The sequence below is a fragment of the Canis lupus genome, chromosome 13 (genome assembly GCF_011100685.1).
Source record: "Canis lupus familiaris isolate Mischka breed German Shepherd chromosome 13, alternate assembly UU_Cfam_GSD_1.0, whole genome shotgun sequence".
In the NCBI taxonomy this organism is placed as follows: Eukaryota; Metazoa; Chordata; class Mammalia; order Carnivora; family Canidae; genus Canis; species Canis lupus.
Genome location: NC_049234.1, coordinates 47406822 through 47478071, shown reverse-complemented (window position 1 = coordinate 47478071; position 71250 = coordinate 47406822). Strand labels below are relative to the sequence as shown.

At 47.6% G+C, this 71250-nt stretch overlaps 1 protein-coding gene across 4 annotated transcripts; it reads right to left on the bottom strand.

The window, feature by feature from the left end:
* Positions 1–13824: 13824 nt before the first annotated feature.
* On the bottom strand, positions 13825–59879 carry PDGFRA (platelet derived growth factor receptor alpha). Of its 4 annotated transcripts, none has more exons than XM_038556087.1 (23): positions 56646–56667; positions 49970–50030; positions 48026–48343; positions 44576–44836; positions 43251–43381; positions 41455–41626; positions 41173–41362; positions 37795–37910; positions 36715–36841; positions 35495–35688; positions 34707–34801; positions 34358–34490; positions 32097–32201; positions 31481–31591; positions 31064–31217; positions 30011–30177; positions 27630–27745; positions 27003–27125; positions 25471–25582; positions 24040–24139; positions 23819–23924; positions 22295–22536; positions 13825–16947 (listed from the first exon to the last, which is right to left on the bottom strand). In XM_038556087.1, the coding sequence occupies exons 2-23, from the start codon at positions 50016–50018 to the stop codon at positions 16800–16802; spliced, it is 3270 nt and encodes a 1089-aa protein (XP_038412015.1). In that variant the 5' UTR covers positions 50019–50030; positions 56646–56667; the 3' UTR covers positions 13825–16799. The 4 variants fall into 4 exon arrangements, with proteins under 4 accessions (XP_038412015.1, XP_038412016.1, XP_038412018.1 ...); XM_038556088.1 differs by lacking the exon at positions 56646–56667 and adding an exon at positions 59616–59879 and having other exon boundaries at positions 16800–16947; XM_038556090.1 differs by lacking the exon at positions 56646–56667 and adding an exon at positions 58333–58610 and having other exon boundaries at positions 16800–16947.
* Between the last annotated feature and the right edge of the window lie 11371 nt (positions 59880–71250).

Genomic DNA, 71250 nt, shown 5'->3' with positions numbered 1-71250 from the left:
ATTTGAAGGAGATAGGGAGGCATGCAGTATGTCAGCAAGGATGTGATGTCATCAAATTTGTCATTTACCAATGCTCATTCTGGAAACAAGGTGAAGCTGGGTTGGACATGGGTATAGGGGAGAATGATGGATTAGGAGAAAGCAAAGCCAAGAGAGTCTGACCCAAGGAAACGGTAGTAGACAAAAAGAGAGAAGAGGACACACTGAAGAGATAAGTAGGAGTAGAAATGAAGAACTTAGCAGATGGCTTAGCTTTTAACTAAAGCAAACAAGCACTGGTGGCACCAGTACCTGATGCTACAAACATAGGAGGTTTGGAGAAGAGAAGGGGGTGTAGAAATTGCAAGAGAGAGATTTTTTTTTTTACATTTGTTTTTATTTAAGTTTGATTTGCCAACACATAGCTTAACACCCAGTGCTCATCCCATCAAGGGCCCTCCTCAGTGCACGTCACCCAGTTACCCCATTCCCTTGCCCACCTCCCCTTCTGTAACACTTTGTTTCCCATAGTTAGGAGTCTCTCATGATTGGTCTCCCTCTCTAATTTTTCCCACTCAGTCCTCCAAGAGGGAGAATTTGATGAGGACTTTAAATTGTTTACATGGAAAGAGCTTTGCATCTGGTGTCAGGCTCCTTATAGGTTGTAACTATATGTTCTTAGACTGTATTCATCTATTTGGCATCCATTAATCACAAACTAATGACCAAAGTCATCTATATTTTCCCTGCAATCCAAATTTCACAAAAATCACATTACAAACCCTCCAACCAGTCCCAAGTCCATACCCCCGGTCCCTCCTTTATCCAACTCACACACACCATGTCAATTTCCCCCATTGTAAAGCAACCCAAACAACCAGAGACAACCCCTAAGCCCCAAGACTGTTGGAATTATTCAAATTAGTGAGTCCTATGACATCTATCCTGCCCTGCCTTGCCTTTCTGGCAGAAATCCCAATAAGGCTACACCTATTCTACTTGTATTTTTTCCTTTTTATCCGCCTCCTGACTGACTCTGGTACTTCCCACGTGGCCTTGCATAGCGTGTGTCCCCTCCTCTTGGGAAATGGAAGAAATAAGAATCTTCTTTCAATGGCATTGACTTCTCCATGTTATCACTCAGCCCCCTTCTTATTTATAAATGAAAGGGAAAAAAATAATCACACCTCTTCCTTTATAAGTCTAGACATGCTACTTTCTTTTGCTTATCTAAAATATAGGAATAACAATAATGAGTTAGTTCGTATGATTGTCAGGAGACTTACTTCAAATATGTGATAACAGTCTTTGCACTTTATGAACATATTCATTATTATAATTAGCCCTCAAAAAACTAATCTGCTAGTGCCTTTTCCCAGAAAAATCAGCTTCTCACTATCTTTCCTGACAATATAGTCAACAAATCATATTCATGAAACTTCATCCCTGTCCAGGTGAAATATCTTATCAGAACCAAGTAAATTCAAGCAACAGGTACAGAACTATGAGGAGTCGAATTGTTTGGACTTACCTGATGCAGTATTTCATGCAAAACTCTGCATTTAAAAAGGGAAAATCAAGGGCAGCCCAGGTGGCTCAGTGATTTAGTGCCCCTTTCAGCCCAGGGCATGATCCTGGAGACCCACATAGGGATCCCTGCATGGAGCCTGCTTCTCCCTCTGCCTGTGTCTCTGCCTCTCTCTCTCTCTCTCTCTCTCTCTCTCTGTGTGTCTCTCATGAATAAATAAATAAAATATTTTTTAAAAAGGTGGGGAGGGGGAAATCAGGGGCACCTGGGTGGCTCATTCAGTTAAGCATCTGCCTTCTGCATAGGTAATGATCCCAGGGTCCTGGGATGGAGCCCCACCCACATTGGGCTCCTGCTTAGTAGGGAACCTGCTTCTTCCTCCCTCTGCCCCTCCCCTTGCTTATTCTCTCTCTCTCTCTCTCTCTCTCTCTCTCTCTCTCTCTCTCTGTCAAATAAATAAATAAAATCTTTTAAAATGGGAGGAAAGCAGTAAAAAGTGCTCCCCTAATATGGTCATTAAGCCTTCATTAAACCCAATTGCTAGTTTATAAATACTTCCCATCAGATTCTTAATTATTGTTGTTCTAAACTCAGTAAATGGAATAAATGATGTTTCAGGGAGAAAGGAATGACAATCTATAGGGGGAATGGGAGTAAATAGAAAGAAAATAGTCTTTTCCATAAGTAAAATGGCATTATTGTTATTCCAAGAAATAACAAATGTTCCACAGAGAGCCCTCCATAGCTTCAAGATGCTAACAGGGAAGGGCTTGTCCAAGACTAGTCAGGGTATCACAATCAAGATGGCGACTCTATTCAAGGGAACACAGCATGAGGAAATTCTAGATTTCCCGGAGCATTTAATGCTAATTCCACTTGGTTCAGAATAAGAACAGATCATAGCAGGACCAATGACCAGGGTGAGATAAGTGAGATGCCAAGGGTGCAAAGTTTAAGGAGGCACTTGAGATTTCTGACTGTGAGTGCCCCCCATCCCCACCCTACAGTACAGCTACAAGGATAAAGAATTTCCTTTCTAGCATCTAATTAACATAGAGAAGTTCTATCAAGTGGCTAGCCCTCAGCTGTAGCATAATCATAATGCAGACTATTGTGTGCTATACTCCACACTGAAGCATGCCTCTATGGATAGACTGGGTTCTTTGCCAAGTAGCTTCCATCAAAATCTAACGAGAGTCCTGAATTTGAAGAGGAATTGAGACTAAACAATGTTTGCTTATTCATACCAGAAGTGGAACAAATTCTCAATCTTAGTGAGGTAAATGTCAATGTTTCTGAAAAATTCACCTCAACTTCTACAAATACAAATGTGTGCTTCTTATGAAAGTAGCCACCACCCAACCCCACCCATGTACTTAATTCCAATAGTGTCAGGATTTTGCCTCAGTTTTTTTTTTTTTTTTCCTTTTGCTCCACTCCAAGCTTGGACAGATTGCCAGCATTTTTTTTTTAATTTAACCCATGCATATATGGTCAATTAATTTACAACAAAGGCAGCAAGAATATACAATGGGAAAAGGACAATCTCTTCAATACATGGTGCTGGGAAAACTGGACAGATATGCAAAAGAATAAAACTGAACCACTAGCTTACACCTTACACAAAAATTAACTCAAAATGGATTTAAAACTTGAATACAAGACCTAAAACTAGAAAACTCGAGAAAACATAGGCAGTAAGCTCTTTGGCTTAGGTCTTAGTGATTTTTTTTTTAATCTGACTTGAAAGGCAAGGGCAAAAAACCAAAAATAAATGAGACTACAAACTAAAAAGTTTCTGCACATGAACAGAAACCATCAACAAAATGAAAAAGAAATCTACTGAATGGGAGAAGTCATTTACAAATCATATATCTGGTAAAGAGTTAATATACAAAATATACAAAGAACTCATACAACTCAATAACAATAACAAAATCTGATTTAAAAATAGAGTATCTGTATAGACATCTAAGAAGACATCCAGATGGCCAACAAGCACGCAAAAAGATGCTCAATATCAGTAATCATCAAGAACACAAAAGTCAATATCACTATGAGATCTCCTTCATACCTGTTAGAATACCATTACCAACAAACAAATAAGAAATAACAAATGTTGGTAAAGATAAAAAGGAAACTCTCTATGCACCATTGGTGGAAATGTGAAGGTGCAGCCAGCATGGAAAACAGTATGGAGGTTCCACAAAAAAATTAAAAGTAGAAATACCATATGATAAAACAATTCCATTTCTGGGTATCTATCCAAAGAAAACAAAACACTAACTCAAAAGGATATATGCACCCTTAGGTTCATTATAGCATTATTTATAATAGCTGAGATAAGAAACACTTAAGTATCCATTGATGGATGAATAGATTAAAATGTGGTATATATATATATAATATATATATATATATATATCACATTTTATATATATATAAAATATGTTCTAAACTCAGTATATGGAATACACACACACACACACACACATTCAGCCATAAAATGAATGAAATCTTGCTGTTTGTGACAGCATGGATGGACCTTGAAGGTATTATGCTAAGTGAAATAAGTGAGACAGACAAAGACAAATGCCACATGATTTCAAAATTAACAAACTCTGATTCACAGATCCAGAGAATAGACTGGTGGTTACCAGAAGGAAGGGGAGTTGGGAGGGAGTAAAATGAGCAAAGGGGATACAACTGAAATGAGCAAAGAAATATAAACCTTCAGTTCTAAAATAAGTAAGTTATGTGAATGTGATGTATAGCATGGGGGATGTAGTCAGTAATATTGTAGTAACTTTGTATGGAGATGGATAGTAACTAGACTTATTGAGGTGATCATTTTATAATGAATACAAAGACTGAGTCACTGTTGTACATCTGAAACTAATATAACATTGTCAATTATATTTCAATTATTTAAAAAATTGGGGGTTTCAGTCAAAATAAGGAATGTAATTCTTCCCATAAGTCTAAATGGGATGTTGTGATGGTTAAATGAGGGCATTCGACAGAAGGTTTGATTTTTGGGGGATTTAAGAGATGCTCTATTTAAACACTTTTCAGTACTTTGCAAATGTGTCCTACTAAAAACCTCCCGTGCAATCACTATAATGATTATTTTTCCTTTTTTCACTGGAGAAAAGCACAATCACTATGTAACAGGCATTTTAGATTAGTTCATGGGCAGGAGCTTTGGGATTGACATTGAATTTGACCTCCAGAATCACTAGAGACTAAAGTATTGCTTTCTCAATTATTCTGCTGCCTTGAAGCCTCCTTTAACTCCTCCCTCCATGGATAGCTGATTTATTCAATCCTGCAATAAATATTTACTAGGCACTTACTCTGAACCAGGCACTGTTCTAGGTACCAAGGATATATTAGTAAAGAAAACCGATATAAAGCCTATAATCATGTAGCTTACTTTCTAGCGGAGAAAATAACCATGAACACATCAATGAGTTAGACAGTACATTAACAGTAAGTTAGATGCTCACAAGTGGAGGAAAAAAGAAAAAGTAGAGCAGGGTTAGAGGAAAAGGAAGTGCTGGAAGTAAGGACCAGTGTGGGGTAAGGTGGTGTATGGGACCAATGTCAATATTTAATAGGAGGTCAGGTCTGGCCTCATTGGAAAAGTGAAATTCAGCAGACACATGAAGGAAAGGAAGGAATTATCCAAGCTAGCTGGGGAAGAGGATTCCAATTTAAAGACTATATATACCATGAGTGTGTACTTGTGTTCCAGCAACAGCAATGGGGCCAGTGAGGTTGGAAGGGAGTGAACAAAGGGGAGAAGAGAAGTTGGAAAGCTGACAGAGGCCAGACCTTGAAGGGCCTTGACACCTGATTTCAACACTTTACATTCTACTCTGAGTAAAATAGAAAACCATTGCAGGGTATTCAGCCAAGGGGGGTAACGGCGATCTGACTTCATTTTAAAAGGATCCCTCTGGCTGTGGTATCAAAAATAGTCTACTGTGGGAGGGAAGAGAGCAAAGCAAGGTAGACCTAAGAGTAATCCAAGCAAAAGGTGATGGTGACTTGGTCCATGGTGATAGCAATAGAGGTAGTGAGAAGTGGACAGTTTCTGAATACATTTGGATAAGCTTAAGGTATAACCAAAGTCTTGACAGATTGATTGCAGAGTGCAATAGAAAAGAAAGAGAGCTGTCAAGAATGACTCCATGATTTGGAGCAAAAGCAATTGGAAGATTAGAGTTGCCATCAACTGAGATGACGGAGATTAAAGATAGGTCAAGCTTGAGGGAAAAGTGAGAGTCAAGTTTTGAAGTTAAGAGGTCAACTATTTGACATCCAAATGAAGATGCTGAGGACATAGTTGGACACCTGAATCTGTAGCTCAGGAGAGAGGACTGGGTTGGAAATATGGATTTAGAAATTGCCAGCATATGGATGGTATTTGAAGCCATGAGCTTGAATCAGACCAGAAAAAAAAGGTGTTCAGAATTTGCCTGGGGCACTCCAATATAAATAGAGGCTCAGAGAAGAGAAGGATCAGCAAAGAGACAGATTATAATCAACCAGTAGTGCAGGATTGAAACCAAGAGAGGTCAATGTCTTGGAAACCCAGTTAAGAAAGTTATGTTAAAGGTTGGAATTACAAACATCCTCATACAACGTTTTAAATCGTCACAAGTTGTATCACTTATGAATGCATTTATTGCAAATGATGGAAAGCATGAAAATAGTCACTTAAATATGTGATTTTTTTAATGCAAAAAAAAAAAAAGAATGTAGAATTAGATAGGTCAGAGCTAATGCACCTGTGCAAGAATGTCATCAGGAAACCTGTTGCAGTCTCCTAGACTGCCATCTTTCAGATGTGATTTTTAATGTCATGGTCAAAAGATGGCTGCAACTCTAGGAAGTGTCTTCAAGTTGCAGAAAGGAAATAAATGGGAAGGACAATGTGAGAAAGACAAAACCTTTTTTTCATCTTTGCCTTTTTAATGCAATCAAAAGTGTTCCCAAGAAATTATACCCACATCTTATTGGCCAGAATCATATCACATGGCCAAATTCTAGCTGCAAGAGAATTTGGGTATTTTGCTTTCCAATATTTGTATTTTTAAAAAGCAGTAAAAACATACAGAAGGACATTGAGTGAGCCCATTTATAGTATCTGCTGCTAAGAGTAAGAAATCATGCAGAGATAAAGATCTTATGGATGTAGAAGTAGATGAAAAGTTGGGAGTTTCCAAGGCAGTATCTCTCTGATAAATGAATGTTTCCTGATGAGCCATATCTAAGAGATATAACCAGACACTTATCTATTGCTTCCATTTGCATCTCATTTTGCCTTTGTTCTGTTCACTACCCAAGAATTTCACACGATAGTACTTTTTTTTTTCACTCTGTTAGACCAATACTATTCTCATTTGAAATAGTATCAGCTAAAAGGATGACTTCAAGACCCAAAACCAACTTTCAGCCTTAACATCACTTTTGGTTTATGGGAATGACTGGCTCTGTCCCTGCTCTTCAAAGATGTTCTATCTATGGACCATGGTTATTAAATATTCATGAGCTCGCTTTATCAGGGAAATGTCAATTCATGAATCCTGGTTTATTATCATTTTGGCTTAGAATGCTCTTACCTTCCCTCTGTCTGGAAAAAAAAGTCTTTCAAAGGCCAGCTCATACACTTCTCTGCAACATCTCCTTCATTGAGTAAAGGCTTTTTCTCTGCACCCTGATAATATTTTGAATTATATATCATACTGCACTTAACCAAAATTTGTAGGATACACCTAAAATATCTCTTAGAAGGAAGCTTATAGCATTAAATCCATATATTAGGAAGTATTAAGATCTCACATAAATTATCTAAGCTTCTATCTTAAAAACTAGAAAGAACAAATTTAACCTAAAGTAAACAGAAGGAAAGAAGTAATAAGGAGCAGAAATCAATAAAATAGAAATAGGACATATGATAGAGAATAGATAAACAATGAAACAAAGCTGATTTTTTTGAGATTATTCCTAAAATTTATAAACCTCTAGTAAATATCCTCAAAAGAAAAAAAAAGACACAAATTATCAATGTCATGAATGAACAAGGAGACAGCACTACGGATCTTATAATTTTAAAGAATAATAAGGAATGTTATCAACAACTTCATGCTAATAAAGTAAAAAACTTTCTACTAATACGTTCATAATTGATATGGACAAATTCCTTCAAAAACACAAACTACCCAACTTACTCAAAAAGAATTAGATAGCTTGAAGAGCTCTAAATTTATTAAGAAAATTGAATACATAATTTGTAAACTTCCAACAAAGAAACTTCCAGGCTCAGGTGGCTTCAACAGTGAATTATACCAAACATTTAAGGGAGAAATAATACCAATTCTACACAAACTCTTCCAGAATATAAAAGAGGAGAAAACATGTCCAACTCATTATATAAGGCCATTTATTATGTTTGTACAAACCAGGGCAAAGACATGACTAGAAGAGAAAACAGACCCCAGCCACTAAGCATCTGAGGAGGAAAAATTTTGATAAAGATACCTTAGGATACTGTAAACAACAAGGACATTAGATTAATAACTTTACTGTTCTGGCTAAGAATCTTGTGGAGTAAAATAAAGTTGGTAATCAATAAAGCTGCTCCAAAAAGAAAAAAGCATCCTTAACAAAGTATTAGCACATTGAATCCAGCAATATATAGAAAGGACAATAAATCATAACTAAGGGTATTTTAACCCAGGAATGCAAGAATGCTTAGCTTTAGAAATTGGTCAAAATAACTCACCACACTAACGAATGAAGAAAGAAAAACTATATGATAATCTCAATAGATGCAGAAAAATCCTTCCTAATCAACCGTTTCCATTCTTCTTTGTAGTAGAATTCCTAGACAGTGCAATATGACAAGTATAACAAATAAAAGGCATTCAAATTGGGAAGGAAGAAGTAAAATTTTCTTTACTTACAGATAACATTATTTTCTATGTTAAATGAAATCTTTAGGAACCTACAGAGCTGCAGAATGTAAGGTCAATCACATTTCTAACACTAGCTAGAAATAGAAATAGAAAAAAAATGCTGTTTATGGCATCAAAGAAAGAAATATTTTTTAAAAATAGCAAAATGTAGATCAATACATAAAACTATAAAATGTTTTTGAGATATTATTATAAACAAAGACGACCTAACTAACTAGAGAGGTATATCATGTTCACAGGTTGGAAGACTCAATACTGCTAAGATGTCAAGAGCATAAGTCCTTAATACAACAAATTTCACGCATCCACTGTAACAGGTTTGTTAACATCCCATTAGTCAAAGAGAGTTACATGGTCAAGTCTAACATCAATGAAGTGAGAATATCTACTCCTCCTATGAAGATGAGGGGGAAGGACACAGTTCTGAAGCCACTGAACATTAGTGATATCAGTATCCCTAGGACTTAACGTAATAGATGAGAAATGGTTGTTGAATAATGACTAAATAAACGCCTTTTTAGAAGAGTGTGCCAAAATATCACTTTATGCTTCAATTTGAAAGGATTGTTTCCCAAATCATACTAGAGTGTTACGACCTTACCCTCACCATGGACAACTCTTAGACCCTACCACCACTAGAGCCTCACTCTGGTTGCAAAAGGGGTTATGATAGGAGCTGAATGGCTGCACCAAAACACATCGTTCTTGCAAGAAGCAGGGAAATTGCTATTTGCTTCCTGTTTTCTGTAGAGTTGAGGTGTAGTGGTTGGGTTGAACATGCATAAGAATAGAAAGTAACCGTAATTAATTACTATCCCATACTTTCCCCGACATACCTATTCTGCAGAGTTCATTCTTTCTGTCGCTTTGGATGAAATGTAGAATCAACCCATTGGCATTATCTTGTCATGCTTGATAATGAAATGTTCTCTGCCACCTCCAGCATAGTAACTATAAACTCTGAACTTCATGTGGAGTTTTAATTTCTATTTCCCCACCTTGTACCTACTGAAGAAGGCAAAGGAAAGGCTACAGAGGCAAAAAAAGATGAATATGGCCAGTTTTTTCTCTATTTTCCCCAACTAGAGCTTTTTAACTTCTTCGTAACTCACAGTCCAGTCCCTTCAAAGTTAAGGGGGGGTGGGTATCATTTGGGGGAAGAAGCGAGAAGACAGAGTCTTACTTGGCTGGTACTGTGCTGAGTTAGTGTCAAGAACTATGAAGGGTCTGAGATTTTACCCTACTTGCAAGCTTACGAGTTAGCCTACCAGTTTCTTGGAGGCTGCCAGAAAACACAAGAGACTCCTGGGTCAGAAACAAAGGACTTTACTACTCACAATCCAGGAAACAGCATGAACTTGATATTTACATCAGCTCTCCCTGCATCCCGAGCCCTATGGTGGTAATGCAAAGTGGCCTGGGTGGGTGCTCTACAGGCAGTGGCTTTGGGTCACAGCTCAAGAACCCTAAGCTTGGGAAACACCAGTGTTTTATAATGGGCTGCAAGCACACTTGACCAACATTTGTCCCAAAAGGGGACATCTTCTTTATTATACCCGCCATCAAACAAATCTTTCTGCTCTCGAGAGACACTACTTCTATCTTCCATGATAGGAGATATCTTGTCTATTCGTATTAATTCCCGAATCCCAGGGCCTAAAACAGTGCCTAACTCAATAACATCTAAGAATAGGGGAATAACATTTGGGGAGGATGGACGTGAAGGTGGCCACAAAGCGTCTGGAATCAAGGTTGGCAAGGGGCTACAGAAAGCAAGTCCACCAGGTCTGGCTACCCCAACCCTATCATCCCATTCTCACATGTTCTGACAATACCTTGTATCCTCTGGTTGCAGGAAGGCTTCAGTTTTATCAGAAGTTTCCATTAAGCTATACTCCATATCGTACAGAATATACACAATATGCTCCTCCACTTTTTGTTACTCCCAAGTAGTGACTGTGGCCTTCCACTCATCACAGTTTTCTGCTCCACGCAGCTCTGCTCTGTGATGTAATGTCTCCCTCAGGTAATTAGCCATTTGGAATCAACCCTGCCAGCTGCCTCGCTGAGGCTTAAATATTCTAGAGATCAACTAAACAAAGGAGAGGCTGTTCTCTGATAAATATTTGTTGAAGAGATTAATTAAAAAATTACTTTCTGTAGCCAAATCATTACATCACGTCCTCGTGCATTTTCTGCACTTAGGAAACCAACCCCAACCCTTGTAGGGAAAGAGAATGGGTGTCTAACAATCTCAGGCTAACGAAGGAAGCATCCACTTTGGAATTGTCTTCCTGTACACCAGATATTAACCGCAACCCTGTGGAATACCAAGCTCAACAAAGTGAAGAATACAATGGAATACTCGAGTGAGAGGAGGAAAAGGTTTTCTTCATTTCAAAGAGTTAACTTAATTCCTAATCAAGTCTAAAACTTTGACCAACCCAACAATCTGCAGCTTGAGCACCCCACAGAAAATACTAGCTCCAATTCTGTTTGGAGCAGTCAGCATGAAATGTAATGAAATTCAAAATAGACAGGATACACATGCTCCAGAGGGAAGTCATTAATACCCATGAATAATGATAAAGCAAAATACCATCTGCCAGGATAATGTGGCAAATCTTTTTAAAATTCCAATTAGCCTTTAAACCAGAAACAGGGAGCAAATATGCTCCCCCTGCCATGTGAAGCCGTGTGTCCTTGATATCTCCATTGCTTTATATGTAGACTAAAATGTGGGTGATGGAAACATTACCCATGTAAGAAGAGATTTGGGAGGATGCATTCATTATTCTTTAGGACAGGTGCTATTTATGTAGCTGGATGGAACAGAACCTATAATCTGCTAATTAAGGCCACATATGTATTTTCACATATATTTAATTGCAGGGGTGAAAAATTTGTGTCTGTGACAAGCACAGTATATTAATTTTGCTGTAACAACGTGGTTGGATTTAATCCTTATATGTATTTGGAGTCAGAGATAATGAAGCATTTCTATCGCTACTATCCTGGGGGAAACTGCCTTGTTGATGACGGATTCAGATATTCTAAGTCATTTTCCTGAGCTGCATTTTATGAAGCATATAACTATTAGAATCATAAATTCCATTATTAGAGCTGTTATAGTATAGCCTAAAAAGAAATTGTTCTTATTATGAACGTGTGAAATACTTCTACAGGCCAACTAGTCCATCACTTGTCTTTGGAAATCTCTCCAGAAGCAAAGCAAAACCTTCTTCTGAACACGGACATTTCTCGATCTCTCTTGCTTTCCCACGGTCTGGTGTGATGCAAACGGCACTGGAATCCGTATATTTACAATTTCTAACCCTGGTGCTCTCATTGCCCAGCTGTATGATTTTTTAGAAGTCACTTGGTTTCCTCATCTAGAAAATGCCTTCCCTGCCTCAAAGTGCTATCTGAAGAATCAAAAGAAGTAAACGTGAAAAGGATCTTTGAGTTTTAAAATGCTCCATTAGTAAAAGTCATTTTTATCGTCAGGAGGAGATAAAGGAGGCCACGTTGTCTGTATCCTACTAAGAGGTAGAATTATACATTAAAAAGGAGAACAGAAAGATCACTCTGCAGGCTTAGCGCCTTGCGTGGATGCTAGATCAAGCAGCTATTGCTTAATCAGTGGGATTATTGTTCCCCATGTTCTATCGCCTTCCTGGGGCTAGAAGAGAAGCAGAGCCAATATCCAGCCTGCAGTCAGCATCTTCCAACTTACTCCAAGGAAGTATGCTTTGATCCACAGGCTAATCGAATATGGATAATAAGGAGTTATGTTGGAATAGGGAATTGCTATATTCTAATTAATTTCCATATCAATTTCCATTATCCATGGAAAGTTGAACTGTGTCATTTTGGTTTTTTAAATCCTCAAGACGTTTGATTCGACATGCCTCAGAACACAAAAACCAAACATCCTCCCAGCACTTCCCACGTCACGGCAAGCAATGAGAGGCAGAGGGAACCCTAGAAAACTAGGGCTCATAAATCATCTACAAAGCAGGCGATTCAAAAATTTACTGGGACAATCGTACGGGAAGACTTGGGCTTACCATCGCCCTATTTCTGTGCACACTTTTTGGCCTCACAATTTTATTTCTAGGATTCTATCCTGATGAAACACTACTGTGTGTGCACATGGATTATGTGCAAGGAGGTTCATGCAGTCATTCCAGTGGCAAAGCATGGGAAACTATAAATGCACCTAGAGGAACATGATTGCATTAATTCTGGTACCCTCCATAAGGTGAAGCTATACAGCTCATTAAGAAATGGGGGAGGTCTGTCTATAGGTACTTCTCACAGAGATCTCTCAAATACAGCATTAAAAGAGAAAAGCAACATAGACTCTGAGAATGAGGTGTCAGTATAGGTTCATCAATTGTAACAAAGTGCCACTCTAGGAGATGCTTATAATGGAGTTGGTTGGGAGAGGGGGGTGTTCATGTGTGGGGGCAGGGAGTAGAGAAGAAACCTCCGTACCCTCCATCCAATTTTGCTGTGAACCTGAAACTACTCTAGGACATAAAAGTCTATTTCTAAAAAAGGAAAAAAGGGTAGGTACTTTACAAAGCATTATGGAGGCACCTGGGTGGCTCAATGGGTTAAGCATCTGACTCTTGATGTTGGCTCAGGTCATGATCTCAGGGCTATGGGATCGGGCTCAGCACCCAGCAGACAGTCTGCTGGAGATTCTCTCTCCGTCTTGCCCCCCTCCCACACCGCTCATGCATGCATGCTCTCTCTCATACTCTCTTCCTAAAATAAAATTAAAAAAATAATAAAATCTTAATTTAAAAAAGTGAACCCCATTTAGGTAAAATATGAAGCAAAAACAGAGATGATCCAACATCCAACATGTTTACCCATTTAGCTAAAATACGAAGCAAAAACAGAGATGTATAAATATGTATAGAAGCAGAGGCACAGAAAAGGAACTGTAAGATAGTCCTCCCTCTGAGAATCAGCACAGAGACAAGGGAAGAAGAGAGAGTGAAAAAAAGACTGGAATCTTTTATATTATGCACATCTACAGGGTTTGAATGTTGTAGACAGTAAATGCTTCCCATGCAATACAATGCTACTAAAACAAACAGTAGGATCAAAGATGAGCCACACGCCAGTCATCTTTAAGCCAAATACTGTGCCTGAAAACGTAACTAGCTCAAATAATGTTTAAATCTTAAATTTCCTATTGGTTTCATCAAAACCATGTTCAAGAGTCCTACTGAAATGTTGCTAAGAAAGCAAATTGAATCGAATGGCTTTAGTGTATGTGATTCAGCTAAAAACAAAAGTGCTGGAACCTTAGCATAACTTTAAATTATATATATCATTTATTGAAATATAAAGATCTTCATTTACACGTTTTAAAACAAAAACACGAACGGGGCATTTTGTAATACATTTTTTTTTTTTATCAGTAGACCCTACCTATTGAGTTACTTCTCACACATTCACCACACCACTGTTTTGGAAACACTTAACGTATTTTTCTCTTTATTTTTCTAAAATATAAATTTTGGACATTCAAAAGTGCAACAGTTAATGTGCCTGTGGGGAATATCACAGTCAAAAAAATATAAACAAAGGCAGTGATACAGCTTGTCATAAATGTTTTGGCAGTATTCTCCAAGTCTATATAGAAATACATATATACATATTGATGTATAACATCATTTTATCTCACGTCCCTCTTCACAAAAATAGGACCATTTGTACAGATTGGCAGACCACATTTTAAGGACATCATTGACCGTTTAAAAAAAGTCACAAATTGTGTTTCTCAGGCCAGCTTTGATTGTCTTCATAAAAATAGAAAGCAGGAAGGATTGGCAAATTTTCATCTGGGGACTTTGCAGGAGGCCAAAAAGGAAACAAATCTATGATACACTGAAAACACTGTTTAAAAAAAAAAAAATTGTAGTCACACACAAACTCAGGTGGTTGTATTCATTAGGACTGGGACCTGCTTGTTTGAGAATTTTCATCCAGCTTCATGATGTCATGCAAAACTCAAAGGAACATCAAAAATGCAAAGCACCGACATAAGAAGTCTTATACAAGAGACAGTGAGCGACAAACAGAATGCTTGAGCTGTGATTCTAGAAACACAAATGTATTTCAAGTCTAATTGGCTCTACAGAACCTAGTCAGATTTTCTTTTTTAATTGGCCAATCTGGCTCAGTCTTCACACTTAGTATGAAAAAGGGGGATAAGAAAGTTGGGGCTTGCATTGAGATGGCACCAGTAGGTAGTCAAGTACCTTGTTACTGCTGCTACATCCTCCAACGCATCACCTGCCAGGAGCACGTACAGTGATTGCAGTAATCACAGCCCATGTTTCTTTCATTCGGTGTCAGCAATTAAGCGGTATTGCAAAGAATGCCAATGAACCCACACCAATCAGTTTGACGGTTTGGATGAATGTGACAATCTGTCCTGCCATCTCACCCCAAAATTTCAGCAAAACTTTCAAATCTTTTTTTCACCCAAATATCGACCTGGTTATACAGAGACATGGGACACTGAATTGCCTCATTTTCGTACATGCCATGGGTGGGGGTGGGGTGGGGGGGCAAGTTCAGTTGCCCCATGCAGTGGGAAGCGGTGTCTTTATTTTGGAAGCTCTGCCAAACCAAGATTTAGCTTTTCCAGCCTCAGCTAAGGCTGGAAAGTTAAATTAAGGGCAACAATTGCTAGGTATAGGGCATTAAATGTCACTGACCCAAAGCCAAAGATTTAAATAGTAGGCTTCCTGCATGGTTGACTTCTAGCCCAGTTCCAAATTTCCAATTATCTGTTTCCCATGGCAACTTCCTGTAACCTAAGCTGGTGTTCCCCAAACGTGGCTAATCACAACAGCCAAGGAGTTTATAAAAATACAGGTTCCTGCTCCTGGCCAGACTCAGTAATTCAGAAGCTCTAGGATGGGGACCTAGAATTTGGTGATCCTGGCTACGATTACATTTGGGAACCAAGGATCCAGGCTAACGCAGATGCAGCCTTCACTAAACAATGCCTGTATGTTCTCACAGTTTCAAACTAATTCTCTGTGGGGTAGGAGATGAAAGAAAGGGGGAGATGGTCAAGGCATCCTTCGGACTCTTCTAGGGGTCATAAAATTTTAAAAATATAGATGTTGAGCTACACCAGAGTCATCACCAGGCATGAAAATGACCTCTGCAAATTCAATCTTTTTGCTGCTGATTATTTTTTCCACTGGGTAATAACACGAGAAGTCACATTAGGCATAGGCTTACGCCTTTACACTGAGAACATTTAGGATTTAGGGGTTTTTGTTTCTTTCAAATCCCATCACTTCAGAGGGCAGTTAATTGTTTTTAGTACAACGGATTAGTGAACCTAGTCAGTACACAGTTAAAAACACTGACTTCCTGGAAGACACTACCTTTACTTTGTTCTCTATGTTCGACTAAATTTAATCCACTAAAGCTATTACCATATTTTATAGAGAAACATCGGTTATTTGATATAAATGTCAAAAACTGTCAAACTTGTCGCCTACTTAGTAAGAATTTTTTTTTTTTAAATTGTGCTTTCTCTGTAGGGAAAACGTGTTACACATTACACATTTAGCATTACTGATAACAGTAGTATTATACACGTAGATTACAATATGAAAATGAGTTGGTGGGCTTCTAAAGGACCCAAATCTAGTAAACAAGGTTGGTTAATTATTATTCTTTTTCTCTTTAACACACACAAAAAAAAAAAGGAAAATGCTATAGTACCAGTACCTTTTAAGGTTCAAAAGTGGTTTTGCATGTACTTCATAGAGGAGTTCAGCAGCAGCTGATACCAGGTTTCAAGCAGGAAGTACATGGATGGGTTGAGTGGTCTCTTTAGAAGTCCAGAGAAGACAGTTAATACAAATCTAAACACATCCTCAGTTAGAGTTATTTACATAATTACAATGGAGTTTTCTCACAATAGAAGTCGTGTATGTTGGAATCTCACCAATGCCCTTGAAACACAAAGTTCACCTTCTGTGTGGCCTATCACCTCCTTGTCCATCTGTCTCCAAACTTCACACGCTGCTGAGATGCTACGGAAGCATTGCAAGAGGCAACACTGAAAAAGTTCATTTTGAAACATGCCATCCATCCACAGTTCGCAGGCTCCCTGAGGCCCTTGGCTGGGAACTTCTCTTTACACCTCACCCAAATCCTCCTCCCAAACTTTGCATTGCAATAAAGTGGTTTTCTTAAAGGGATCCAAGGTGGCTCCAAGAGTGGAAGGTACCTCCCCCCCTCACATCTGGCAGTCACAGGAAGCTGTCCTCTACCAGGTCTGAGGAGTCTATGCCAATGTCGTCCATCATGTCGATGTCCTCGATGGTTTCGTCCTCTCTCTTGATGAAGGTAGAGCTGCTGGAACCTGTCTCGATAGCGCTTTCTTCTGAGGTCTGCGAGCTGGAGGAGGGAGAGGATAAGAAAGGGTAAGCCCAGGTACAGACCAACGAGACTGTGGTTGGGTGGCAAGGGTGGCCCCCACCCATCCATCCAAAGGCGAAGGAGCTCTTCCTGCGAGACCCTTTGGCATTCGACCTAAAGCCACCCAATCTGGCAAGACTGCCTCCAAGCCAGGCAGCTACTCATCAGGTGTCATGTCACAGTAGACCCCATGCAAACTCAAGATCCACAGGTCATCTCCACACCTTGGTCTCCCTTCTCTTCTCTCAAATCTTCCAGCAGAGTTGCTAACAAGCTGGGACAATTTCTACTGTCCCTACTTGGTCCTAGTGGAAAAGAGAGTAACCAGAGCCTGATGGGGAGACAATGGGGGAAGGAAGAGCACAGAGGGCTGAAATCAGCTGTGACTACAACTGAGCAGTCACCTGCTGTCCGTGAAACCCCTGAGTGTCCAAACAGTGTTCTCAGGATCTGAGCCCACTCCCCGGGAATGCCGTCCTCACCCTCCTCTTTACATACAACACCCCCCCAACTCCCCCAGCCTTGCTCCTGAACACCCGGTGAAGGCTCTTACCCACTAGAGCAGAGGCTGAAGGGAACAACGTTCTAGAGTCGGAAAGCCTGGGGTCTGGAATCATCCACCACTGAGCAGCTGTGGGAGTCACACAAGTACCTTAACCCCCACTGAACTTGTTCCCTGCCCTACAGAATTGGGATGACAATAGTGTGTGACAATATTCCCATTTGTCAGGCTGATCAAATAAGGTAATAATCATAAAGCACTGAGCACAGTGCCCAGAACATACTAAGTGCCCAATAAATATTAGCTATCATTATTATTATTATTAGTCAACTACTTGACTAGGGTCCAGATAGCAGACAATAACAGGAAGTAGGTGCTAATGTTCTTACATGTGATCATGCCATTATGATTATATAGGAGAGTATCCTTATTGTTTTCTTATTAAAGATTTGTTATTTATTTGACAGTGCGTGCGAGGGAAGGGGGTGCCAAAAAAGAGGGAGGAGCAGACTCCCTGCTGAGCAGAGAGCCCGATGTGGGGCTGGATCCCTGGACCCCTGATCATGACCAGAGCCAAAGGTAGACACTCAACCGACTGAGCCACCCCGGCACCCAGAGTATCCTTGTTCTTAGGAGATGTTTGCTGGAGTTTCAAAAACATTTTTTAAAGACTTATTTATTTATTTGACAATAAGAGAGAGAGAGAGAGAGAGAGAACATGAGCAGAGGGAGGGGCTGAGGGACAAGGAGAAGCAGACTCCGCACTGAGCAGGGAGCCTGATGTGGGACTCGATCCCAGATCGCTGGGATCACGACCCAAGCTGAAGGCAGACATTCAACTGACTGAGCCACCGAGGTGCCCAGGAGTTTCAAATGTTTTAGCAAGAAAAAAAAAGTATGAGTGTGTATGTGTGTGGTACATACACACTCCTACACGTTACACGTTATTAAATACGTAGTATGTGTTGCGTACGTATATAAAATAGGCATAACCAGACATTACACGGTCAGGTAAACCAAATGTGGCAAAATGTTAGCAACTACTAAATCTAAATGGTAGATGGAGTAGTCTCTCCATTTTCTGGACACTTAAAATTTCTCACAAAGAGTTTTAGAAAAATAATTTTCCCTGGTCTCTAGCCTGTAAGGATTCCCTGTCCGTCTTCCCGTCTCTGAACGGTCTTAACCTCATCCTGCAGACTGCAAGATGTCTGCATCTATCTCTTTGCTCCCAGCAGGGTATCTGCTGACAGGCAGGACAGTCTGTCCTCACCATGAGGCTGCTGACCTAACAGGTAACCCACCGTCCGGCTGGCCAGCCGGAGAAGGAGGCTCACATGCATGCCCAACAGGGGGCTGTCAACCCTGCCAGCTGTTTTCCTCCCGGAGGGCCAGCCAGGGGACTGAGCGCGACAGGTAGATGCCCATGGGAAACAGTCTGCTGCCATCCTGCGGCCTGGAGAGCTCTTAGAACCTGTAGGGTTACCACACTGGGGTTTCCTTTCCCAACCCCACAGACTGGGCCCTTCCCTGTGACCGAGCTTTTGTCTCCCTTCCTGCTTTGTACTCCACCTTGCCCCCCGACTTACACCCTGGTCCTGGAATCTCACTGCGAACCGCAGTCCACTGGACTGGTCTTGAGAACCATGTGGTCCTGACAAGCCCTCTCCCTGGGAGGCCAGACATACCATACCTGGTTCCTCGGGCCCTGGCCAGTAGCTGGAGGCCTGAGTCGACCCTTGGGTATGGACCCCAAGCCAGCTAGGACCTGCATTTAGGAGACTTCTTTGGCCACTGTGATTCGGACGAATGGCTGAGTCCTACGAGGCAGTTGCCCCCTTGCACTGACCCTCCTGGGCCTGGCATGCTCCTCTCTGCCAGTCTCCCTCAGAGAGAAGGCCGGGGTGTGGGCATGGGGGAAACTAACTTCACGGAGACTCAGCACCAGATCATCCTTGCTGCTTGCCAGGCTTCATGGTGGTCCTGGAGCTGATGACTAGGCTTACCTCTGATTCCCAAACTACCATGGCCATCTTGTGACCCAGGGCCTGGCTTCCAATAGTCACTGACCTAGCACCCCCAAACTGTCTATAGTAAGCAAGGCCAGGTCTTTCTCATGCCCACTCCCTCCCAAGGCCAAGCCTCCTGAGCCCAAAGAGAGGATTCCATGGGACCACTACCACTTCCTAGACCCAGAGCATCCCAACTCTGGGATCCACCCACCTCTGTGATGGACTGAACTGTATCTCACCCCACCCCCCAAAATTCCCATGTTGAAGCCCTAATCCCCATTGTGATTATATTTGAAGACAGGGCCTTTTAGGAGGTAATTAAAGTTAAGTGAGGTCGTTAAAGTGGGGCTCTTACCCAATCGGACTGGTGTTCTTGTAAAAGGAAGAGACATCTGTGATGCACACACAGAAAAAGACCATGTGAGGACACATTAAGAAGATGGCCATCTGCAAGCCAAGGAAAGAGGCCTCAGGAAAAAAAATCAAACCTGCCGACACCTTGATCTTGGACTTCCAGCCTTCAGAACTGCGAGCAAATAGATTTCTACTGTTTATACCCGCAAATCTATGATACTGTGTAACAGCAGCCCAAGCTGATCAAGACGCTCACCACGTTCAGCCCACCTGTCAGGGCCACAGTCTCATCTGACCTGGGATAGTCATTTGGGACATACTTTGTACAATTTGAAAATCAAACATTATCACCCTGGCAGAGGTTTTAATTATCTAATACAACAACTATCTATCAGCTAGAATGGTTCTCTCCATGTAACAGATGTCAAATTCTGCAGCTCAGCTTCGTGTACCCCCAAAAAAGTTCTGAGCACCTTTCTTATGTTGTTCATCAATACAACTTTCTAACTTAACTTAGAAGCAAAACCTTTTTATAACTGCTCTATTATTCAGAGCCCCCACAAACAAAATAACCAAACTGGATGGCAGATCTGGGGTAGAGGGCGACCACACATACCCAAAGCTCAGAGAAACATTTTGCCAAAAGAATATAAACATATTTTTGAAATCATCCTGAGCAAAAGTTAAGTCAGGGCACTCTGCCCAACCTCCAATTCTCATCACACATTCCAAACACACGCAAAAAAAAAAAAAAAAAACCCACAATTATACTTTTTAAATTCATACCAATTCATACCTGGTTCATACCAACAGCAAAGGGATGTCACAATCACAAGGCTCCAAATTGATAATGCCATGTGCTTTTGCCTAAATAACGATATGTAGCTAACCAAATGACTGAGGAAGAAGGGACCAGAGTATCCTGAACGAAGAAGGGAAAAAAAGAGAGACGGAGACTCCTGTGCATCTTGGACCTGGAACCAAGGACCACTATGATCACTTTCCCCTGCCTCTGTTCAAGGCCTACGCAAAGATGGTGGGAGCCTGGGATGCCCCTTTCATGAGGAGACTGTGGGAGCTCATGGCTCTGGTCCTAGCTGGATGTTAGCATCACCTTGGTAATAAATTAATGGATCCAGGCAATGGTCGCCAATGGCTGTTAATGTCACAGAGGCAGAGTCAACTGGACAGTGTGTAATTTCCGATGGACACACACAGCACCATCTTTGAAGCACACTTGCCAAAAATCTAACCTGAGCCACAGCAAGCCTCTAGCCTCCCAGCTTACAGCCAATACAGGAGACAAAGCACGTGGTAAGACACACGACAGGGTGCAATCAGCAAGATTCTGAACGTGGGAACATTACGGGCAAATGTCCCGGTTTCTTCACAAATACTATGCAAAGGGGTACGAAGGTGCAGGACAAATGTATAGGGACACAGCAATTAAATGCCATGTGAGACTCCTGCTTGGGTCCCAATTAGAACAAAACAAATGCAAAACCATATTTATGAGATAGGGAAATCAGAGCACCGAATATTTGATGCTCCTAATGATTTATTGTCAACTGGTGGGGGAAGATAACAGTATTGTAGTTATTTTTAATAACCTAATAACTCCAGTTACTTTTTTAAATAGAGGCTTTATCTTTTAGAGGCACAATAATGGAGTATTTATGGATGAAATGATATGATGTCTAGAATTTGCTTCAAAATAATCCAAGGAGAGTAGTAGCCGAGTAGGTACGCTATTCATGCAGTCTGGCCCTGAGCTCCTAAATGCTCAAGTTGGGTGACAGATTAATTGACAGTTCACTATTCGACCTGAACCAGACATGTGTGAAACCTTCCATTACACAGAGATAAAAAGAAGGAACAAATCAGCAGAAGGCGCCTGGGATCCATTCCCAGAGATCCTAACTTGTTGGTCTGGATGAAGTTTGTAGACCAGCTCTCAAGCCTCCCCAGGTGATCTGAACTTGGGGTTCAGAGCTACTGGTGCAGCATGGAAAAGCCCAGTTTAGACTCTCTCTCGGCCTTCTCCTCGGTTCCAGGACTCATATAGAAAACAACGACAGAGGCTTAGGGTATCTCAATATTCAGGGCTGCTGTGGCGGTTTGATCAAACTCCCTGAGGACTCAGGTCAAAGACCCTCTATCAGGGAAGCATGTCCCTGACTGTTCTACAGCACTCCACCCCCCCAGCCCCAGGGGCCCGCATTAGGATCCTTTGGGAAACAGACCCCTCAGGACCTCTACGACTGGCCACCCTGCACAGATGCACCTGGGGGCCCGCCTCGGGGCCTCTGCGACTGGCCGCCCTGCACAGATGCACCTGGGGGCCCGCCTCGGGGCCTCTGCAACTGGCTGCCCTGCACAGATGCAGTGGGGGGACCAGCCTTGGGGCCTCACCACCAGGGTGCTGGGAAGTGGGGGGCAGCTCAGCAGGCAGCCCTACCTGTGTCTGTTCCTCTTGCCCAGGTCTTCCTCCTCGGGCACCGGGTCGATGTCGGGCAGGGGGATGATGTAGCCGCTGTCGGCGCTCAGCCTCTGCTCGTCCAGGCTGCCCTCCCAGTCCTTCAGCTTGTCCTCCTCGTTTTTGTAGGTGACGCCGATGTAGGCGTTGTCTGAGTCCACGCGCATACGCGCCACGGCGGGGTGGTCGCTCTTCAGGAAGTCCAGGTGAATCTTCTCGTAACTCTGCAGACATGCACGTCACATGGTCACCCGAACTGCGAAAGGGACGCTCAGAACCGACGACCATTTAACCACCTGTGTCTCCACACAGCCTCCCAGACAAAGGGGCTTAGACAACTGAAGGAGGCTCAGAGGTCAAATGTCCCCAGAGGCCTCTGACCTAGGAAAGGGCCACCGATGCCATCCTGCCAATGAGCTCTCTCATTCACCTTAAGATTCAATGAGCCCCTTCTCTGAGTCAGTAGCTAGGACTATGCCCCCCACTCCCCCTCACACACACACCCACTCCCTTCTCTGGGACTAGCATGGACCCTTCTGGTCCCCATTCAATAGTCTCTCCAGGGCTTGGATGGATCCCAATAAGGGGTGACAAGGACTTCCACTGGGAGCACCATCCCTAAAACCTGCCTGATCCCTAAATCTTGGGGAAATCTAACTCAAAACTTAGAGAGCTTTGATCTAAAAAGACCCCATTTTCAACAACAGGTCCAGGCTCCAGCCACCAACACGTCTTACTTAACCCAGCCAGAGTGTCTGACTGACCTGCCATAATTTCCTTCTGCTTCCTCATTGCCTCACTTACAGGAGCTGTAATGGGCAGTGAAATAACCAATAGACACAAGTATTTAACTCCCAGTTCAGCACGCGACCTTCTCTTTGAGAAGAAGGAGAAGCAATAAATACGAAGACTCTACAGAGTGACTAATCTGAACCTCAGAAATTGGGTTTATTATACAACTATGTCTGGGGTTCCTGCACAGCATCTCAGCAGAAAGTTGTTTCACTCATTAACATATCCTGCTTGGTTCCATGAAATTACATTTGTTCCTTTGAACAATGCTTCCTATTCCACAAAAAAAAAAACCAGCTGGAGCCACAGATAACAGCTGAGGTTGTTCCTTCCAGTCAGCTGGTAAAAGCCAATTTCACATGGATTTAAGTGCATTCAAATTAGCGATTTAATGGCTGTGGATGCCCTGAGACTTTTAACCGCACAGTAGCTTCAGATACTCAAACATCTGGAGAATAAAGTGCTTACAGGTGTTGCACACTTGAGATGAAAGGGGAGCCCTGCAGAAAGGGGAGGGTTTTCATACATCACTGCTACCAGGGGCCTGGGGAGCGCTCCATGAAGCCTTGGCCCCTGGATCACTCTTTTTCCTCCTCTGAAAATGTTCCTTCAAAACAGTGTTGAAGGACACTGCTCACTTGCATAACTACCAGCTGTTGACTCCTCCCCCTTTGCCCATTCCTCTCCACCCATCTTTGAGGGGCCCGGACAAACCTTCTTATATTGTCCAGGCAGCAGATTCTCCACGATCTCGCTCAGGTGGTAAAAGGAGGGTCTCTTCTCCGGTTCACTGTGCCAGCACTTCACCATGATCTCATAGCTGCAGGGGCACAGAGATCAGAGTGGGCACAGGGAGGAGTATCAAGCACCCCCCACCCAAGCCAGGGACCCGCTGGGCATGAACACAAGGCCCATGAGGTGGGGAGGGGGCTCACACTTCACTGGTGGCGTGGTCAGGCTTGGCCATCCGGTATCCACTCTTGATCTTATTGTAGAAAGTAGAATCCACCATCATGCCAGGGTAGGGTGTGCCGCCTGAAAACCAGAGAAAACCACCAGGATTTACAAGCCTGTGGTACACTGAGGAAACGCTCAGGGTGAACCTATAGAAAACATTTGGGGATCCCCACCTGAAGTTCCGGTTCTTTCGAGAAAATTAAGTATTATCTCCTTGACTTCACAGGATTCCCCTAAGTCTTAAATGTAACTAAGGCTTAATGTTGGTCAAGTCCCGACACCCTAGGCTAAACTTCTACATCTTTAGGAAAAAGCACAAAAGTGGTTTTTTTCAATGTTTCTGACTATTGGATCCGCATACAGAAAGCAAAATAGAAGAGCAGGAGAAATTCTGAACCATTGAAGGCAAAAAAGAAAAATCATTTTCACCAAAAGTGTTCAAATAACTAGAGCAAAAGTCCAAGTTGGGGCTTGAAAGATCTAGATAATGCTCTGCCTTAAAAAAAAAAAAAAAAAAAAAAAGATCTATTTATTTGGGAGAAAGAGAGAGTGTGCACACATAGAGCGAGAGGGAGAAGCCGATTCCCTGCTGATCAGAGAGCCTGATGCAGGGATCGATCCCAGGACCCCAAGACCATGACCTGAGCTGAAGGCAGATGCTTAAACCAACTGAGCCACCCAGGCGCCCTGATAATTCTCTGCTTTTAATAGACTGCGAGACTCAGTCAAGTCTCACACTGAGATGATCCACAGTGACGTCCAAGCAGCAGAGAGAACTAGAATCGAAAAAGGAGGGGAGGCAGGGAAGAAAGCCTTTCCTACCACATTAAGGCAACAGAATTCACGAAACATTTCGATTTCTATGGCCAAGGCCAAATCAAGCTTAGGTTCCTCTCTAAAGCCTTCCAAAACCACAGGACCCTTTTCTCCTTTCTCGCTCACTTTTAAATCAGCACCCCACAGTTCACTGCTACATGGAGGTGGTCCCCCACCAGCCGAACTATCTGAGGTCAGGGTCATGAATGGATCCTGCCTCAGGGCCCTCACGTGGCACACAGGGGTACCTGTGCCCTTCGGGCCCTGGTGACTGAGTATAACTGGATGACCAGAAGGTTCCTCTCCTCCCGAACAATGGCCAGGAGGGCCAGCCATGTCCTGTCCCTCGCCATACTACTTTTCACCTGAGCATCGATCCCCACGAAGCAAGGGGGAGGCAGCTCTCCACTGGGGAACCCTACTTAACCCAAAGCCCCAGGTGAAAAAGCAGCAAGTGGTTTCAATCAGCTGCAGAACACCCGACTCAGAGCTCAGATCTTAACATCATTTATACCCCGGAGCTTCGAAAACAGTGTTTTCCTTCCAGTATTGTTCCAGAACAACCCACATGAGCAGAGATGTCAGGCCCGTACCAAGGGAAAAGATCTCCCAGAGCAGGATGCCGTAGGACCAGACGTCACTCAGCGTGGTGTAGAGGTTGTCGAAGATGCTCTCGGGAGCCATCCACTTCACGGGGAGAAAGGTCTGCATGGAAAGAGGGAGGACATGAATCCCGGCATACCCACGGCTGAGCTACAGCCGCAGAAATAGTGGGGGTTCTCTTTGGACCAATAATAACTTGCACTAAGAACCCTGCCCACGCTTGACGGGATGAGCCCTGGGTGTTATTCTATATGTTGGCAAATTGAACACCAATAAAAAAATTAATTAAAAAAAAAAGAACCCTGCCCACGAAATCTTGGTGTTTCTGGTTCGGTGCTACCCTCTCCGCACTCAGAAGAGTGTCTGGCACCTAGTGGGTGCTCAATCAATGCCTGATGAATGAGATGGGCGACGCTGCCTCTTATGTCCTCGCAAGGACTAACATCCAAAAATATTTAATCCTGAGTGTTTTACCCAAAAAGCGAGAGCCCTGCATGGGCCTCTCTCCTATTTGCAGGTGTTCCCAGGAACAAAATTAAAAGCACACCCAGGGATCCGAGAACCAACCACATTTTCGAACTTTAAGAAATAGTCATTTCATAATTTTGCAGCCTCTTTCGCGAGGCTGGTGCCAGCCGCGGTGGAAACCCTACGTGAGGCCAACACGTGAAGTGACCACATGCGCATCCTTCGGGCCTCTGGGAGGGCTGGTGAGATCACAGTCATCGGCTGCCTGAGCAGGTGACAGTGTGTCTCCACCAAAGTCCACTGATCTGTTCGAGGTGCCTAAAGCTACAGGCCGCGGCCGCACAGCACACGAAACCCAGGGAGGCTGGACACAGACCAGTGGCCTTCTGGGGGTGGACGCAGCAACCCTGAGAGGCGTCACGGCCAGTGCAGTGGGGTGATTTGGAATCGTACCTACAGGTGGCAAATGTATTCCGAGTTACCGCATCCGTTCAGAGGGGGAAGGGGTGGGGAGCAGAGCTCGCGTGTTAATTTAGAATGACTGTCTCCCAGGAAATTGTGCCTCTAAGATCTATTCATGCAAATGCTCTCGATGCGTTAGGGCTCAGAGATGCCATTTGCAAAGTTGATAAAGTTAGAGATGCTCTCTTTGGAAATGAAGGCGCACACACGGGCACATACGATTAAGAGCTAACGCTTGCCGAGTGCTTGTAGGTTCCAGGCCCTGTTCTAAGCACTTCACGTTAAAGTCACTGAGTCACCCATGGCCATCCAGGAGATTATCAGTGCTGGCTGCTGATAGGGAAACTGAGGTACAGAATGGTCAAGCCACTTGCCCCAAATCTCCACACTCGTAAGGGCTGGAGCCAGTACTCACAGCCAAGCAGTCTGGCCCCCAAGCCTGTGCTTTTCCTACTGGCTCCCTGGAGCCCATTCATGAATTTCATGGACTCCACATTAAAAATAGGGACACTGAATGGCCAGAAGCAACACCTAGTTTGGGAGATTCAGTGAGGAAAGGTGGGCTTGTCAGGTGAGGGGAGAGAGCACCTACACTGCCTTTAGACACATAGTTTGAATCGTGCATGATGTCTCTGGCCAGGCCGAAGTCGCAGATCTTCACGATTTTCCCTTGTGCCAGGAGGACGTTTCGAGCAGCCAGGTCCCGGTGGACACACTGCATGGAAAGGGAAGGAACAACAGAGTCTGTCCATCTGCCGCTAGATCAAGTCAGCCCTGCAGGGTTGGCCACTTCATCATGGTGCTGGGAGCTGCGGGGCCCCCTTAGGGAGGCTGTCCTGGCACCTTTGTGAGCTCACCTCCTCCAGGCTCTCCTCCCAACCCAGAGGGAGAACCCAAGATATATGAAAACTTATGGCCATTCATGTACCAATTTTGTAGACCTGACATCATTATTCATAAGAGCTTAAGAGTGTAAACAACTTGAATGTTCATCCGCTGAAACATAAATAAAAACATAGCATATCTAAAAAAAAAAAAAAAAAGAAAAGAAAACAGCTCTAGAGCAGACACTTGATGACCTCAGCCTCCCCACTACGCTCTGGGGAAAAGGAAGAGAGAAGCAACCATGGCTACTGGCCTCTTGGAGACTTTGCACGCCCCCCTCACTCGGGCCTGGGGCTCGCGTCTACAGAGAACTCTGTTCCGTGAACACACTTACATTTTTCGAAGCCAAAAACTCCATTCCTCGCGCAACTTGATAGGTGAAGCTCAACAAATCCAACAAAGTAAGGCCTTCTGAGTTATCATCCGAAAGGAGGTTTTTGACTTCGGAGTCTGCAGAAAAGGAATTAAGCGTGTTGGCCCTGGAGGATGGTGTGAAACATGCCCCACCGGGCCACTTGTCAGGTTGCACAGGCTCGTCCAAAGAACTGGTCTAAGATGATGGTGATTCCAGACCTCACGGGTGGGTGCGTCAGCCATGCAGACGTGCTACCATTAAAAAGAAATCTATCCGCGGAAATACGTATCTGGCTTATACACATATACATCCACAAGCACCAGTCTAGTGGGTTCTCACACATGTTTTGTTGTTTGCCTCCCAAATTTCTTTTTTCAGCCCTAGTTAGCAAGTTACCTTGGCCACCTCCCTAACACACACACATACACACAATCTTCCATGATGAATATACATGAGGTTCCCTTTGAAAAAGTAGCTTCTAGGAATTCCTTTTCTTTTTTTTTCTTTTTTCTTTTTATAGCCACCTTCATGGTGTTTGGCTCATTTCCTGAATAAAATCAAGCCCCAGTCAGACTAGAGGTAGCCATCTTAAAGGTCAGTGCCAATGACTTTGCATTTAGTTCCTTTTGTAACTTGTCCACTTTCCCTAGTTAGTCCCGCCTGGAAAGGTCCCAGGGTTTTCGAGGAAGGAGGTAATCTAGGCCAGCACTTCTCATTTCTTTTTAAAAATTTTCAGGCAAGTGAAGAGTAGCTGCAGCCATTCACATTTTTCCAGCCAGCTAGGAGAAGGCCAGAAAGCAGTGGTCTGCCTGCCAACAGGGCCCAGGCTGAGCATGAATCAGGTTCCCCTGACATCTGGAGCCAGGTCCAGCCTGGGAAGCGATGTAAACTATTTTTAACAATGCGGGAGGGGAGAGGAAGCACTGGTTCCGACAGCTCTCATTGGCTACTCTTTTAAAAGGGCTTGGAAGTTTACCCATTTGGCAATGAGAAGTGAATGGAACTTGGAAGTGCAGCAATGGAAAATATTCTTGTGTCCCGAGCTTTGCAAAACAAGCACATTCTTTTTTAACAGATTGTACCTTTCACTTAAGAACCTCGCAAGCATTCTGAGCATATCAGTGATTTCTAAAATAATTTCCATGGCAGCCCAACACTTTTTTTGCATTGACTAATGGGAGGGCTCAGGCCCAATAACACAAAACCACAAGACGCGTCAACATCAGACCCAGGCCCAATAACACAAAACCACAAGACGCGTCAGACCCCTTCCTCAATCCGAGTCTGGGATCAGATGAGAACCTGGAAGGGCCACCCCCGCCCCCTCAGAAGAGGGGTGGTCCATCTGCTATGGGCATCAGCGAGGCTCCCTGGAGTTTATAAATCAATGCAACCCTGCCACATGTTCATCTGTTTTGAAAAACCAGACAGACCTTCCTCCAAACATTCAATAGAAACACCCAACACTCTTGTCAGAAAAATAGAACCTCAAATTGTCTACTTCCCAGTTTCTATCACGAAGTAGATATTAACAAAGCTAAAAGCAAGGGCTACTGAACTCATAGATACCAAAGACTTATATAATTAAAATCTTAAGAATAGTATCAGAAACCAATATAAGGCAGCCATCTTTTTATTTTGCCAATAAGGGCACTGAGCGGGGAAAAAAAAAATCAATGATCACCACACTTCCATTGGAAAAAAAAAAAAAAAAAGGCATGTTAACACCGAAAAAGGAAGATAATTATATCAGGGTAAATAATCCTTTAAAAGGATTACATTTAAAATATGAAAATACATTGCATTATTAGGTCTTTATTCTTTTTCCTCTTTTTAATTCACAGGCCACAAACTTCTGAAAACATGTCACAGACCCAGTTGTGCAGACATGCATTCAGGGACCATGGCCTGGCAGTCCTGCTCAGCATGCCCGCTCACCTTCCTCTGAGTGTATTTTTTTTTAAAGGAGGCTCCATGCCCAGAATGGAGCCCAACACGGGGCTTAAACTCAGGACCCTGAGATCGAGACCTGGGCTGAGATCAAGAGTCAGATGTTTAACTGATGGAGCTACCCAGGCGCCCCTTCCTCTGAGTATTTTAGATATAGGTTCCCACCACTGTCTGAAAGTAGAGCATTCCTATAAAACCCTTTGTAAGCCAAAATGATGTAAAGCAAGGAAAGCAATTACTATTGGGGGAAAAAAAAATCCTTTTTGGACTTCTTTCATGAGTGAAAACCAGTACTTATGTAGGTGTTTCCTAAAAGCAGAGTGGCATAAACCAAACTTCCAGGTAGCAGGGGAAATCTGTATCCTATTAAACCCCTGGAAGATGCAAAGAGTGGACACTGACGTTTTTACCTAACATAGATTTCTTCTTGTACGAGGCTGGACGATCATACAGCGATCTCTGGATGTCCGAGTACTTAGAAACCTCTTTCCTTTCCAGCATGGGGACATACTGTGTGGTGTCAGCTTGCTTCATGTCCATGTAGTCACCGTTGTTTTCAAAAGACAAAATAACGTAACTGTAAAAAAACAGAAGAAACCTGATTCAGGGCGCCCCTCCGGAGTGGCCATTTCACATTCAGTAGACGACGACCGGGTGCCCACAGTGTCCAAGGCGGTGCCGTAGGTATGGTGGCAGCAGAGGGTGAGCAAAGGCACAACCAAGGGGTGCCCTTCGCGTGGGGTAGTAGAGCTGAGATGAGCATTAACCAATAATCGCAGAAATACATGGCTCATCTCAACTCAGGTGGGCCTTCCTTATTCTTCTCTGCTTTTCAATTCACAGGCCACAAACCTGGGCCACAGGACCACACGGCTTGGGCAGACGTTTCCTGCTACTCAGTAAACTTAGGGCCAGTTTGGTGGTGTCCATCGAGTAATTCAATATAAAGTGGACTTGTACTTTCTGATCCTACAGAACTTTATATCCACACAGACCTTCACAGCCACATATAGGTTCCTGCAGTTGGGACTACCACCGCTGGCCTGATTTATAGGCCCAGGCTCAGCAAAGACCAGAATCTCAAACTCGGAGATCCTCAGTTTCTCACAAGATAGCAGCACTGGGGCATCCCTGGCCAGAGCCGTATTTTGCAGGTCTTAAGTGGACCACATTTTAACAGCAAAATGGCTCCCAGGATGATTCCAACTCTTGCTTCTACTCCAACCTTTCAGCAAGCGCCGCACACCCCCCCCCCCAACCCCGCCATGATATCTGGTCCAAAACACCTGCAGACAGGTATGAATTGGTGGTGTCAGGGGATGACGGGCAGGGTGGCTAGATGCTAAATCTTGCTGCCTACTGGCCCTGGATCTGCAGACATGGGTTCCACCAAGACATGGGTGCTCTCCACTGGTGAGGCTTGTAAGCCAATGATTCGCAGCAACGTGTCCCCTTGCACCCACCTCCGTGTGCTGTCATCAGCAGGGTTCAATCCAAAAATGTCCAACTCTTTCTTTGGCTTCTCCGGGTGGCGGCTCAGGAAGCTATCTCTATTCTTATGCAAATAGTTGACCAAATCCCCATAGAAGCAGTACTCGGTGATGATGTAAATGGGGCCTGTGGGAACCAAAACCAGTGAAGAAATGGGTATGAGAATCAAGAACAGAAAAGCCATGAAATGCTATGTTTGCACCGGCAGGAGATGTTGCTCAAAAACAAGGAGCTTCCATCAATTCAGCAGCATCCAGGCAACTCCGTTCAAGGGACTTCTATTTGCTGGCATGTTTGGAGGTTGAGAGTAAGAATTTTAAAGAGCCTGGACAGTCCTCACAACGATAGGTCTTCTATAAAAATCCTCACTCCCAGGGCAGGAAGCCTACCTGACTTGGTACAGGCTCCCAGCAAGTTCACAATGTTTAAATGCGGCCCCAGGTGAGTCATTATCTTCAGTTCCGACATGAGAGCTTGTTTTTCACTGGATCTGGCTGTGGCTGTTGAAGAAATAAATCACGCATCAGTTCAAGTGATTTCTTTCCCAGGAAAAGCCAATAACATGGCTCACCCTCTGATTGGGTATCATTTTATTTACCAAGAGTCCAAAAGCGAAACACATAGTCACTTGGTCTAGGCTCTAATAACGAATGCCTAGTCTTCAGGGTAAAAAGAAGTCACCAAAAAATGACAACTTTTCATGTTCCAACATACAGGCCGCAAAAAAGAATCGAAATAATCCAACTGAGAGAAGAGTCTAAATCCACCTAAAACCTAGAATCGAAAGAACCAAGATGTGGTCCTCAACTTGGCATTTACTGGCCGTGTGATTTTGAGCAATTCACTCTACTAACCTCTGTTTTCTTTTTTTATTTGTTTGTTTGTTTTTGTTTTTTAATAATAAATTTATTTTTTATTGGTGTTCAATTTGCCAACATACAGAATAACACCCAGTGCTCATAACCTCTGTTTTCAAAAAAATCCCGGGGGGGTTGGGGCACTTACGTTTCAGCATCTTCACTGCGACTTTCATGACCGGCTGGGAGCGGCTTAATCCATAGGCAGTTCCTTCAACCACTTTCCCAAACGCACCAGATCCCAGGATCCGACCTGTGAGCAATCAGAGCCATTAACACAGGCAGACAGTGGTGTCCCCTTGGTTTTATTGACCACAGCCAGCACTGGCGGGGACACAGCGGGGCTGTTCTCCCAGAATGGAGTAAGCCTAATAACTCCTCCAACTCATCACGTCAAGAACCAGAACTGAGCCCACAGGGAAGGAAATTAGGACAATTGCTTTTGTCAAATATCATTTGCAAGTGGGAAGGAAAACCCTGGCAGGGGTAAGGAGGGTGCATCCCTCCCTGGTGTGAGCTGTCTCCCAGCTCAAGCGCCAGCAGGCTCCCAGGCACTTGCTTCCTGTGGTTCTCACCCCAAACCCCCTGGTTCTCTACCCTTCAGTTCTCCACATGCAAGCAGAGGCATCTTTTGCATCCATAAGTCCTTATCTACTGGAAATGCTTTGGTATTCGAGACATCCCGGATTCCAAGGAGTGATGAAGGGAGCCCCGGGCCGGTGTCCTTGCTGCGCGCTTGTCGGAAGGACCAGCAACACCAAAGGCTAACTGCGCCCTGGGGAGCACACGCTTTGCTCTCAGCTGGAAGCCACAGAAGGAAGTGGAAGCTGTTGACCCCACTTTAGACAGCTCACAATGTCAAAGGGATGCTTCCCAGCATATCAGTCTCACCAGGCCGAGGCAAGCCGGGGAACGACTCAGCTCCTAAGGGGCTAGCGGCCAGCACTGCCTCTGAGTGCATGTGTGCACTGTGGGAAGCTCTACCTGCGAAGGTGCTGCTGCCCTAGCAGCTCAGCACACGGGAGCCCAGAGACACACAAATGCTGCTTAGCCCATTAGGGATTCGCACCCCCCACATCTTCCCACTTTAAGTTCCTCATCCCTTTTTGTAAAATCAGGGGTGGGGGTAAGGGTGGGACTGGTGAGGAGGGTGAGAGATACAAGTAGTTGAAATTGGAAGTAGCTAGGACATCTTGCCAGTTTATGTAACTATTTAAGACCTAACCTTGGAATGAGACAAGTGGATAATTAAACTGGCATCCTGCAAAGGACACACTGTTGGCATATGCCCAGTGACACAACCCCTAGCTCTTTCGTTTGTCTTTTTTAAAAAAATTTTTTTAATTTAAATTCAATTTAGTTAACATATAGCGTATTATTAGCTTCAGAGGTAGAGTTCAGGGATTCATCATTTGCATACGATACCCCGCATTCATTACATCACACACCCTGCTTAATGCCCATCACCCAGTTACCCTGTGCCCCAGCCACCTCTACTCCAGCGACCCTCAGTTTGTTTCCTAGAGTTAAAAGTCTCTGACGGTTTGCCTCCCTCTCTATGTTCGCCTTATTTTATTTTTCCTTCCCTTCCCCTACATTCATCTGTTTTGGGTCTTTGTCCTGTTTTCATTCATTCAGAATGTGATTTTTAAAAAAATTCCTTGGACTCATGTACTGAGTCTCCACCCAAGATTGAAATATTTTAAAAGTTTGTGATAAATTGGCCGGATATTATTTTTACATGTTTTGCTTTGAAAAGTACCTGTATTTTTATATTCTAAATATACGTATTTTAAGAAGCATCTAATACATCCTCAGAATGCACTGGATTAAAATACCATTTGTGGCTGTCGTCATTCGGTTCCTTTTGAGTCACAGAAATTCATCTCATCAATTTGTGTCACTCCCAAAGCAAAGCCATTTCAATGAGTATCTTTGGCAGGACCTCCTCACATTCTCTTCTCTTACAAAATTTTCCTTAACCTTAAAGGAAAGGTTATGGAACGAGATTTTTTTTTTTTAAGATTTTATTTATTTATTTATTTATTTATTTATTTATTTAAGAGAGAGCACAAGGGGGAGAGGGGCAGAGGGACAAGTAGGCTGAGGGCGGAGCCTGACACGTGGCTCGATTCCAGGACCCCAAGATCATGACCGGAGTCGAAATCAGATGTTTAACCGACTAAGCTGCCCAAGCACCCCTGTAACGAGATTTTTTAAAAAAACCATTGCAGTGATGCAATTAACTTCCATTTCAAGACAGAAAAATATTTCTGAAAGCCAATTTCTATTGCCTAGCTCTTAACCAAACACAATCTCAGATCCCTTATTCCTGCACAAGGTTATAAAAAGTTAAGTTATGTACAAATCAAAGGGGAGTCTTGGGAGATCACCCCAGTAGGCGCTTACCAAGCACAAGTCCATCTCTTGGAAACTCCCATCTTGAGTCATAAGGCAGCTGCATCGGGTCCACGTAAATATATTCATGTCCATCAGGGCTGATGGATTCAATGACCCTCCAACGAATTTCATACCTCGGTTTCTATAAATGACCAGGACAGGTAACTGGTGAATTATCAAAGCCCAGACGCACCAAAGCTTGACCCCAGCAAAGTGACCAGACACAGTCGCATCGACACATTCATTCAGCACAGAATTACTGAGCGCCTTCTCTCTGCCCAAGCACTGAACTGGGTTGCTTGCTCTTCTTCTTCTTATTGGCCTCGAAGATTTTTAGTTCTTTGAGGAAAAGACCTACCTGTTTCCAAATGACAACCAGGACGATAAGTGAGATGATCACAATCACCAATAGCACCAGGACTGCAGCTGCCACCGTGAGCTCAGAACGCAGCGCTGAAGGAGAAAGAGGCCTGATGAGGAATTTGCTCAGACATGCAGGAGGCCCAGAAGGCCACGTAGTTGTGTCTGGGCCGGAAATCTCTCACTGCTGGTGGAAAAGCAGCAAGGCTGCCTGGCTTGTTTTAAGGATGGGCAATTCCACCTCTCAATCATCTACATACGCAAAACTACTCCAGCTCTTCCCTTAGAAGAGAAAGGGACAAAACTCAATCAGGGGAATGCAATACTGGCCCTAACGGTGCTGCAACATTAACCTTCTAGACAGAACGTGGACTGGAATGTAAAGATTGATAAAGGAGGTTGAGAGCCACAGGGGTTCAGTTTATTTTGAAAGGTTGCATTTTGTTTATATTACTTTGGGCTTCATTAATTTTTTTTTAAAAAAGCCAGCCTGTCTCGACAGTTGTAAAGAGCAACAAGGCCGAAGATCCTCCTTCCCCATCATCCATCCCCACTCTCACACTAAAGAGACTGAGTAGCTATCCTGTTAGACAAGCAAACTGCCTAGGATGCCTGTGCAAGGTGCAGCTCGGGGTCAGAATCTGAAAGAAAGGGCTCCCACGTGGATGCCCCGAGAAGGCCCTTCAAGAGCATTCAGAGCCAAGTTTCTGCCTCTGGGACCCCATCCGGGACTCAAGGTTCTGCCTGTGAGAGGAAGGGCTTGGCCGATGGCTAGGAGCAACTCACTGGGAGCCACCAGCTTCAGCTCTCGGCTCTCGGCCCCAAGGAGATTCTTGGCCAGACATCGAACGGCGATGGTCTCCTCCACTCTGGTGAAGGTCACCCGGCCCTCCACAGTACTCCTGTCTCGGGGGTGGACCTCCGTGATAATGTTTGAGATATTGTTGGCCAAAATCGCCCAGGAGGTTTCATTATTACATCTGGAGAGAAAGAGGACAGAAATATAGAGCCAGTTATCGGGATAACGGAGGTGAGCGAAGCAGTGAGAATCATCTATGGTGGCAAGCAGTTCTGGCCTTGCCTACATCTTGGGGGTGCTACAGGTTGACTTTCTGTGCATATTAACATTGAAACCTGCTTGTACACACTCCATAGGGCATAACTGTATGTAGATAATTGAAAGTTAACTGTTTATGAAGCAGGCAAGGTAGAAAGAAGTTCAATCAAATATAACTGCCAATGCCAAGCCTTGAACAGATCCGCTTCAAGAATGTTTATCCCAAGTTCCCACCCTTGGAAAAGCCTGGCTCCCTCCTTTTCTCCCCACCTGCACTGTCTGTCGAGAGCCCTTAAGGTGTCACTAGGGTTGGAGTGATCTCCTGGCTGAGTTACGAGACCTAGACTCCAGCTCCTGTCAAGATCCAGGTCTGGTCCTTCAGCCCCAAGAAGGGGAAGGTCTGGGACTCTCAGCCTCTAGGAGAAACAACTGAGGCTTCTGAACACAGGGGTGGAAGCATGAGCGTGTCACTCAAGTGCCCACCAGAGAAGGTTGACAAATGGGGGGTAAAGGAGGACTGGTGAGTTAACTCCCTCCAAACAGCAGGTAGGCAAGTGAGACAAAGGGTCACGTGGGCAATATTGTCATTTATGTTCACATGCCAGTCTCACTACCAAATAAAGCTCACTGTGTAAGAAATATAAGGTCAAGTGGGCCAGGGTAGTGAAAATCCTCTTATAGCTGCAGTCCTTTGAATCTGGCAAGAGCCATGGACCTTCTCTTTGCAACTCTTCATGACCACACAAGTGCTCATGCACACATACCATGCACGCATGCACAGCAGGCCCGTGTTTAGAACCCTCACCCGTAGTTTATGAGACTTTGGCCCCATGAGAATCACAAATACAAAAGAAGGGCCAGCAAAAGAAAGAAAATGCACTTGAAGTTCTTTGTACCAAGGAAGAAACATTCTGACCACGAATGAAAAAGAAAACTCTCGTTTCCGTACTTCTTAATATCCTTGCAAATCATCCATTCAATATCAGGAAGAGGTGTCCCTTCAGCGATGCATCTCACGGTCTGTCCCCCAGTAGAGCCGTGGTGGTCATCGACCAAGTCCAGAATAGACGAGGGAACTGTCAGAGGTGAAAGAAATCAGAACTGAAGGGTCTGTGTCCCAGAACTCCTGTGAACTACAAGCTCAGAACATGTCCATGTAGCATTCGGACCTTCCGAGCAAGTAATCTCCCCAGGAGGGGTCGAGAGCAATTATGTGCATAATAATAATGCTCCAGTTTGGGCAGACCCACTTGGTTAAGAGCATTTTCACAGTTTCAGTGTTTAGGGATTTGTATCCTGTGGTGTTCTAAATCTGGAGCGAGAAAAGCAAAAAGCCCCTGTGGTTATTTGGCTTGAAAGGCAAGGAGGCTCTTAAAATTGTATTGCAGCTTGGGGTTCAACTAATGGATTCAGCTAGAGTATAATCTAAAGCAGCATTTACCAAAGTGCATCTGCGGAATGCGACTAGGTTTTAAAGATTTTTTTTTTAAATCCATGATCAAATAAGTTAGAAATATGCTAATACTTGTATCACACAGATTTACTGTGAGGGTCAAATGGGTCCACCTAACACAGTCCCGGGCGCATGGTGGGTACCCAGGGAACAGGTGCTGGACCTGAATGCAGACAGACTGGGGCACTCGCTCCTGGTAAGGGTAAGGGCCGCTGTCCAAAGCCTATGAGGGAAGCTAAGGAAAAAAGGCCAAAACTTTCTGGAACAACCTAAGGTCATCTGGACCAAAAAACCATCACTTTACTCTTCCAAGAACTGGAGGTGCCAGACTGAGAAGCAGGTGGTGTTGTAACCTAGGAATTCCCCAGAATGCTTCAGAGCAACCTGGAACTTCCCAGAATGATGTGAATTTATTAACAAATTTCTCCCTGATGCGTGACATCGACACCCACTGCTTCTCCCCATAAAGTGTTGCTTTTCTCTCCAAGCCCTGGGAGAAAAGTGCCAGGCTCTCCTTGGGGGACACTCCTTCACTTCATCACCGAGCTGACATTACCTTTATACTCCCTTACACACCTTGAGTTAAGAGTTCGAAAGTATAGCTCTTGACGTCATCCTCATTTTGAACGACGATAGTGTAATGGCCACTGTCCTCCTCCTTAGCACGGATCAGCTTTAATTTGCTTCGATACCTGAAAAGAACAGGCCTTTGTTTCAGCAAGTCGTAGCCCAAGGGATGCCAATCGTTCAAGCTGTTACCGTGTTCACTTTAAATTTTGTTTTTTTTTTAATTGTTTTTGTAAAAAGTAGAAACACCTTTTCTTGTCCATACCATCACTTTTTGAGATTTTCAATGCACTTTCTACAAGTTGAAGGTCTGACTTGTAAACATTTAATTCTTTCTTTTTTAAGATTTGATTTATTCATGAGAGACACAGGCAGAGGGAGAAGCAGGCTCCTCACAGGGAGCCCGACGTGGGACTCCATCCCAGGACCCAGGATCACGCCCTGAGCCGAAAGCAGAGGCTCAACCGCTGAGCCCCGCAGGTGTCCCTAAATACTTAATTCTTAAACAGAAGACCAGACATCTCGAGACGAGACAGCTTATGTGGCCAGAACAGCAATGGGTCCTAGTAAGGACTGACTTCTGAATGAAAGCAGACACATCTCACCAACCTTCCTTTAAAAAAAAAAATCTTGGTTTTTCCCTTTCTAAAAATACTTGTTTCCCCTAAATATGCACCATTTAGGTGGTTCAGCCAAAGGATGGGACACCATTGTTAGAAAGAATGAAGACACAGTCTACAAACTGACACGGAGAGGTCGCCAGGATGTTAACAATCCTACTTGTTGGTATTTGCTTAAAGAAATTCTGGAAGGTTTCAGAAGAATCTAATGAAACTAATAAAAGTATTTCCTTCCACCTGAGGAGGCAGGGAGATTGGGGTAAACGGTGGCAGGAATCAAGCAAGGCTTCTTACAACACACCCTCTTGATGCTTAAATATTTATAAAGCATAAGATTCCATCACCTATTAAAAAAAATAAATCGGGGCACCTGGGTGGCTCGGTCGGTTAAGCATCTGCCCTCAGCTCAGATCATGATCTCAGGGTCCTGGGATCAAGTCCTGCATGGGCTCCCTACTCAGGGGGAAGTCTGCTTCTCCCTCTCCCTCTCCTCCCTGCTCATGATCTCTCTCTTGCTCTTTTTCTCTCTCTCAGTCTCAAATAAATAAGATCTTTTTTAAAAAAATAATAAAATAAATTAGAAAAATCTATTTCTTCATACTTTATTAAATCTCCCCAAAATATTTCTTCCATGGATTATACATGGCATTTGGCTCTGGGTGTTTGTGTGGGTCCACCAATAAGGTATTTGCCCATTTGATTGCCCTTCTTTATTAAAAAAAAAAATCACCATAGCGCCGAAAAGCAATGGGATGGAAGGGAAGAGCTTGGGCGTGACTGCATTTCTCCACGCCTCAGCTTTCTTATATCTCGCGTGGGATAACCAAATGCAATAGCACAGTGTCCTTTTCAGAAATTAACTAAATGAAATTATAAGTGTGAAAGCATTTTGGGTTTTTTGTTTGGTTTTTTTATATTCATTTATTTATTTTTTACTTACAAATTTATTTTTTTTATTGGTGTTCAATTTGCCAACATATAGAATAACACCCAGTGCTCATCCCATCAAGTGCCCCCCTCATTGCCCGTCACCCAGTCACCCCCACCCCCCGCCCACCTCCCCTTCCACCACCCCTGGTTCGTTTCCCAGAGTTAGGAGTCTCTCATGTTCTGTCTCCCTTTCTGATATTTCCCACTCATTTTTTCTCCTTTCCCCTTTATTCCCTTTCACTACTTTTTATATTCCCCAAATGAATGAGACCATTTGTTTGTCCTTCTCCGATTGACTTTTGTGAAAGCATTTTGAAGGCTCAAAAGTACCCTGGAAATGTAGAGTCTTCTAGCCCAACATGCCAGGTATCGGCCCGTGTAATGAGAGGGCAGGGGGCTGCTTTCTCCTCTGCTGCACCACACTGGACGTGCTTCAGGCCCGGGCTTTCTTAGCCAGTCCCCACAGGCACCCTCAGCTACTGGTCACCAAACGACCCTCTGCCATTCATTGTCTACACTTGCTCAGCCAAGAAAACTGGCAGATCCACTAGTTCTAAGCTTCAAGAAGCCACATCCACTTGTCTGTCATATTCATCCTTATGGCCCTGTCCCACAATGGGAACTAGAAGAATCTGTGCTAGAGGAACTCCTGAATCACCTGCCCAGGCAGCTCTCCAGAACCTCTCAGCTGGCGAGCTTCATCTTGTCATTACTGTTGATTATGGCTTGCGTACAGGGCTCACACAAGCATCCGAAGTGTTAGCTGGGCCAGGATTACCCCATTCCTCTCTGGCCTCACAGCCTGACTGTAAGTTTGGCACTGCCCACCTCTTTGCACACCTTCATCTCGTGTCTTCAGAAAAGCCTTCCAGATTCAGAACCTGACGCCTTTTATACCGCTCTTCTACAGAGACTATAAAATTCCATTTTCTCAGATACTACTTCTCAACTACACACGGGACTTAGTTCAGAAAGAAGCAAGCAAATCCCAAGGTTAAGTGAGCTGATGAGATAGGCTCTGTCCCTCTTTCCTGAAAGCAAGAAGGAGAGGACTGACACATGTCTCTCTGGGACGGTTTCTGATGAGGGCGCAGGCCCGGAGAACTTAGCCGCTCAAGATGCACTCTCTGCTCTGGGATTCTAATCAGAGCTTAAAACTGCAAGAGACCTCAAAATATTATCTGGTCCAATTCCTTACCTTCAAAGGACATATGGTATTATTAACCCCACATTACAGATGAGGAAACTGAGGCCGAGGTGACTTACATCAACCCTAGTTAAGAGATGAGAGCTGCAGATGGTCTCATGAGAGGAAAGGGAACCAAACTATTCATTGTGCATTTTCTCCAAACCACATCCATCTAACCAGATGCTACTCTTCTTTCCTGTGGACGCCTCACGGGGGCAAATGTGTTGTGAATTAAACCAATGAGGTTGTGTTTCACGTAGGCTTATGCGATAATTGCCTTGGAACTGGGGTCACCATACATGTGTACTTGCCATACAGATAGTGGATGTCATGGACTCTATTTAGTCCAAGTGGGTCCAATTTTACTTTCTTTCCTCCACCCCTTCCTGGATGCAGGAAACTGTCTCTCACTGGGAACAGAGCTCTTTAGTTCTTTCTTCTTATTCTATCATGAAATAGTTATCAACATGGTATTACATGGCAACGTTACCATTAAAGGTGCCTGATTTCAAGTATCCCCTGTGTCAGATTGCTCATTTTCTAGATTGATTCTTGGCCTGTGCTGTAAGACATGCATAAACCTCAGTCCACCTAGAGAGACACAGTAAAAAGGAAAGGCACACTTGAGAAGGGTGTCTTTTGTTTTACCTTATTTCCTGAGTCCTTTCTATGTCAGTGGTGATCTCTGTGAGATTTTCAATCAGAGTCAGGTTGTCCTTCAGCCAGGATATCCTGGGAGGTGGGTAGGCCTGCACGTCCACCACGAAATGCTTGACTTCGTGTAGGTCAACAGCTTCCAACTGGCTGAAGTTGGGTTTGATTTCAATGAACCCTTTCTCTGTACGGGGAAGAGTTTCCATTAAGTAATGATGGCCACACAGTGGATCCCGAGCAGCAGGGACGACTGACATTTTAGAAAGCAGAATGTACCATGGACAGAAATGGTGACTTTCTTCATCTCTTTGACTTCCTTGGTGGCCTGGCGGGCAGCACATTCATAATCTCCACTATCTTTCACCGTGGCCTCGGGGACCCTCAGAGTGTACACCAATTTGATGGACGGGACCTTTATTTCCTCCAACATGGTGATGCCTTTGCCTTTCTACAGCAGAAGGGGAGGAAAACCAACTTGAAAAAGCTAGCTCCTAAAAGCAAAAGCTCACATAAACTGTGGACCGTGGGTGGGGAGTAGGTGCCAATATAGGTTCCTAGATTGCAATGTCCCCACCCCCACCCCAGGGGCTGTTGATAATGCATGCACAGGATAGAGGCTAATGGGAAATCTCTGTACTGGCCACTCAATTTCTCTACGAACCTAGAAGTGCTCTTAAAAAAAAAAAAAATCTGGGGGAAGCCTGGGTGGTTCTGTGGTTTAGCGCCACCTTCAGCCCAGGGAGTGATCCTAGAGACCCAGGATCAAGTCCCACATCAGGCTCCCTGCGTGGAGCCTGCTTCTCCCTCTGCCTGTGTCTCTGCCTCTCTCTGTGTGTCTCTCATGAATAAATAAATAAAATCTTTAAAATAAATTTTTAAAAAATCTAATTTAAAAAAAAAGTTTAAGCTAACTCCTTAGAAAATCATGTTTTAAAAGGATATTTGATGACATAATAAGGTGCTTGTGCTATACTGCCAAAGGAAAAAGGATGTGACAAAGTACTATTTAAAAGTATGATACCTATTAGCGGTCACATTTATTTTGTATACAAAGTGTTGAAAGAATTTATCTTCCTGAAATATTAACGGTGATGTCCTAGGAAGTGACTTTTCCTCTGTTTCTTTACATTTGATAACATTAGGACAATAAACCTGCATTATTTTTGTCATCTGATGGAAACTTTGTTTTATAAAACAATACTTTGATTATATATTTTGGGGGCCAAATAGCATATACTGTGGTTTGGGGGGAAAATGTCTATCTCCAATAAATGAGAAGAAATGTTTATGTTTTAAGGCTTAAGGGCAATCAAATATGAACAGTAAGACCAAACTGCCTCATATTTCAGGGAAGATGTACACACGTCGGACTATGAATGTCTCTTCAATGCATGAGGTCTATAAGGTCATGTGTGAAGATGCCCAACCTCCAATCAATGCCCCTGAGAGAAACGAAGAGGGGCACCAAGAGCACAGGGGAGAAAAATGGATAAAAGGAAAGAAGCTATCAGATGCCAACAAAGAGCAGGGAGCAGAAATTTGCAAAATAGGAATGAAAGGAAAAAATTAGAAATATATATATATATATTTTTTTAAAGACCATATGTACAAAACCTTTCTATTTCTTTCCGACTTCTGAAAAAGAAGGCTCAGTGTTCAAGCTTTAGACATTCTTTTTTTAAAAAAATTTTTTTTGAAGATTTTATTTATTCATAAGAGACACAGAGAGAGAGGCAGAGACACAGGCAGAGGGAGAAGCAGGCTCCATGCAGGGATCCCAATGCAGGACTCGATCCCGGGGCTCCAGGATCACACCCTGGGCTGAAGGTGGCGCTAAACCGCTGAGCCACCTGGGCTGCCCAAGCTTTAGACATTCTGAAGGTCCTGGTCCAGCTAGCCTCTCAACCTCTCCCATTGCCCAAAGAGCCATAAAGTCATCTAGGCAAATGGGCTCACTGCAGAGACGGGGAGCTGAGCTCTGGAGCAACTTGGTGTCACGCCCTGTCAGTGACAGATCTTTTGAGCCCTGCTGTGCTCCGCTCCATGCCACCAGGAGCCTTGAAGGTACCTACCACCTCTCCAGGGTAGGTCCATTGAAGGTCCACCACCTCGTTGTTAAAGACGGCGCAGGTGACCACAATCGTCTCCCCTGACTTATACACAGTTTTAAGAGCTTCCATTTCTAGATCAAGTTCTGACGTTGCTATTTGAAAGAAGAAAAACACAAAGGCCTCAATATCTATAGTATAGTTAGAACCTTATAGGGTTTGGGTTTGCTTTCTTTTTTAAAACGCTAAAAAATATATATTTTTTAAGTTTTTTGTTTGTTTTGTTTTGATGAGGGGGCAGATGGAGAGAGAGAAAAATCTTAAGCCCCGATACAGGGCTCAATCTCACAACCCTGAGATCACGGCCTGAGCCAAGAGCGAGATGTTTCACCAACTGAGCCACCACGCTGCCCCACAGAAAAATAATCTTCAAACCACTGTGATCAAGACAAAATTTGTAAAGTCTCAGAAACTGTGATTTTGTGTTGGCATACATAATTTAGCACATAGTTCTAAAATAGCACACACACACACAAATATCTACACACAAAACGGCAACAATGGTGAAACTAACTTCCAGTTCAACAGAACACCACATTCCTGAGCATGTGGGTTAATGATGGCTCGCCTCCTGTAATCACCTTTATGGATGGATTTATTCATTTAATTAACCAAACTTTACTGAGCAGCACTGCTCTGGGCACTCTGCTGCTACCCTCCTATTTCTCTCCTTCTCTCTCCCACCTCTTACCCAGCTATTCTCAGCGCTTTTCTAGAACCGAGCACAGTGCTGGCACAAAAGAAGCCCTTACCAAGTGTTCAGTGGCATTCTGAGGCTGCCTACCTGCCCGTGAGTGTTTAGTAAGTCTGCTGACCCAAACATGTATTATACTTTCCCATTCCCGTTAGCCACTCACATCAAAGGAAGGACTATAACAAGCTGTTCTCAAAATCAAAATCACTTTTCTTAAGTTACTAAAGTTAATTGAGGCATCCAACCCCCACAGGTGTGTGTTTGTCTTCAGGGCCTCTGTAGTCAGGAATGTGGGTACAACAGTAAGAGGCTTATATGCAAGAAACGAATTCCTTACAGTATTTCGAAGTCCACTGATGAAATATGAAATCTTACAGGGGTAAAGAAGCATTTGCCTTTAGTAATGCTAAGCTTAGTGTTTTTAAAGCCACAGAGGGCAGCCTAACATTGTATGGTAAAGGTGAGGTCCTAAATCCCCAAATATTCAGAGTCTCCCTATCACCAGGGGCGAGGATTTAAAAAAAAAAATTCTATGTACATCTAATTCTTTTGCCTTTAAATCTTACTTAAAGAAGGAGAGAGAAGGCAAAAGTACCTTTTAAAGCATAAACATTAAATGGGATGGTCTGGAACTTCTTGCCCCTGACAGTGGCTTCGCAGATATACGGCCCAACGCTGAAGGTCCCATTAAAGCCCTGTCTGCTGTCATAGGACGCATGTACCACCCCATCATTGCTGAGTAAGGTGACCGGAGTCTCAGGATCAGTTGTACGACAAGGTATGATGGCAGAGTCATCATCCTCCACGATGACTAAATAATCTGTCATTCCTAGAGGTACGAAGGCGACATCCGGGTCTGTGGTTTAGAAAAGAAAAACACATTATGCATTGATTTCACCTTTACACATATATTCAGAAAGAGCATCGCACGGGCATTAATCATATTAGGCATGAATGATACCCTCACATATACCCAGAATTGTCACCATGCTGACATTAATCTTTGTAAGCACTAGAAGGCTATTTTAAGGTATGAACAACACCAAAATGCCTGTACCCTAGTAAAAAAAAAAAAAAAAAAAAAAAAAAAGACGAGTGATGAATATAAGTATCAGCCAGAGACTGATATCAAAATTTAAGCACTACTAAAAAACATGATCAATAATCAAATCTTTTCAAAACATAACATTTTCATAATTTCAAAAATTCCTATTGCCTAGAGTCCATATTACTGAAAAGTAGTACAGAAACCTATTAAAAAATAATCTGTCAAGTAATAAATAGAATTACAAAGTTCCATAGCCTGAGAATTTTGTTTCCAAAAGAAAGCCAGCTATGGAAGCTACCACAGTAAGGAGTATTGACAGTCTCAAGCAGGGGGTCCCTGGGTGGCTCAGCGGTTTAGCGCCTGCCTTCGGCCCAGGGCATGATCCTGGAGTCCCGGGATCGAGTCCCAGGTCAGGCTCCCTGCATGGAGCCTGCTTCTCCCTCTGCCTGTGTGTCTGCCTCTCTCTCCCTCTCTCTCCCCCTCTCTCTGTGTATCTCATGAATAAATAAATGAAATCTTTCAAAAAAAAAAGAGAGAGGAGAGAGTCTGAAGCAGTTCCCAAAGGGCCCCTTACTCTCCATGGCTACAAATAAAAAGATCTCTGACAGCAGTGCAGAGCCTACTCCGATGATGCTTGTGCTGGGAAAAGAGGAAGAACAAGAATTTTTGACAGTCTCAAGACAATCAAAACACCAGACCTCATATACCTTTAACAAGCCCATATTCCTACCGTTCTCTTCAAAGCGGGAGGCATTTATGTATGAACAAAGCTGGAGTGACACCCTAAATGCCTCCCCTTTTTTAAAAAAAAAAAAATCTTGTATTGTTAGGAAAGAGGGTTCAGATAGATAAGAATGTCATGAGAGAATGAAGAGGGTCTAGATCCCCGGGGCACCCACAGTTACAGAGGACAAGAAGAGTGGCTGATTTACAAATATTTACAAGGAAAAGGCAGAAAGATAGGAAGACATGCTTCAGAGACCCCCTTACCTCGCCGCTGCCAAAACAGGATGGCAAGCGTTATCAGGAGGTCTGTGCTTGTTTGTGTTAAGCCAAGTACTCTAGCTATAGCCCTTTTCCATTTATGCACGAAGATTGCCATTACTTGAATTTGTGTTCAGAGTTCCAAATCCTTGGACTCTGTTGGTAAAGATTTGGGCAAACAAAGCTACGAATTCACTTCAGGCTAAAATATAGTTTGATATCTGTCACACATCGGCCAGGGCTTCCTTTAACATGCAAGTCGTCCCTACCATTAAGCACTATCTCTGCAATGTTTAAATAACTTCATGGCCCTTCGTTAAACAAGGGTCCTCGGTAGAAACCAATGTACACAGATATAGATAAATACAGATATACATGGATACACACAGAGATGATATGGATTTATTTATTTTTTAAGTGTTTTTTTTAAGATTTTATTTATTTATTCATAAAGGCACAGAGAGAGGCAGAGACACAGGCAGAGGGAGAAGCAGGCTCCATGCAGGGAGCCTGACGTGGGACTCGATCCCGGGTCTCCAGGATCACGCCCCGGGCCACAGGCGGCGCTAAACCACTGTGCCACTGGGGCTGCCCAGAGATGATATGGATTTAGATACAAAGAGAGACAGGGACGCCTGGGTGGCTCAGCGGTTGAGCACCTGCCTTCGGCCCAGGGCGTGATCCTGGAGCACTGGGATTGAGTCCCACATCAGGCTCCCTGCATGGAGCCTGCTTCTCCCTCTGCCTGTGTCTCTGCCTCTCTCTCTCTCTCTCTGTGTCTCTCATGAATAAATAAATAAAATCTAAAAAAAAAAATAGAGACAGATATAGACAAAGATACAGATTCAGATATAGATATAGGTACAGATGTAGACTTAGATCATTGCAAGGAGTGCGCAGGGAATGCTCGGTGGGTGCTACACCAAATGAACCCCAAGCTGGTGGCTAAGCCTAGCTGACTAGCTGAGCTGCCGGGAGAAAGCACCACACCGTCCTCTCCTCTAGGGGCAGGTTCTGAAATCCATCATCCCCCAAGGCCACACCCTCCAGAGGTGCCACCAGCCAAGGACTGTGTGACACTGGGGCTCCTTAGGCAGCAGGACTCCCAGACCTCCTTGACACAGAGCTCTAGGACTCATCTACTCCACCTTCTATCCCTCCCTCCTCCATTCAAGGTCACACTGACAATCCAGGCAGCCAGTGCTCCCAGGTTCCGCTGGATCCCTGCCCACGTCCTCTCACAGGTTTGCCCCCGCAATCAAACCCTGGTGTGCTTCATCCTATCTTACTCCTATCTTGGCATCTGCTTCCCACACAGTACGGAACTTGCCCCCAAATTTTAATTAAAAAGAAAAAAAGCCCCCTAATTAATCAAGAATACATATTTCATGCCATCTGAAGAAGAGTATGGTTATTTGGGAACCTATTAAGATAAACTATAAGCAGCTCCCAGATAGGACCTACCTAATTAATTTTTCGGGTCCCCAACACTTAGCATAGTGCCTGACACAAATAAGCAAACAGCAAATACTCGTCAAACTTGGCTGAACTGAACAGAAATTAGTACATTCCAGAGCTTCTGCACAATGCCAATAAAACGTGCCATGATAAAAATGATTTCTAAGGGGCACCCGGGAGGCTCAGTGGTTGAGCATCTGCCTTCGGCCCAGGGGTCCCAGGATCGAGTCCCACATTGGGTTCCCTGCGTGGAGCCTGCTTCTCCCTCTGCCTGTGTCCCTGCCTCTGTGTGTGTGTGTGTGTGTGTGTGTGTGTGTATCTCATGAGTAAATAAATAAAATCTTTAAAAAAAAATAACACAGCTCCAAAACGTTACCAATACATAGGTCTTGCTAATGGGATCCCAGGCGACCTCGATTTACTGTTGGGCCCTCTCTTATATTTCTCACATTTTCTCCAATACACGCGTCTTACTTTTACATTCCTCCAAACGGTAACAGAGTCGACGGGAGAGGGGGTACAATCAGCTTGGGCCAGGGGACCCCCCCAGCTCACCTGGCACATAGATGTAGATGTGCCTGCCTTCGATCTCGTTTTCGTCTGTCTGAGTGTGGTTGTAATAGCAAGTGTACAGCCCCGTGTGCGCCGCCGACGCGTTGACCACTTCCAACACGGTCACAAAAAGGCCACTGTTGTTCTCCTCATTTCTGATCTCCACATTGGGGTTCTCTTCTTCAGACGTGGGGTAATGCCAACTCACTTCACTCTCCCCAAAGCATCTCAGAGAAAAGGATGAATTCAGCTGCACGACCTTTTCATTTTCATTTGGAAGGATCGAGGGTAATGAAAGCTGGCAGAGGATTAGGCTGGGCCCTGGAAAAAGAAACACGCTCTGAATAGGGTGCAGCCAGAAAGGACAGTCTCACCCAGCGAGCCGAGAGAGGCAGCAGCAGCAGCTTACGTGAACAATGACCGTTTTTGCGCAAAAATCCGTTGGCCTGGATGCCCGTGAAAGGCCCCCCATTGTAACAGGGGCTGCATCTGCTGAGAGCAGCAAATGTTCCAAAGGCCTCAAAAACCCCCCCACCCCCCAAGCCCCGAGAGTCACCCCTCCCAACACTCAGATGGAGAGAAGATGCCTGATTCCATCCAATTTCATGTTTCAGACTCTCATGTGTGACCATCAGATATCCCAAGAGGGCACAGACGCGAGCGCATGTGGGTTCTTTATTGCCCACATTCTCTGCCGATGCCTCCCGCAGTAAGAGATGGGATGAGAACGGGGGCGGGGAGACTGAATGAAGCACAGAGCAGACTGGTGCCCAAGAATCGCATCTTTTCCATTTCTTGCAACACCGCGGCATGCCTTCTCTCTCCTGGCTTCCCAGAAACCAAAGCAGGATGATAATGGATTTTAATTTCATTTAATTTCTTTATTTATTTTTAAGTAGGCTCCCTACCCAGCGTGGGGCTTGAACTCATGACCCTGAGATTAAGAGTCGTGTGCTCTACCGCCTGGGCTGGCCGAGTGTCCCTGGATTTTAATTTTAAAAGTAAGAATGCCTTAAAGCCCCAGAGTGAAGCCTCCAGGATCATCTTAGAAACTAAAATTTCAGTCCAGCTTTCCCTGCCTGTAAAAGCGACAAAAGAGATATATTATAACTTAATTTTTAATCCAGGGTCTCTAATCTCCTTTGGAGCCCAACGTGGGAATCCCAGCCCACTTTACCATGCACCCGCTACGACTCCTGCAGCTGAAGGCCAAAGTCCTAAGTGTGTCTGGTCACTAAGCTCCTGCAGGCAGGACAGACTTGGTGGACTTTGGAACTACCAAACCACTGCCCTTGCTGACATGCCCATAAAAGTAAGCCCTAACAGACCTAAGTCAGCTCCTCAAACCAGAAAACCACGGGGTTCTTGGGGAGCATCTGAGACATATAAACATCTGGATGAAAACTCAAAAATACCAATAAATATTTCCACAAATGGTCCAAGTAGTATCCTCCTGGTAGAAAAACACTAGTAAGATTACCCAAGAGTCAAATCAACTAGATTCCAAGGGAAAAGGTGGCTGTAGGGTTTTCCAGCAATTTAAGCATCTTCCACTTAAGACAGCTATGATTCCCGGGACATGAATTTTTTCCACCGTTTATTTCCTTCGAACACTCTCGAATGTCTCTGGAAATCCATGTCCCGGGAAAAAGAAAAGAGCGATGGGTAAACTTTGGCTATTATTCCTACCACATTTCAGTGCCAGGATTACACATACACTAAAAATGCCGCTGGTGAGCATTCTTCTTCGAGTCGGAATTAGTGCCAAAGGGCAAAGGGAACGGAAGGTCTGTGGTCATTCTAGATAACTTCTCAGTTTTCCGACTTCCTCTCACTCCTTTAGACTGTGTTTGCAGAGTACAGGGAACACACACCGGAGCACAGAACTGTTCTAGAAGGCAAGGCTTCCCCCAGAAGAGTGAACTCAGAGGGTATTGGGATCCATACCTGCGAGGAGACAGCCTAAGATCAGGAGTGCCAGAAGGGAAGTCCCCATAGTTCCGGAAAACTGGAAAAATCAAAAGTCAAACAGAAGCGATGTTAGCCAATAAAGCAACAGGTGAGCCTCATTCTTCTCGTGCTTCGCGATACGGAAAATGTTAACAGCATCATTTCAGTCAAAAACACCTCGGTTGAAGATTTAGGGTTCAAGCAATAAGATACCTCAAAAAAAGAATCCCGGAGCCCAATGGGACCCCAAGATCCTGACCAGAGCCATGTGAGGCTGAAACCCTCTTGGATTGCATGCAGCTTTCCAATTCCAAAAAGTCTGGCTTTCATGGTCTCAGGAGGCATCCAAGAGTACAAGAGAACCGTTACCTTTTAAACCATTTGAAATTAAGAACGTGAAAAACAAGCATGCGTCTTTACTTATTCAACTGGAGCTGTTTTCACCCCAAAACAGGTTGTCATTTGCTTTGTGTTTCACCACACAGAGAGCACACCAAGTTCACATCCTCCACGACCTTTGGCGAAGACGCTTGGGCTACAACAAATAGCTTCATTTTTTTTTTTTTTCACCATCTCTTGATTTTATTTAGTGACCTTAAGCCATTCTGATCTGGAGTTTCTGAAAGTCCCACCAAGCACTGTCACCTAGGGGCAAGTCACTCTTGCAAATGTACGGCAGGCTGGGCCTGGGCCCGCTGCACCCACGGCTGCGCTGGGCAGGGCCCGGGGAGCCCAGGGCACGGCCGTGGACAGAGCAGCAGAGAACAAAGCAGGGGGAGGACACGGGGAGGAAAGTGGGCCTGCAGGTCCGTGGTCCCAGGGACGCCCTAGGCCACCCGGGGGGGGCTAGTAGAGACCTGGAGAAACCGAGTCTTCCACTCCACTCTCTTGCCACAAAATCTGAAGATGGGCAGAGAGTTGGGGAGAGAGACCAAAACCCAAACCGAGTGTCCTGAGACACAAACAGGGTGCATACAGGCGGACCCAAGGAGCCTCCAGGGCAAAGCCACGAAACAGTCTGTTCTGGTCAATCCTCTGAAAAGGCCCCTTCAGTCAACGTGATCTCACTGAAGTCAATGAAAGACCCGCGCACCGGCTTGCAGGTGTGGACGCTGCTAAGCACCCCAGTTTTATTGGCTTGCAGGGGTGCAAGCTTTAGGATACCCCATAAAAAAATCACCTAAGCCTCGGCCCCGGGATGCCCTGGGTCCCCGACTTACTCAAAACCTTCACGCATGCAAGCGAAGAAATCCGTGGATTTCACTGGTTTCACCACTAGCTTTGGAAACTAAGATGTGCGTTCGTGAGTCCTGAGTACATTGGCCTAAAACACACCAAGAAAACGCAACAAAAAAGTGTGTGTGTGCCCGTGTTCCGCCCCTGGTGGTGCATTTTTGCTTTAAGGTGGCAAGTTGGCCCATATGCACGAATCGGATTCCTGCTTCCTTGAATTCTAGTAGGAAAAAGGGAGGAGGAAGAAAGAGCGGAAGGCACAATGCGGGGCCCCAGGGAGGCGCGCGGGTTGGGCAAGGGGGAGATCATGGTAATTCTGTTTTCTCCAAGGCAGGGATGAGAAACCAGTGTGAACTAACAGGCCAAAGTTTTCCCCATGGATCCCGCGTCTGTTCCCCAACACCCCGAGACATAGCTGATCTGGGGCAGTGCCAGCGAGGCTCAGAGACGTTTAGCAAGTCACCCAAGTCACACAGCAGGCGAGGAAGCCAGAATTCTGACACGAAGTCTGTGTGATGCAAAAGCCATGCTCCCTCCAGCTCACCATATGGTCCCCCTCAAGGGGAGGTCAGGGCCTCAGCCTTGCGTGCCCCCTCCCTCCCCCGCCCTGCACTATTTCCTAATGCAAATGGGGCCCCCGCTGCCCTTCTCTGCTCACCACCGGGAGAGAGGAGTACAATGGCAGTGCTGTGAACCCAAATGCAATTTGCACAATGCTGGCTCGCCAGGGCTTCTGAGGCTCCTGGCATGTGCCCCCGGGGCGGGGAGAGAGTGTGGGGTGAGGGGGGGTGTTGCAGGGTTTCCTCACTGCTGTGGCGACGGGCACAGCGGGCCCCAGGCCTGATTTACCACAATTAGCAGTAACGGCCTGTGTGTTTGTACATATAAATATCAGCCTCCCACTGATAATCCACTTAGCCAACTTCAAAGGAGCCCTCCAGAGCCAGCTTGATGTCTTGGGTTTTTATCACATTTATATCCTGTATTTCTTCAGCGGGGCTTGCCAACGATGCATCTTTAAAGCATTCCCGAGCTTTAAGAGAAGGGCTCGGCTGCTTTTACAGGGCAGGCTCTGAGGAGCGCTCTGCCCTGGGCCAGCCCCGCCAGATTTCCTTCTGTGCGCGCAGATACGGGGGACCTGCTGCCAGGGAGGATTATTTACTGACACACAAAGTGGGCAACGAAAACAGGGCCTCAGAGCCAGCGATAATGATGCGGAGACTGCGAATCAGCATGTGTTTGCCTGAGATGTCCAGCTCCCTTCTCTGATAAGGGGAGTTCCCTGGCTGGAAACCGAGGTGCGCTGGCGAGGTCTCCTGTCCCCACTCGGACATGTACTCGGGACAATGTACTCGGGAATCATCACACAACAGGGGAGGAGGGAAGCCCCCTCGGCCCGTTGGCCACGTCATGGGGATCTCGAGGAGCCCCGGCTTCTCTGGGGGGCTTCTCTGCTCGGGGGTCATAACCGCTCATCCTTACTCGGTAGCCCCCATCCCAAAAGTCAGATGTGCAAACCTGTAACAGAGGTTACAGGTTCAGGGCCACCCTGCATGCCATGAGCCCGCATGAACGAATCACTCTGCAAGGAGAGCAACGGACATCATCCAAATCGGTTTTCTTTTTTTTTTTTTTAAATCATGATCGTGTCCTCTCGTGCCAGCGACAAGCTGGTTTTCAGCCTCAGTCCCCAAGACCACAACGCAAAAAGCAAAAAACGCGGCAACAGAGTTAGAGAAACAATCAGGGGGCAGCCCCGGTGGCTCAGCGGTTTAGCGCCGCCTTCGGCCCAGGGTGTGATCCTGGGGACCCGGGATCGAGTCCCAGGTTGGTTTCCCTGCGTGGAGCCTGCTTCTCTCCCTCTGCCTGTGTCTCTGCCTCTCTCTCTCTTTCTCTCTGTGTCTATCATGAATAAATAAATAAAATCTTTAAAAAAAAAACAATCAGGAAAAAGATATCTGCCACATTCACTCCCAGGCAAGTGACCTGGGCATTTTCTTGGCTTTTTCATCCCTTCTCTCCAAAGTATGATGGAAATCGCTTTGGAAGAGGCTCATGCCCTATGGGACGCTTAGTCCATCTCTCTGAACCTCCAGTTCTTCTAGAAAGGAGGACTAATAACGCCTGACTCCCTGGCTCGCCTCACCGCATTGTTATAAAGACTGCGTTACAGTTGAGTCCAAAGTGTTTTGGAAACCGCAGCCACTGGTTTTCAGATGGACTCTCTCCCTGCAGACTCTAAGATGTTTTACGAAGGTTTTATTTACTTGAGAGAGAAAGAGAAGGGGGGGGAGAGCAGAGGGAGAAGGAGAGAGAATCCCAAGCAGACCCTGTGCTCAGCAGGGAGCCCGCTGCAGGGCTCGATCTCCCAACCCCGAGATCATGATCTGAGCCGAAATCAAGAGTCCGACGGTCAACCCACTGAGCCACCCAGGCGCCCCCTGAGACGTTTCGGATGACGGGGATGTCAGAGTAACTTCTTCAACTACTTCTTATCGAGAAAGTCAAGGCCCAGCCGGGGAGGCCTTCCGACCTGCCCCTCGTCACCTGCATGTTGGAGAGGGAGATCTCGACTCAGGTTCAACGAAGGCCTGACGAATGACCAAGGCCCTGTTGACGTGAACCAATGTTTACGGTCACGCACAACAGAAAAAGAAGTCTGTTTGCAGCCAGTGTTCGTAATGGGTTGCCACCCCCGGCCCCGCACCCAGAAGTGAAGAGCCATGAAGGGCAACTTCATACCCAAAGTCAACATGGCAAGGAAGCTAGAGAGGAAACGGAGCTTGGGCACTTTTTGCAGAAGTGGGAGCACGCTGGCCTTCTCAGAAGGCCGGGAGCCAGCTTCTCGATTGCCAACTGCTCGACGCAGGCACGCGGAGCCGCTGGAGGTTGGATTTCACCCCGCCCTGGCCTGATTAGAGGCCACGGGAGACTCTCTCACAGTCCCCAAAGCCACCGACAACTCCAAGATTCAGATTTCCGAGGTTCGGTTAAATGTCAGCTCGAAGTTAATTCTAACTGTGAAAATTACATACCCTGCTTTCTCCCTGTGACAAAACGTTCCACTCAGTCTCCTAACTTAACCCCCCCTGCAATCCCAACGCCCGCCTACACGGGTGGCGACTTCCCGGAGGGTGTGTTTCCCAGGATCTGCCCCCCACCACAGGCTGCTGTGTTGTTTTGATCTCTCCCTGAGCTCCATCAGACATTCCAGGGATGGGTGGTGGCTGGAGTTTTGTTGTTTTTTTTTTTTTTTTTTTAACATGGGAGCATTTATGGGACAATCCGAGCTCGTAAACCTTTCTGCTCTTCCTGCACCAGACATTTAGCCACGGAAGACTAAAATGACACTGCCTTTCGGATTGTCACCAAACTGGTGTGACTCCTAAGGAGACAACCCTGGGCGTGCTCTTGAACTCAAGGTCACCAGGCCAGCTCCCCAGCTGCAGAGCGTGGACTCACAAAGCCATATCCGCAGGTGTCCGCCCGGGATTCACGCAGACGGGCCCCGACTGGGGCGGTGGGTCTGCGCTTCCCTCCTTACACGGTTGCAAAGAACGAGCTCGGCCGCACAACCCGACACAAAGGTCCACAAAATAAATGCGATCGGCCCAACGATCCTGGCAGCCTTAGCGTAAAAAGGGAACCTGCCATCATCCTCCACTTGGTCCTGCCGGGCAGAAAAGGCATCCTCCTCGCGCCACGACACGCTTTTTAGAATCTCCGCGAAGCCCGGTCCCGCGGAGGGTCGTTGCAGTTCCCCGGCGCGGCCAGCAGGTGCCAGTGTTGGTCCAAGGACGTGCGTCCCCGGGTCCGCTGAGACGCGGATGCAGCTCTCAGACCTTCTGCGCTAAAATGTCCCAAATCTTAGCTTCCAATCTCTTCCTCCCTTGGATCGTACTTTCAGGCTTCGGGGTGACCTCAGTTCGGACCCCACGGAATGGAAGCCATAGGGCGACGATGCTGTTGCCCCAAACGCTTAGCCGTCCTGGGGACCCCGGGAGAACTCGGCGGGGGGCAGCCAGCAGGCCCGTCGCGGCGAGCGGGTCCGAGGGCGGCGCGCGCACCCCGGGGGAGCCCCCGGAGAGGAGGTCGGAGGGTCGGCCCCGGGCTTCGTTTCCCGCGCGGCCTCCCCGCCCCGGGGACGGCGCCCACCTGCAGGAGGGAAGCCACCTGGGGCCGCGCCGGGGGGGGGCGGGGGGGGGGACCTGGAGCCTGACCTGTTCGCAGGCCATTGTCACCCCCGCGTCACCCGCGCCGCCGCGAACCGCTGGCTGGTTGGAAACGACTGTTCCGTTGCTCAATAGCGCAGACTCGTACAACAGGCAGCCCAGGGGCGACCCTCGCCAGGGGTCGGCGGCCACCCCCAAAGGCGCCCGAGGCCCTACCCCCTCCGCTCGTCCCCCGCTCGGGCACCACGACGCCCCCGGTCCATCCCCGCAGCCCCCCAGCGCCTCCCGAGCCACCCACCCGTGCCCGCTCGCGTCTCCCCGAGGCCCCCGGCGGCCGCAGAGGCGACCCCGGGGCCGGTCCCCCGCGCCCCACGCAGCGCCCCAGCCCCGCGCAGAGCCCGCGGCGCGCGCCCCCGAAGGCCGCCAGAGGGCGCGGCAGCCCCGCGGATCTTACCGGCTCGCGCGCTCGGCTCCGGTCCCCGACAGCGCAGCCGGGCCCCGCAGCTCCACCACCTCGGCGGGGGCGGGTCCGCGCGGCCCCGCCTCCTGCCCCGCCGCGCCCCCCTCCGCCCCCCACCCCCACCCCGGGCGCGAACCCGCGCCGGCCCTTCCCTTCCCGCTCGGTCTCCGGGCTCGGCGGCCACGGCCTCCCGCTCGTGGAGTGTGGCGTCCCTAACTAGGGCCGCCCTCCCGGCCTGGCTGCAGCGGCCGCGGCGCCCCGGGCACGGCGCTGCGCGTTTGCATTGTTTTCGGCGGAGACCCGGGAGGGGGCCGGGCCGGGCGGAGGGACGCGGGCCCGGGGGTTTAGGGTTACAGGCGCGCGCCAGCGCCTCCTACGGGCGCGCAAGCGGCACGGAGGCGGGGGAAGGCCCGGGGCGCGCAGGCTGCGACCCCCCCCCCGCTGCCGGGGGCTCCCTTCTGCGCCCCGCCGTCCGGCGCACCCTCGCGCCCCTCGCCTGCGTGTCTCGGGGCACGGGAGGGCTGCAGCTGGCTGGGCGGGGAGCGCCCCAAACCCGAGGTCCCCTTGAGCTACCCCAATCTCTTTTCCCAGCCGATTCCGGGTTCCCTCTTCAGGTTAAAACAAAAGGAAACGCCGCAGAGCCGCTTCGGCCAGCGGCGTGGACCGGCAAAGCCCGGGCCGGAGCGCAGGGGGGACCAGCCACTTGGCCGCAGCCCGCGAACCGCGCGGGGCCTCCCCCCCGCACCCCGACGGCTGGTGCTGCGCGGGGGCCCCGCCGGCCACACTCCAGGGACGCGGAGAGCCGCACCTTTCGGTCCCCGAGCAGGCTTTGGCTCCCCCCCCAGAAGTGCCGCTCGTCCATCGGCAACATGCAACCCGGTCGCAGCTCCCCGCAGGCCAGAGGGCGTCCCACCCTGCGGGGTGTGCAGGAAGGCGCTGGCCACCACGTCCGCAGGACGCGTCCAGGCGCTGCGCGCCGCCCACGGCCGGTCCCCAGGAGGCACAGGACGGGCCCGCCTCGGCGCCAGACGCGTTTGCAGCTGGAAAGCCTGGCCCGATGCTCCTCCCCCTGCACCCCTCCCCAGTCCGCGTCCCGGGAAGAAAGCAGCCCTGGGGCCGGGAGCCGGGGTTCTGCTTTGGGTCCCTCTCGGTCCCCCTAAGGGCTGGTGCGAGGGCCGAGGGTCACCCACCCTCTCCTTCCCGGAGCCTCCCCCCCTACGCCCACCCCGACCTCCTCCTTCTGCCTCCCGCCCCCACCCCCATCCCCGCTGTGGGGACTCACTCGAGCTACGCTTGGGTCGAACCAAAAACCAGACTGTGTGGGAGCCTCGGAGCAGGGACAGCGCGGGGTGTCAAGGCGAGAAAGGACGGGCCCTCGCCTGGCGGGGAGCGAGGCAGGCGGAGAGTGGAAGGAGGAAAGGAAAACTGGGAAGGGATGCGAAGCACAGGCGCCAGGGTCCGAGTGGGAGCGGGTCAGACGCAGGGAAAGGGGTGGGGGGTGTTAAAACCAGAGCCACCAGGGGTGCGGGCGAGGCGCGCCAGCCGGCAGCGCCTGTCCCTCCCTCCAGCAGCCCGGACGCGCGCCGCGCTCGGGGGTGTGGGTCCCGGGAGCCCTGCGCCTGGCTGTCGTGCCCGTGTGCCCCGGATGTCCCCGGCCCTAAAAAAGCTGCCTTAGTTCTGCTCGGGAGCGACTGCGGCGAGACGAGTCGCTCCAAAACGTTGAGCAATTCGGCTGCGGAGCCAAAAAGCCATTTCCCACAGGGCGCAGCCCGGGGCTTTTCCAGGCAGCTGGGCCGGGCTCGGGGCAGTCCGGACCCGCTAAAGGCCATCCAGGCTCCCGCTCGGCGCGGGTCGGCCTCACCCTGGGAGGTGGAGGGAGCGGCCGGCCCTCCCAGGCGCCCGCTCTGCAAGCCCGAGGTCTTCGCAGGGTTAGGGAAGCGGGGAGAGGGACCGGCGCTCCGGCCGCTGGAAGGGCGCGCGGCCAACCCACAGGCAGCCAGCGCCTCTCCCGCTCCGAGGGCTTGGCCAGGACGCTGCAGCTCCCGCACACCTGGCCCGGCGGCCCGGCCCCTGCCCCCGGCCCCCGGCCCCCGGCCCCTAGGGCGGCCGTCCTCGGGTCCCTCTGGCTCCCAGCCGGCTGCGACCCTTTCCGACCAGGACCGCTGAGCCCAGTTGCTTCCGAGCCAAGTGGACGCCGCCGGTCCCCCCACCCCGGAGAAGTTAATCTCACGAGCAAAAGCCGATTTCCACGCGGATGGTCGGAGAAGGAGGGAGGGGCGCGAGGAGGGGACCCCCCCCCAAGCCGCCCAGGAGGCCGGCGCAGAGAGTGGGGCAGACCCGGGCACTGCGGCCCCAGCAGCGCAGGGCGAGCGCGGGCGGCGAGTGCCACGCATCCCCGCGAGGAAAGGGACACGCGAGCGGGGGGGGGTGCGGACCTGGGCTCAGGTGCCCGGCGGGAGGTGGGGAGCACGGTTCGCCTACCATCTTCCTCTTACCTAGGGACCCAGTTTCTCCGTTCCGAGGCGTCCCTAACTTCCCCCAAGAGAAGTTCTACACTTTTCTGGCGATCTTCCTTCTTTCCTTCCTGTGGCCGGGACCGGGCAGCAGAGGAGTCCCGGACTTTGCAAAGGGGAGGGCGGGGGTGTAAGAAAAAAAAAAAAAAAAAGCAAAAAACCAAAACGATTCCACCGAGGAAAGGGGGCGCGCGCGGAGAGGAGTGGAGGTGGGGACCCCAGCGCACAATGAGGGCCCCTCGGAGCGCGGTTCGAAATTCCTCAAATCCCACTCGCTGGAATGCGAGGCGACGACGACTCCTTCACTCGGGGCCAAATGTGTTTGTCATTACTCCAGACCGCCCGCCCGCCGCCCGCGCCCGCGCCCCCGCACAGGGGCGCACGACCCCCGCGCGCTGCGGGACCGGCGCCCGCTCGCGCTCCCGCCCCGCGGATCCGGCACGCACCCCGCCGGGGTGTCCCCCCCCCACCCCTCGCCCACGCCCGCGCCCCCTCCGCGCGCCTCGCAGCCGCCGCCGCGGTGCTGTGTCTGGCCCCGGCTCGCACCCGGCGCTGCGCCGTCCAGTAATTACGCGCCCTCGGCCGGCGCCAAGCGCCCCCGGCTGGCACCCCAGGTCCGGCCCCGCTCCAGCCGAGCCCTTCACGCCTCCCCTCCTCGCCGCCCGGCGCGCGCCCCACTCGGCGCCCCGCTCCCCCCACCCCACCCCCCACCCAGGGCCCCCGCCGCGCTCCACACCGCCGGCTGCAGCGCTGTCCCGCCAAACCGCGGGCGAGGAATGAAAATACTCATTAAAAACCTGTCGCCTTCCAGGACCTACTGCCAAGAAGAGGGCAAACACCTCTGCCCCCACTCCCAGCATTACTTGGTGCCCGTCCCGGTATACACGAATACCACCCCCCCCCCAGCCCCAAAAAGAAACCTCAAAAATGTAAGCCTAAAACAAATTTCTTCGGGAGGCTATGGACTTGTTAGAAAAACACTGCTTTTAAAAATAGGCCTGGAAAATGTGTGCTTTTTCTTTTCTTTTCTTTTTTTCTTTTTTTTAATCCCTAGACTTTCTAACTCTATGGTTATCTTTCCTCCAAGTGAAGTTTATTCAAAATAAATGACTCTCTGGACACACAGCTGGAATTCCACTCCTTTTTTTTTTTTTTCCTCATCGCCCAAAGTTTGAGTGAAGTTCCTTCACTTCCAGCCCAAAGGGGCCTGATCAAGGACTTCTCTTAGAAACAAAAAAAATCATTATTTTTTTCTCCTTTCTTACCTTCTCCTCCTATGTCAATTCGTAATGAAAATCCTACATAGGGAGCAAAAAGTGTCCACGGCTTCCAGTCCTCTCTCCTGTAGTCCCCTTCTCTGTTTTTCTCTCTCTAGCTCCAACTGTAATGCGCTCAAAAACCGCGTTTTGTAATTGATTCAATGTTATAGTCCATCCTTCTAAAACTAATCATTTGCTCTAAGTAAATAGCTGTCAGGAAATGAAGCGCCCCCCTCCTTGGCCTCTTCAAAATAAAAGTTTCTCCCGAACTCCGTGCGCTCTGAGCCTCCACGCATCCAGATTGCGCCTTCGCTCTTCGCTCTTACGCAATCAGGGGGTCCGGCCCCAACCCCCAGACTTCGACAACAACTGGGGGGGGGGGGCGGGGAGAAGCAGACCAGATGGGGTGGGGGTGGTGGAAGGGGGGAGGTGTTGATGCTCTGCCGGGAAAGAGGTCCGTGAAAATACCAACTGCCCATCACTTCCAGAAGGAGTCGGCCTCCTGATGTAGGGGCATAGTCTCCTACGCTGCCCTATTGCTCTGCATGCTCTTGGAAAGAAACACAACTCGCGAAGTTGCAGTTAATGCCCGGGAGGAGTGTACATCTGGAATCGAGAAATGTCCCTTCCGTAGAAACTGCTAGTTAGTTGGGGGGCCTGTCCGGAGAGGTCCCCAAGCGGTTGCGTCTTTACAACTTGGGGGTCTTTTAAGGGAAAGTGCCGGGTAGTCGCTGACTCTTTTAATGGTATCAGGCAAACTGTTGGGTCCAGTGGGAAGATGATGGTCTTTGTTTTCGGTTTTGTTTTGTGTTGCTTTGTAAACGGGTTTGAAAGAAGGTGCAAAGACTCGAGGGTCTGCGTAGGTTTGGAACGTTCCCCGACAGAACGACCTTTACTCCCTCGGAGCCACTTATCTTGTCGCGTCTTTGTTTTGGGGGGATGGGGTGGGGCGGGGGGACCCGGGCGAGGTTGCCCTGGCTTCTATCCTGCACACGAAATAAGGCTCAGGGTTGGGCGTTGGGAGGAATCGTCTGCGGCCAACCTGGCCACCTCGGCGTCCCGGGGAAGGTGCACCTCCGCGCACCCCCCTCCCGCCCCCCGCCACAGAGCACGCAGCTTACCGACGCCCTAGGGCTTGAGCTGAACCCCAAATCCTCTGCCCGCCCCCCCCCCACCCCACGGCGCGAGGCGAGACACGGTACCGGGAGGGCGCGATTCCGCTCGCGGAGGAAAGGGGGCGCTGACGCTCCAGGAACCGGGCTAGGAGGCCGAGTGGGGCGTGCGAGGGACGGAGGGGGAGGGGAGCGCCTTCTCCGGTGGGGTGGAAGGGGTCATTTTTGATCCCCACCCCCTCTCCACCTCCGCACTCTCGGAATGGCCAGGGCGTCCAGGTTGAGCCTGGAACGTCGGACAGCCGTCAGCTCCTCCCGCATCAGCAGGGGGGACAAGGAGCAGCCGGCAGGGGAGGGTCACACAGAAAAGTGTGGGGTCCTGTGCCGCCCCGGGATGGGCTCCTGGGGTGTCCGGCTCGGGAAGACGCCCGGGGCTGGGCCAGGGGCCCCATCCCCACCCCACCCCCCACCCCAGCTCTTCTGCGCGCCCGCCTCTCGTGCATCTTCAGTCCGGGTGACTGCACTGCTCACTATTACTTCCACATGTTCCTTCAGGAAATCATTGAAGGCAAATATATGAACAGCCTCTTGTTCGGAATGCTAACAGGATACCGTAATGCTTGTAGATAATGAACCGGCCCGCGCGGCACCTCCCTCTCCCCCCACCAAAAAAAAAAAAAAAAAAAAAAATTCAGCGTGCGGAATAATAGGAAAAGGCGGGGGCTGGCTTTCATGCTATTAATAAAGACAAGCTGAGATCTGAGTTTTTATATCAAATACCCCAAAGACGAGGAGGCAAGGTAGAAAGCCTACCCAGGAAGGCCTGCTTTGCTCTGGGAAACTGCCAGCCCAGTCGCGCCGGGGTCTCCTGAACACTGGGCTCCCCGCCCACAAATGGTAACTTCACAGTTCATTTCAGAGATGCTTAAAGGGGCCTGAAAAGCAGGCTGGGCTGGGCTGGGGGGACTGGAGGGGGGTGTCTTCGGGTCGTAACTCCTCTCGACTTGGAAGCATGGAGAATGGATGAGCAAGCGCGCACCCAGTTGTCCTTCTGGTAGTAATTACCTGCCTAATTTGAATGATGCCTTTGTTATGATCATTAACAAACATTTGCTAAAGGTTTCCATGTGTGACATTCCAGAAGGTTTAAAGGACTGGGATGCTGACTCCCGGGATAGCGCACCGGTGGGGGGTGGCGCAGGGAAGCAAATGGTTGGGGGGCGGGGGGCGGGGGACGATTTCGTCGAGTCTGGGCCGAGCAAAGACGGAGCGAGGTCAACATCTGCCTCCCCTGCAAAAGCAAAATAAACCCAGTGGTCGGGAGCCACCTGGGGGCTGGAGGCCCTGGAAAGAGGCGGTTCGTGCCTCGACACCCGTCCTGCCCCGGCAGCCACCACCCACCCGCGCCTCCCACGGCTCATAGGCGGGTTTGAATCCTGCCGTCCGCCCTCCGCCGCGGGTCCGAGCCTTCGGGAGAGGACGGGTCTGCGGCGCGCCGGGCCCGGGCGGGGAGGGGGGGGGGGTGGGCAGCCGCGCTCTTCCCTTGTTGTTCTAAGATCTTTCCAGATTGCTCCCTGCGCGCCCGGGGTCCTGGGTGGTCCTGGATCGCCAGGGGTTGGAAGCGCCGCTGGCCAAGGGGACTGCGAGGTCCTTTCTTCACCCACCCACCCCCACCCCCTGCACCCCCACCCCCACCCCCGGCTCCGGCCCCTGGCACCGCGGGGGACCAGGCCACCCGTGCGCGCCCTGGAGTGACTTTCACCGACGTGGAGCTCCCAGCCCGCACCCCGCCTCGTATCTTAACCTCTTGCGTTTCTCCCTTGAGCAATCCTCACGGGGTTAAAAAGGAGGATTTTTTTTTTCCTCCCCAGACCGCGAGTCTTGGGGGCTGCGACCCTCAGGGCGGGAGGCCTAACTCCGGAGTTCGGGGCTGCGCCCAGAGGTCTGGGGAGAGCCGCAGGGGGCACGGCGGTTCGGGCGTGGTGGCCTCGCTCGTCTAGGCCCGCGGGCGACAGAAAAGTGGATGCAAGGGCATCAAAGCCCTGAAGCTGAGCCAGCCATCAAAGAGCGGGCCCCGCAAGCCCTGTACACCCAAGCCAAAACGGCCCCCAAAAACAACAAAATCTCCGCCCCTCCTGCACCCCGGCCTGCTCCAAGGCTCGCCCCGCCGGCCCCCGCTGCTCCGCACCCTGAGCCCCAGCTCCGGCCACACACCTTTGGCTCTCGCGAGGGGGGGTGGGCGTTCCCCGCTGAGCTGGGGGTTTTTGTTTCCTCTCCCTACTCCCCTGCTCTACAGCTCCACCCCCAATTCTGCTTTCCTTGGAGAATTCAGAAGGTCCTTTTGCTTTAGAAGACTTAGGGTTGCAGCGGTTACCATAGCCCTTCGTTGTGCACGTCGCAGTGAAACAAACTTGTGATATTTTTGCCCCCCGCCCCAAAGATGAAGTTGATGGGGTGGGGGCCCATCTCTAGCTTCACAATTTGAAAATGCAAACCGTTTGGCGGTTGGCGAAAGAAAGCGGCTCTAACTACCCCTTCCCCCCCCCCCCCACCTCTTCCGTACTTGCCTGCGCCTGGAAGAGCCGCCTCCCTGGGCCTCGCAAAGGGACCTTCCTAGGGAAGGCTCGGAGGAGGCGTGTGGATGTGGCGCCCAGATGTGGGGTCCCCGCGGAGAGGGCAGGGGAGCGGGGCGGACTCCGCCCTTGCCGCGGGTCTGCCCCAGCCCAGGCTCGGAAACTTGCTCTGAGCCTCTGTGCACGTTCAGGATGCAGAGGCCCAAGTCCTGGCAGCGCAGGAGGAAGGGTTCTCCAAAGGGGTCCGGACTGGCTAAGTGTGTGACTTGGGGTGACGGTTCTCTGTCCAGGACTCCGCTCACACCTCCTCTTCCTTGGCGGCTGCTGGCTAGCTAAGGGGGCAGCGTCTCTTCTGGGTTCCTTGGGTCTTTCTTTCCCCGGACTTGTGTCCAGGGAGAGGTAGGCAGCAGTTTCCTGTGGCTGGAGACGGAGCTGCAAGGTCTCCTAGGGTCCCTAACCGCGCAGCCTGCTTACAGACCTCCCAGAGGACCAGAGACTGGGAACTCTGTTTTGGGGCCCGGCCCAGCCCAGGTGGGCCCACAATCCTCAGAATTGGGAAAAAATGTGGTAGGACTGCACTCCCTCTGGGTCTGGATTTTCAGGATCCTGTTTGAGAGAGCCGAACTTTCTCCATCTCCCAGAATTTGGGGCCTCTTACCCCCCTTGCCTTCTCTTAAGGATTTAGCTTTGGGTTACTTTTAATTTGAAAACCTACGTGAGGGGAGGGAGAGGGAATGAAGAGATTGGGAGGTCTGCTCTTTATTAGGGGCCTGAGCAGCCAGCTTTCCAACACACAGCTGTGGCTTGGGAGGGCTGGCTGCGTGTAGGTCAGCCTGACTGAAGAAAGGGCCTTGTCCTGTGGAAGTCCCAGGAGTACAGCAAGGCTCTGTGATGTTTAAAAAAAAAAAAAATCCAGCCGAGGCGTTGTGAAGTGGAAAGCCACTGGGACCTGTGTTCCACAATTGCGTTAAGCATAGCACATAAATTTGAATAGGGGCCCCATTATTTAATCGGGGTGTTATTTAATCCCCAAGGCAACCCTGTAGGTTGTGAGCAAAGTCAGAGGGGTTAAGAAATTGCATAGAGCAGTGCCTCCATCTGCCTCACCGTGTCCTGGAGCCAGGTACAGCTTGATTGGTCAAGACAGGTCATGTTTCTGAGCTTCTGTTTCCTCACCTACACGAATGCGTGTGATGTCTGCATCCCCGGATGTGATGTCTGCATCCCCAGATCGTTGTGCGGATCAGGTGAGATGAGGCATGTGAAGCCCAGGAAAGAGCTAAATAAATGGTATCCTTTTCTCACTTCTTCAGGCTTTTCCACAGACATTGTTACTGTCACATTCATCTCCAGTTCCCTTGGACAGACCTCAAGTGCTGGGGGAAAGCCAGTCTAGCTTTCTCTTTCATATTCTCAAGTAAGGATGGGAGCAGTGGTGTCAGGATTCTGAGCGATTACTCCCCAAAGCCTCAGGCCCTTCTAAAAAAAAAAAAAAGAAAGAAAGAAAGAAAAGAAAATGAGCCCCAGGCAAGAGGGCAGGAGGAGGGAGAGCCAGGAAGGGTAAAGAAAGGAATTGAAAATGAGAAGACCTGCCTGGCCTCACCAGCCAGAGGGGCTACACAAGAGCCAGGAAGAAGGAAGGCTGAGGAGGCCTCAGCATGTGGAGTTTGGGGTAGGGATCAGTTAGGGAACCCCTTGGTTGTCTTATGGGGCTGTGTACCACACGCCCTGACTTTGAGAGGATGCACCTGGTAGGGCAAGGTGTCCCCAGGCCTGCACCTCAGGCATGGCTACCCTCCCCCACCAGACTTCCCCTCTTTTGCCATTTTTTAATTCATCAAAAACTCATGGTGTGTGCCAATCAGAGTTTCTTCTCAACTTTGGAGAGTGATTCATTGAGTCAAGAAACATTCATTAAGCCTCCTGTCTATGGGCATTAGTGATACGGCAGTAAGCAGAATGGATATGGTCCTTGCCTTCGGGGAAGTGGCTAGAAGATTCTTGTCTGGCCACCCAAGTTTCCCCCATTGTAGCCTCACTGCAGAGCACTGAGAGTGCACCCACTGGGGCAACAATCATTGCTTTGTGAGACTCTTAAGAAGAAGATGGCTAGCGAAGGCACACCGGGCATAGTCTTGAATCGTGGGCCACAGGACCTTCCCAAACTTTCCAGAATGTGTGCAACTGGGATCTCCAGCCTGGGCTGGGAGGCGCTCCAGTTCAATACAAGGCATCCTTACTGAACCTACGATGCCCAAGACTCTGTGCCAAGTGGTGAGGATACAGCCCTGCCTGCAGAGTTTACAGACGGGTTAAACAATCAATCAGTTAAACATACAGTTGCACTACATAGTGCTATACTCAAATTTTAGAGGGGTGCAGTGATGTGGATCACGTAGGAGGAGCCTAACCCAACTTGGGCATCGCAGGGGACTTCTTAGAGGAGAGGGACATCTTTTTGAACCTAAGAGAGAGAACAGTCTCGCTGGCGTGGAATCTCCTGTGCAGGGGCCTGGAGGTGAGAGAGAGAGACCACAAGGTCATCAGAAGTGAAAAAAAAAGCTTGGAATGGCTGGAACATGGAAAGAGCCAGATGGGGGGGAGCAAGAGGGAGGCCAGATCATGGGGCCTTCCAGGCTGTGCTGAGTCTGGACTTCATTGTAGGGAAGCTCCACAATTGGTTCAAGGAAGGACAAGACTGGGGCAGAGTTGGATTTTAGGCCAGATCCTAGAGAAAGGTGCCAGGAGGCAGGGTGGCCTCCCACCTTGGTTTCAACTGGCTGAGGTGGAGGCCTCCATGGCCCCAGGGCTCACAGCAGGGGCGGGGGTGGGGGGGATTGGGAGAAAGTGCATCTGAAAGGAGAAAGTAGAGTGCACACCCTTCCCCTTCCCGACTGAATGGGAGCCCCCGGGGAGAATGGAGTCCCAGGTTTAGGCCCTCGCTGGTGCTGGTGCTCAGGTGGGGGACACAAGGAACACAAAGTTTGGGAGGAAAATGATGAGCCCGGTCTTAAAATGATATGTTGGAAAACGCTTCCGAAGGCAAGAGTCAAACGAGGAGAAAATCCAGGACAGAATTGTGGGTAAAGCGGCATTCTGCGCCACCACCACCCCCACCCCACCCCCACCCCCGGGGGACAGAGAAGAGGCTGAGAAAGAAGAGCCAGGAATCTTTATCTCCTGAATATTCAGGTATCATCTCTGAATCCATACAATGGGTTGTATGGGAGTTAATTGTGAAGCGCTGTCCACACTTACCATCTAAGCTCAGCACTATAAACTGTGGCCAGACATATCGGGTAGTTTTGAATTCAAGTGGTGATACACATTCTTTATGAGAACTTTAATTATTACCAGATTACTGTTTCTGTCATTCACACTCTTAAATACACATTTGTATCCGCGTTTGGAATCAAATCACCCAAAGACCCAAGTGGGGTTGAAGCCAGATCCTTGTCCTAAGGATACTCAAGCGCTAGTGCTAGCTCTCTACCCCTCACTCCTGGCCCCTCACCATGCACCCATGCACTGGAAAGATTGAGGCAGGGCTTACTTTCAGGGACAAAAAAAAAAAAAGTAAGATTTCAGTGACAAAGATTACATATTGTCCCCTAGTAATCATTCTCCCTTCCTTCTCCCCGTAATTAAGCCTCTGATTTTTTTTTCTTCCTGGGACACAACTTTTCTTTCTTGTAGCTAGATCTGGTCATAAAGAAAAAGCTCTGGTCAATGGGACATTGGCAGAAGTCATGGGTGCAGCTGCCAACAAATGTCCTTAATAGTAAAGTGCACATCCTTCTTGACCTGGTCTTTTGGCCAGATGGAAAGCAGACCTATGACTGGCGCTTCAGCAACCATCTTAGACTGTGAGGCAACCTTGAAAATGGAAACCATGCACGATGGTGGAATACATGGAAGGCCCCCTGACCTCCCAAGCTCCAAACACCCTGAAAGACTACCTACTGTCTTCTTGAAAATGTTGGAAAAAAATGAAATCATTAGTCATTCTCATGGAGTCTCTTATTTTGAATTTTTTTGTTCTTGCCAGCCCAGCTTGGTGCTAACAAAATCAGAACGTATTTGTCCATTCTAACTTCAAACACAATCACCTTTGCCCCAAAATGAAAACTGGGGATAGAAGAGCAGAAACACATCACAGCTGCATGACATCCCCATCAAGCCCACCAAGGCTTGGATGTCTCCCTGCTGCCCTGCTCACATGGACAGTATTCCTGGGCGCCTGGGTGGCTCAGCCGGTTAAGCACCTGCCTTTGGCTCAGGTCATGATCTCAGGGTCCTGGGATTGAGTCCTACATGGGGCTCCTTGCTCAGCAGGGAGTCTGCTCCTCCCCCTACCCCTTGCCTTCCCCTTCCCTCTGCTCATGCGCTCTCTTTCAAAAATAAATAAAATCTTTTTAAAAAGGGGGGGAATCTGAGCACAAATGTGTGTGTGTGTGTGTGTGTGCGTGCTACAACGTTCAATTCAGGCATGGTGCTTATTCAACTTTATTTGTCTCTGCATAGTCAGTAATGAAAAGGAGACTCTCAAAGAGACAGGGTATGAATTAGCTCCCTTTCCCCCATCCTTTCTCCTGGTCTCCTATTTTCATTTTTCATTACATTCTTGCTCTTACCCTTCAGGATAGTCTCACAGTCTGCACACTTCTGGCCCTCTCTCTTTGCTGCCTCCAGGTCCTCAACATATTTCCATTCCTGTTTGATTTTTAGGACTCTACAGATACGCTTTCAGAAATCTGAACTTTATGCCCATATTTCCAGGTAATAGAAGCTTCCTGAAAGTAAACATGCAGGGAGGTTAGGGCAACTACCACCTGGCCCCTCTGCCGGCCCATTGAAGCAAGCTTCAGGAGGTCTCTCCTCTCCCTGCCTTCCATCTGCAGCTGCAGATGTGGCATCTGGGGGCTGACCTCAACCCCGCAACTCAGCTATCACTGAGTCTTGCAGCATAAATTCTTTCCGCTCAGAATTCGAGTGAAGGGGGTCCTCATTGACCTAAACTAAGGAGCAAAATCAGCCTCCCCTTAGCTTTTACCTCTCTGGATTCTGTTGGTCAGTTGACAAGTGTTTATCTGACACCCCCTGTGCCAGGCATTGTGCTAGACTCAGGGATGCTGTCATAGAGGAACAAACAAGACCTCTGCACTATGGGCCTCAGCTTCGGGGGGCAGGGGGAGACCAAAGGAAAGCAAACCCAGGCCCTGGTTAAATGGCACATGTGACAAGTGCTCCTCCATCATCCAGTGATGCGGGAGGCTATCACAGGAAGCCAGAGCTGCTCCAAATCCTCAAGGAATAGTCCTCTGAGGAGGTGATATTTAAAGCTGTGAGCAATTCTGAGGAAAGTAGCTATATTCTGCTACATTTTAAAGAGATTTTATTTATTTGACAGAAAAAGAGAGAGAGAGCACAAGCAGAGGGAGAGGGAGAAGCAGACTCCCTGCTGTGCAGGGAGCCCAATGTGGGGCTCGATCCCAGGACCCTGGGAACATGACCTGAGCCGAAGGCAGACGCCTAACTGAGTCACCCACACGCCCCCATTCGGCTTTTATATTTTAAGACATTCAAAAAGTTAGGTCCCGCAAGAAGTATGGGTTTGGGGCAGTTGCAAAGATAGCAAAGCGTACCCTCCTGTTTCTGGAAATGACAGTTTCTAGTGCCCCCCAAGGAACAGTAACGTTCTGATATTGAACCACAGAATGATCGAACACGCTCATCTAAGGGATTGTCCTTGTTCGAAGGAGACACTTGGGTTCCCTTGAGATTGCCTATCATAAAATTTGAATATAACCAAGACAACACCAGATCTGGTCCTTGGGGTGGAGCAGTCTCAGGGAGATAAGAGGAAGGCGTGCTGTCATCCAGCTCCCCGAGCTAATGTTTCACAGGCCGACAATGACAGAACGATTGCCTTTGATTAAAGCACGTTGTCAGTTATCCACTGGGCCCAGAAAGCCGATTAAGAGTTTGCACTACAAAATAAAGAACTCAGGGCCCTTCAAGGATTCCACAAGATATCCCAAGTTCCTCATTGTGTGTGAATGTGGTTAATTATTGTGTTGCTCCCCAAGTGTATTTATGAAATGACTTCACTGCCTGGGAGATGTCTAAATAAATGGTTAACTCGGATTAAAGAAAGAATAAAAACCTCTGAGCTGTCCTGGAGTTCTCCCTGTGCCGGGCTGTGACTTTGAACCACTAGAGGACGCAAGAGGCCAGCTCAGGATCTAAGTCCACTCAGCAAGTCAACATTTGTGTGTAAAAAGAAGCCCAACTGTTCTTGGAGAGGAACCAAGTCAGGGTCTCTCCCTTTCCTAAGACTCCCGTTGCACCCCTAGAAACGGGTTCAGTTCCAGTGCAGCCCTGGGTAGGCTTGAGCTTCGCCTTGAATGTCTGACCCTGCCTGGAGACATCCTCACAGCACTCAGGTTTGTGTGTCAGGGCAAGGGGGAGGGGAGGAGGGTGCATGATGCAATTAAAACTAAACCACTAAGGAGATACAGCCAGTTGCCAACCCCCCACCAGACGTCAGGCTCTGTGCTGGGTCATGTCCACAAGAAAAGTCTGGTGATAGGTGAGAACGTAGAGGCAGAAACATAAAGCCCTGAAAGCACAGGATCAGGGCGTTTTATCCAACCTCACAGGTTGGGGAGCACTTTGTGGGGGCAGTGTCTGAGCTAAGACCTGAGCATGATGAGTAGACTACCCACGGTAGAAAGGGGAGAGATGGGGTCCTTGCAGAGGGAAGGGTTTAAGCAAAGGCGCAGAGGCCAGAGTGGAGACAGAGGAGGTCATGCTGTCCACCAGCATCAGGGGCGATAGCCCTTGCCTCTGTGGGCTACTCTAGAGAAGTTTTCAAGGCCCCCAGGCAGGGACTTCACAGAGATCGCTCAGGACCTGAACTGAAATTCAACTCACATCAAAATGCCTAGAATTGGGGATTCCCTGGATGGCTCAGCGGTTTAGCACCTGCCTTTGACCCCAGGTGTGATCCTGGAGACCCAGGATCGAGTCCCACGTCAGGCTCCCTGCATGGAGCCTGCTTCTCCCTCTGCCTGTGTCTCTGCCCCCCTACCCTGTGTCTCTCATGAATAAACAAATAAAATCTCTAAAAAAAAAAAAATGCCTAGAATTGGCTCCCATAGCAAATAACAGGGCATCCTAACGTTTAGTCTGCATTGATCATTGGAATTCTCAAACATTACAACATAAATTTTACCTGTTGGCAAGGAATACCACGGCACACTTGGCATTCATTACCATAAAACCAGTATTTTGACAGCCGGGCCTGCACTGTGGAGCTACCAGATTGAATTTTCTCAGATTCTCCTATGGAAATCCCCCCTCCAAAACGGGCAGGCATCATGGAAAATATTTCTTATCAAATGGTTTTCTATAGCAGCCCTGTGAACAACCTGATATTATTCCTGTTGGTTAGCCGTGTTATTCCACTGGGGAACAGTAACGCCGATTGAGCCAGAGCGATTTATCCAACTAAAACACGCATGCTTTTATGGCTAGGTCGTGTTACGACAGATACAGATAACACTCGACTGACACAGCTTACATCTTTCAGAAGAATTTTGATAATTGAGATCCAACACTTCTTTCCATTTTAGTCGGATTCAGGCAAGATTATGATGACTTCCAGTCTCTGCATTTAATTCTCTACTGCAATCCCATTTTCTGCTAAATAAGGGTGCGATTGCGTGGTTTTATTTGTAAAAACACACAAAAGCCTACTTAAGACACGTTTCAGTATAACTTGTGATAATCAGAGACACACCAGACTGTCAGCCATGCAAAAGGTGAAGAATAACTTATATATAAATTCTGTCCAAGATCCGCATGAGCCATCTGAATTTTCCAGTGACGGAATCTGGAGTCCCCTTGACAACTCTGGCACATGCAACTGCTGTTGCTGTAGGTCTCAAGCAG

Bases quoted from the DNA above. Each gene is read 5' to 3' on its own strand.
- PDGFRA (XM_038556088.1), bottom strand. From the start codon at position 50,018: ATGGGGACTTCCCTTCTGGCACTCCTGATCTTAGGCTGTCTCCTCGCA. The intron at 27,126-27,629 runs GTAAGTGTGTTC...CTTTCCATGCAG, and splicing joins AGTTTTTGGCTTCGAAAAAT to TGTGTCCACCGGGACCTGGC. The intron at 24,140-25,470 runs GTACGGGCCTGA...TCTGGTTTTCAG, and splicing joins CTGGGAGATCTTTTCCCTTG to GCGGCACACCCTACCCTGGC.